Source organism: Zea mays, chromosome 1 (assembly GCF_902167145.1).
Source record: "Zea mays cultivar B73 chromosome 1, Zm-B73-REFERENCE-NAM-5.0, whole genome shotgun sequence".
NCBI classification, from domain to species: domain Eukaryota; kingdom Viridiplantae; phylum Streptophyta; class Magnoliopsida; order Poales; family Poaceae; genus Zea; species Zea mays.
The window spans coordinates 154,214,141-154,286,229 of NC_050096.1; the positions used below are offsets into that span (position 1 = coordinate 154,214,141).

The 72,089-nt window shown below is 44.5% G+C and overlaps 1 protein-coding gene, 1 long non-coding RNA gene and 1 pseudogene across 3 annotated transcripts; all 3 read right to left on the reverse strand.

Moving 5' to 3' along the window:
- Positions 1-12,411: 12,411 nt before the first annotated feature.
- Positions 12,412-13,377, reverse strand: LOC103639634 (uncharacterized). Its single transcript, XR_559563.3, has 3 exons — positions 13,185-13,377; positions 12,563-12,650; positions 12,412-12,477 (listed from the first exon to the last, which is right to left on the reverse strand). It is a non-coding gene; the product is annotated as an uncharacterized lncRNA (long non-coding RNA).
- Positions 13,378-18,883: 5,506 nt separating this feature from the next.
- LOC100272816 (uncharacterized) lies at positions 18,884-28,364 on the reverse strand. 2 transcript variants are annotated; one of them, NM_001147269.1, is made up of 10 exons: positions 23,030-23,411; positions 22,748-22,911; positions 21,509-21,572; positions 21,313-21,426; positions 21,113-21,157; positions 20,669-20,904; positions 20,489-20,579; positions 19,752-19,864; positions 19,546-19,669; positions 18,884-19,421 (listed from the first exon to the last, which is right to left on the reverse strand). In NM_001147269.1, exons 1-10 carry the CDS (start codon positions 23,183-23,185, stop codon positions 19,239-19,241), a joined length of 1,290 nt encoding a protein of 429 aa, NP_001140741.1. In that variant the 5' UTR covers positions 23,186-23,411; the 3' UTR covers positions 18,884-19,238. The 2 variants fall into 2 exon arrangements, with proteins under 2 accessions (NP_001140741.1, NP_001183030.1); NM_001196101.2 differs by lacking the exons at positions 22,748-22,911; positions 23,030-23,411 and adding exons at positions 27,774-27,937; positions 28,038-28,364 and having other exon boundaries at positions 18,893-19,421.
- Positions 28,365-28,834: 470 nt separating this feature from the next.
- On the reverse strand, positions 28,835-43,018 carry LOC109941415 (UNC93-like protein 3; annotated as a pseudogene).
- Positions 43,019-72,089: the final 29,071 nt, after the last annotated feature.

The window sequence follows — 72,089 nt, forward strand, 5'->3', positions numbered from 1 at the left end:
TTTTAGGAGTCTAGCAAAATTTATCCCATAATTTTATCATTTTTCTACTATTTTCTACATAATTCTTAATCTGCTAGTAAAAAGAAAAAGAGAAATCATGAATAGTGTTGGGCCAATTCTAGCCCAAGCCAGCCCGCGGACAGGGAAAACATGCACGCGCCCGTGCCCGAGCTGGAGAATTTGCGCAGAGGCCCCTGATCATTTAAATAACCCGTAAAGAGCCTTGACACTATTCACATGTCTCGCTGACATCCGAATAAAGGCCCTTCTATTTATGTTTCTTCGCGAACCACATCCCTGGCCACACACAGTTGAACACCTGGACAGAACCGAGCGTACTCACCGGCGATGACCCATTCCGATGGCGTCGAGCGTACAGGGTCCATCACAGATATCATCCGAACACCTCTCTACCCTTAATTTGACTAGTTCGTCACTTATCCATGCTTATCTGCGACGACCGCAGAACAAATGCTCCGACAAACCCGTTCTGGGTTACATGAACCGGTAGCGTTCAATCAAGCGTCTAGGGAAGACTCAGTGGTTTGTTAGGACTACTGTGCTTGCGTGAACTTGGACAGAAACAACGTGGAACAACCGGTCGACGGAAACCATGTCTGTGGCGGTGTTCCCGGACAGTACCGTCAAGCTCTCTACACTATGGCGCGGTAGAGTTCAATCGGCCGAGACCGAGAGCTTTCCTAGCGTCAGAGGAGGCAGAAACGCGAACTAAAGAGACATGAACAAACCTGTACATGGCTAGCCACGGTGCGAGGTCACACGGCGGCGTTCTTGGCCGATTTGGGGGAAATTCCAAATTCGGGGGCTGTGGTGGCTAATTGGGAGTGAGGAGCGGTGCACTGGCTTCGTAACAAGATAGCGGAGCAGGCCGAACACTCAATTTATAGTGGTCACTCGAGTGTTTCACGAATTTGGGATGAGATGAGCTTGCGGCTGGAGGGGAGGTGAGTCACCGGAGCACAGCTACTGTGGCGCTCAACAAGGTAAAGACTCAGGCGGAAGATGGGCTGCCTACTGCGACCTACTGCGACGTGGTAACATCTCCAAGCACGTGGCATCCTTGCGGCAAGCGGCAAACTCTGGCGATGGCATCTTGGCCGGTCGCGGGGCAAGTGCATATGGTGGCCAGCTCACAATCTCATCTGCGGTCATAATCTTTTCACAGGTCCGGTAATATCCACGCCGCGTCGTGCACGAATCACAGTGGCTGGCGTGAATCCACACGCGGAGATCACCAACGGTGAGATGCTCCACATCTCAAATCTTTTTCAGATACTGTACAATCGCGATCTTCTTCAGTCCATCTGACAGGGCGAATTGAAGGGCTTCGTTCTTCAATTTTCATGTGGAGAGCTACCAATCCGACTCTATGAAAGTTGTTGCTCAACATACCATCTTTGATTTTGTTATAAAGATCTTGTTCAAATACTCACTGGATCATGTGAACTTCGACCCCAAAGTTCATCAGAGCTCACTGACAGTCGAGTTTTAGTCTTTGATTTGACTGACATTACAACTTTAGGTCTATTTTTCTCCAATTTCCATGTAGCTCTAGGGCTTAACCACTTAATCAAACTTAGACTGCTATAGTAACTCTACAAATTTGTTGGAGTGACCTATGGCAAAATCTCCATGGATTAAGATATACAGGGTCCCAAAGTTAGCCTAATCTCACTGTTTTCAGAACTAAGCTCCATGGGAACTTTTGCAAATTACTCCAATTTGTTCCACAAAACTTGGAAATCTCTAAATGTAAAAGTTGCTTAATTTTTGTTACTCTACCACTTTGATATATACACTTTGGTCCAAAAGTGCATAGAAACTGATTTCACCTTATGGAGCACTAATTAGGGTTTCTAGAGTCCTTATTAAGGTTTTGAGTGTTCTAGGGTTTATGTGCCACTCAAATTCTCCAAATTTAGTCTCTCTTGGACCTCCCCACTAACTCTTGAGTTCATACTCAAATTGTTATCTCGCATACCCACATGCTTCTAGTCCTTGGGTAAGTACCCTATCCTAGGGTTTAAGAATCACTTCAAGTCATCACATCACAACTTGTTTTGAAATTTTAGCCTAGTGGATGCACTCTAGGTAAAACATACATAATGAAATGTCAATGCATATGATGTCATGCCCAAGTTTTAGTTCTTGTAACACCAGGGGTGCTGCATGTATTTATTCACATTTTATATACTTATGACTATGTGACTAATACGTGCTCGCCTCTTCTGTCATTTGAGTGATTCTGCCTGCCCGTCTGCGCTTCTCCTGTCCTGCCTGGTTACTCTCTCTCGAGACGTTCCCAGGTAGTTATTTCACTCTAATTAGGCCTTACCTACTGCTCTACTGCTTTCGCTTACCTTTTCTCCTTATCTTGCAGTGTGTCAGTAGCCAGTTCAGGATGGTGCGGACGAAGAATGTCACACTGTCAGGGGGAGGAGATGACCAGGACCCTCCTCGCCCCTTCAGGTAGGACAAGGGCAAGACTGTCTACCTTGAGCAGCAAGGGGTCAAGAATGTTAGGGCGAAGGCGAACACGCCCCCCCCCCTCGCTCGACGATCGCCACATCAACGTACCACAGATCAAAGGCCTCAAAGATAGGCCCCGCAAGTCGGGCCTGAGGACGACGCCCATGCGAAGGCTCAAGCGCTCCCTTCGCCCCGGTGAGCCGAAGCAAAGACCATCGAAGGCTTTGGGGCCCGGATGACCAAGACTTCAAAGACCCCACATCTTGGTCTCCCTCGGTGTAAAAAGGGGCTCGTGTACAATCCGGCCCATATTGTAGGGCCCCGCCCGCAGGTCGCCGTGTGGGCAGAGCGGGTTGGGCCACATCTGTAGTAAAGTATGCTATAATGACACGTTGTAACCCCATGTGAGAGAATATTCCAGGGATAAACTAGGTAACTGAGGGTCTAATTGTCCTTGGCAGGGCCAGGCAGTTCCTCAGTTACCTATAAATACCCCCACACTATGCCAATGCGGGGGACAGGAAAAAACACAGTAGCCCTAATGCTTTGTATTTTGCAGCATCAAACTGTTCTCCATTCTTTTACTATCTGGATTTGTTGTCCTCGGATTAGCAAGTTCCAACAAAGAAGAAGAGACGTTTGGACAGACCCACTCGTGCAGCGATTGCCGCAGTAGCAGCAACAGATCAGGCAGAGCAGGGAGGTCAGCTGAGGATCTCCTCCAACCAGATCGCCTTCCGAGTTCGTCGCCTCTCGTCTTGGACTCACTCCTCCACTGCTCGATCCACTTCTTCAGACCCAGTCACCACTCCACCTCCCACTTCGCCAGCTCCTGCCGCTCTCGAGCCTTCCACCACACCCGTTGTGACCACCACCTCCACCACTCCAGCTTCCACTGCTCCTGCTCTCGCTTCTGCTCCACCTATTCCTCCACCTCACTTTTGGGAGCGTGATAAGACTGAGGTGCGACCTCTCGCTACTGATTGTGATATCCTGGCCCCTGAGATGGTGATATCCTGGCCCAAGGCTTAATAGAATTAATAGAGCATCCATACCAACAAGGTGCATCTTCTTTTTCGGAAGCCTGTCTCGAAAGAACCTCCAAGTTAAGCGTGCTTGACTTGGAGCAATTTGGGATGGGTGACCGACCGAAAAGTTTTCTCGGGTGCGCATGAGTGAGGACAAAGTGCGCACAAAAAGACTCGTGTTGGTCTGTGGGACAATATATGATCCTAGCGAGCTGCCAGGAGTAAGTACCACCGGTCCATGGATTGGACGGGGTGTTACAAGTGGTATCAGAGCTGACCCTCACAGTTTCACGGGCGTGTGTGGGTTAGGGGTTCGAGTATATGGCGCATGTGGGCCCGGAGTGGTCACATGGCATGGCATATGACGACAATAGACACATAGACGTGGCTAAGAGGGGAGGTTCCTAGATTGGGTTGACCGACGAGGACGTCAGTCTTCTAAGGGGGTGGATTGTGATATCCTGACCCCTGGGATGTTGATAACCTAGCCCAAGGCTTAATAGAATTAATAGAGTATACATACCAACAAGGTACATCTTCTTTTTTGGAAGCCTGTCTTGAAAGAACCTCCAAGTTAAGCGTGCTTGACTTGGAGAAATTTGGGATGGGTGACCGACCGGGAAGTTTTCTCGGGTGCGCATGAGTGAGGACAAAGTGCACACAAAAGACTCGTGTTGATCTGTGGGGACAATATATGATCCTAGCGAGCTGCCAGGAGTAAGTACCGCCGGTCCAGGGATTGGACGGGGTGTTACACTGATCCTCGTCTGCTTGACCTTCAGTGGGCCACGGCTGCCAGGGTACGTCAGTTCAGACACGTACCCGTGGACTCATGGTTGCCTGCTCAGAGAGACCCAGCGGCTGCACCACTTTTCATCACCAGGACCCAGGAGTCCTTCAGGGCACAACTTTCTGCTCAGATTGTCCTGAGAGCTCATTGGCGATTGGATCTCTCTGCCTTTCGTTCAGTAGCCGGTGTAGAGTCAGAGGGTCACATCACCTATTTGTCAGGTTTATACTCTCTCTTGACCTTCGGTGGTAGATATGTTGAGGAGTAGGTCAGAGTTTTCTATGCCACAGTTTGGATTGACTCAGATTATCAGTGGATGAGGTTCATATTTGAGCGTGAGGATGTTACTCTACATGCTGCTCAGATCAGAGAGATTTTTGGATTTCCTGAGTCGTCGATGAAGATTCACAGCATGTCATATGGCACTTCAGACCCTCCTCGTCACCCTCACGGCAGAGTAGCTCCTGCCACTACTCACGTCGCCACCCTGTTTCGACCTTCGTTCACAGATGGGTCGGAGCGTTCTCCAGTAGATTTCACTCCAGCAGCCAAGTTTCTATATGAGCTTATGATGTGCACCCTGCTATCGAGGATGGGCTATAGAGAGGCTACCACTCATATCTAGCTCTGGCTCCTTGGTGCTTTAATCTCTCACTCTGAGTTTGACGTGGTCGACTTTCTGATCTATGAGATATAGGACACCATTTTGGATGGTCTCCGTGCTCGGCGTCAGTTGCCATACGCTCACTACCTTTGCCACATATTTGCTCGGCTGATCTAGACTCCTCAGTTCTAGGCCACCCTTGAGGCCTCCATACTTCAGTTTGGCTTATATCGCCCAGCTCCTGAGGACACAGCTCCAGCACCATTTGATCCACTGGCACCAGATATCAGGGTTGAGGATGAGGCCATCAGACAGTTTGAGGATCAGGGTGCAGATGCTGAGACTTCCTCTAATGATGATGAGGATCTGGGAATTCTGCCACCACCTCATGTGCCACCTCGTTCCCATGATCACGAGGCTGGTGGCTCCAGTGCTGCTCCTCCGGCTGCTCCTCCAGCGATAGACCCCGCTCTAGCTGCCATCCTTCAGTCACTCACTCAGCAGCAGGCTCACAAGGCCGCAGAGCAAGCCCGTCAGGCAGTAGAGCAGGCCAGGCAAGCAGCCATTCAGCAGCAGTTGTCCGAGCGGATGTTATCTATGTTCCAAACTATTCAGGACCGTCAAGACACACTCCAGCAGTAGCTTCTAGCAGACAGGGCAGAGCACCGGGCTTTCAAGACTCATATTCTTCAACACACTGGTGTTCTGATCCCTCCAGTTCAGTCTGCTCCTCCTCTAGCACTTCAGGCTATCGTCGTGCCAGCCATTCAGTCAGGACCCCATCTCCACTCTTTTGGTCCTTCCATCTCTTCGCTCAGGCCGGTCACCCTAGATTTCTCGACCTAGATTGTCAAACCAGTCAGCGTTCAGCCACCAGTGCCTCCAGCGTCTGCTATCTCCACTATTGTCGTGGTTGTTTCTGTGACTGCTTCAGCTCCTGCAGATCCTGCACCACAGCCAGAGTCAGAGTCAGCACCAGCTCCAACCTCTACTACAGATCCTGGATCCGGACTGACTCAGATACTTTGCTCGTGTTTTCTCTTCTGCCTCGACTGCGACCTGATGCGCCTTCTCCCCCTCCTTCTTCTTCTAAGATGTAGGTTCGGGTCACCCCTTTGGTGTTTGACGCCAAAGGGGGAGAGATGTGAGTTGTGAGAGCTAGGGGAGTTAGGAAGTTAGTTGAGAGAGCTCTTGATCATTTTATGTAATATATATGCATGTACTCTCTATATTAGCTCCGCTTTTATATGATGTTTAACTCACCTATGATGTTGTCACCAATCGTTCAGTTCTTGTTCATGAACTTCATTTCATACTTATGTGAACAAGAAATTTATGTTGTGTATGCTCTTATACTTACTATTCTATTACATTATTTTTTCTGTCAAACTTATTGAGTATCACTAACCATCTTCACTACTAGGTGAGTGCCCGTGCGTTGCAACGGAAACATATAATATCACAAAAATTATGTACAAATATGTATTATATTGTTATGAAAAAGGTTTCGTAATCTATTTGTGATCCTATCCATATATACATTTTGTCAATCAGCATGGAGGATGCTTTTGAGCATGAAATTGTAACACTCGAGACAGATACCGAGCAACATGCTTGAGGCGCATGTACTCCTGCAAATAGTCATGACGATAGGGAACTATCGATCTGTGACAACTCTAGTCAGGTCATTTCCAAGAATGCTAAGCAGATATCTGTCAAATGACACTTAGGTAATACATACAGTACATCTTGGATGACACTTAGGTCATTTCCTGGAGAAGACATCTAGGCAATACGTACATCTAAGATGACACTTTTTACCATCTTATGTGTCCATCCAAATACGATACAAGACACACAAAAGGACATCATGATACAAGCTAGACCAAACCTAAACAACAGGAACATGCTTCTACACAAATAAGGACGATGATTCCTGATCCACAATGTACATGAAACATTTAGAGTTCTTGTTTAGATGAACATGTTAGCACAGGTGGGCCTCACCACAACATCAGCCACCAACGACTGATTTGATGCATCCCTGCAATATTTGTATCATAAAAAGGAAAATAAACCCTCGTATATTAATTCACGGATCAAACAGTATGCTTGATTGAAATTTTGACTTTTCATGTCCTTTACGCTATACATGGACTTCTCTGTGTGTAATTTCATATTTATCTATTACATACAACAAGACATGGACACTCATTGGGGGAATTTTCATTCCCAGTTCCAAATCAGAAAAGCATTCAGCCAACAGGTGCAACACCTCAAGTTTTTCAGGCAGGCGAAGTCTCCTGATCAACGTTCTATTCCCACCATGTAGCATTCTGCAGCACAGAAACTCGATTATTGTAACTCGTGATGTCTCTATCATGTGCTATAGTGAAATGTAATTTATGCAAGCAGACGCTTTGAAGTTGCAACCAACTGTTTAGCTAGGATGAGACAAACCTTGTGTCCTCTTCTTAGAAATTCAAGGGTGCTTCCCTATTCTTGTAAACCAATAACTCTCAATAGTTCTTTCACCTAAATGAAGATAAATTGCATGGCAGACCCAACAAGTTCAACGAAGTTAGTATCTCTTCCCCACAAACACACAAGTGAGCAAAAAAAAGTAGAGCAAATATATTCAAGTAGCTTATGGTATGACCTGTCCCAAAGTGATCCAAGCTTCATTATCTGCGAAACATGCATATGAACCATCAACCTGCTTCAGCATGATAGGGCCTTTACAAACAGTAACTCAGTAGATCAGTAGCTATCAGTGTTGATAAATAGGGATGACATTACCAGCCAAATGACTTTGCATAATTCTTTAGTTTGATCTTCTATTCTATGCCCATTGCTATAATCTTTTCAAGTGAAGATATTCAAATAAACCTCTCCAATATTTACCTGAATATTGGCAGAATACAACTCCAGTGTAATTCATGATGTATGGATCAACTGGGATTGTCTACACGGTTGAGAAGGGAAAGTAGTCACAGATGGTATAAGAAGCAATAATCGCAAGCATGTGTCTAGATGGATAAAAATAAGACAAATGAATACCTTGAAGTAGTCACATCGTCTGATACAAAATACTGGGATGAACTAAGAAAGAAACCGGTAGTGCAAACCTTTTGGGGGAAACCCCATAAGCCCCCGGCCAAAACTGCATTGTGAATTGCATAAGTCACTGCCTCATAAAGCAATAGGCAATGGTTTGGGATATATGAGACATACCGCAATGTATCTAGATCAAGATTGAATAGAGGACTGGAACAAATGTGGCAAACTTTTCCTGAAATTAGCAAAAGCGCGAAGACAGAATCAACTGAATGTGCATATGACACATACAAGCACATCACCAACAAATGAAGCATATTCTAGACATACCACATACTTCTCTATAGAAGCAAGGTGATGCATGCTGCTGTTCATGAAGATATATAACGATGGTGGTTCATCGAATTTCCATCTATCTATATCCACACCAGGCAGCCGATCCACGACAACACATTCTGGTGCGGCATACCGTCGAACAACTCAATAAGAGTTTTCATGCAGATGGTATACAAAATGAAATGTGTTAGTTGTACAAAAAATACATTTAAGCTTGCAATCACAATATTTCATTTTGAAAGAATATATGATAGGATCCAACAGTAAATGAAACTATGTGACACATACATAGTACTACAGGTTAGCAACATATCATTTAACATCTGACACTCTATTTATCACGTCATCTATTCATAGTTATTTTTATTCCATTAATATGGCAAGAAGTGAGCCAGAGGAATGCTTTAACAACTTACCCTGGGAGAAGAATACATTCCACAACTAAGGGCAAACATCAAAAGTGGCTCAGCTGTCGCAATGCATAATTTTTTCTGCTCCCCAGATACCTTAATCTTCTAAAGGGCAAGAAGCAGAGCCTTGAACCAATGGTGCGTGCAGCCAAGATAGAAAACAAGTAATGCGATATGATTCTCCGGAAACAAAAGTGTGTTACACAGCAAGCAACAAAGAGAAAAATTTGAACCGCTGGCATGTTATTTACTACCAACAAACATAGTATCGAATCTAATGTACAAGAGTTCTTTCAGCAAACCATTTGCATCAATGAAAACAGTTTTATGTCACTTCATGGAACACCATAAGCTAGGTAAGCCTGTAAATGGATGGAGAAATGTTCAACATGTGCTCTCCTATACATGACGAAAAAAAGAGAAATATTTCCAGACATTCAGCTACCCTAATAAGAACTAAATTTTTCAAAACCACGTACGTGCATCATAAGCGTGTTGTATAAGCTGATCCAAAATTCCAACCTTGCATCATCATTTAGCATAATTGAAAATCTCAAAAACACCAAACAATGAAGAATCTCAGACTAAGTGTCTGTATATTTCACCATTCAGATTTCCTCAAGTGTTTCCTTGTACGAAATAGAAAAGCTATTTAGATGGATCATCGCTATCTGGGACGGACAAATTTGTGTTTTACCTCACGGATGGAGCAATCCATTTCCATCAATAATGAGCAACTACAGCAGGGCAGAATGGCAAAACCTTAGAAAGGGCATGGGTAAATACATAGAAGATGTTGGTGATTATGCAAGACATCTCATAAACTAAAATGATTCATAGTCAAGAAAAGTAATAGATTGAGCAGTAAAATTCTTCAAACGTGTAGCTCCAGTGGTCATTAAGTGTATTTACATGACAATAAAGAATAGCATATGCCTTGTTTCCTATGACTGCTTATGCAACCTGAACATTTAGAAAGTGATGGTATCACTTGCAATTGAAGCACACATGATTTTTCCACTAAGTTTCTTGTTGCAGTAACCAGAAGCATTACATTACGCCTTACAGATGTGCTCTCCCGACCCAGTAGGAAAGACCAGTTCATTTTTTATTCATCAACCAGAGCAAAGTAGCAGAAGCTACATGCAAAGCACAAACACAATGCAGATCTATTGGAAGCGTATGTGATATGGTGTCGGCGGAGCGGTGTGGATGTTCTATAACCACCAATGAGGTAGATCCTACCACCTACTGCCCATAAATGATGTGATATGTGTCAGCCGAGCCCCCAAGGAACATGCCCAGGTAGTAGCCGCGGGTGGCGTGGGTGGGCAGTTCGTGCAACGACAGACTGTGCCTCCTACTGATGAACTCGCTCACCTTGCTGTCGCTGTCACATGTGAGGTTCGAGAGGACCTCGTCCACGCTGGGTCGCTCCTACAGCCGTTGGATCGAGATGATGGGGAACTGCTGCCGATGGCCCACATGTCCGGTAGGGAGGTGGACATGGACATGTTGATGTGGTAGGTATGCGGCAGCTCGGGCACGCCCATGCCACGGTCGACGAGCTCGCAGATCCACAATATATGAGTTATTTTAAATATTTTCATGCATTGGATTATTCTTGGTGGACCCTTGTAACAATTTGACATGGTGCAAAATCATGATCCTCTACTGATATGGTACAGATTGGGTCCAAATTTCATACCTTCTAGGGCAGCAAGGTTGAGATCCACAATATATGAGTTATTTTAAATATTTTCATGCATTGGATTATTCTTGGTGGACCCTTGTAACAATTTGACATGGTGCAAAATCATGATCCTCTACTGATATGGTACAAATTGGGTCCAAATTTCATACCTTCTAGGGCAGCAAGGTCGATCCTGTCAGATCGATTGGTACGATCCAAATTTTGTGGTATGAGGTCCCTGAAGAAACTTGGGTAGTTCCATAGTTCAAGTGCACCACAAGCTTGATATCCCATTGATAATATTTTCTTTTCAAACCCTATTTTTGATAGTCGTTCTTCCCCCTTGAGACCAACCAACTCTCCAATATCGATGCTATGTTTCGACACAAGAAAGAATTTGAGTCAGTGTTTATGTTAGTTATACTAAAAATGTGCTAATCGAGTAGAAAACTTATACATTCTAGCTACATTTTTAAGAGTAGTTGTTTGTTGTGTCAAGTTCAGTGTCTAAAGTCTGGTTCAGTAATGCATTATGTAAGAGTCGATATCTAATAGAAGAATGTCTTAACTTTTTTTTGTTCAATTCTTTATAATCTGTATCACTCTTTTATATCTGATTTAATTCTACATAAAAATGAGAGGAATGGATGCCAAACATATATAAATTGTCTACTTACCCTTTTAGGTACGGTGGGGAATTATTTGCATCGGGTTGGCCGGTCGGCTCCCTGAGCTTAAGAGTGCATTTTGTAAACACTGGTAAACTCTTCAGTCAAAGAATAAGATACGCCATGGTTGATCGGCTTCTTCAATCCCACGAGCCCACCTAATGCCGGTCCTCCTATGTGACCAAATGTATCTTTTATTTTCTTACCCAATAAACCATACCTTCACAAAAGAATTAGAATGAGGTAAATTTGTACACAATCTTACTAATTAATTAATTTGAATATGCAGATGTAAATAAAATTTCCACTTGGAAAAGTAATACCAGCGTTAATTGTTTTCTTTCAACAAATATGAGAAAATGAGATAATATATCCTCACCAATTTGCGCGCATTCCAGCTCTCATGGTCTTAGTCTTGAGAAGCTCGACAGTCCAATCAACAGTGTGAACCTTTGCAATGACAACAGAAGTGACCAATCTAGCATACCGATATAATTCTTCGTCTGATAGGTTGGGATGTTCATCCTGAGATATCAAAAGAACATTTTTAATTGTTTCTTCATATTTTAGCATAAAAAATTAATGTCTTGGTAATTAATAAACAACAGCTTTATCGGTACGGTGGAAAGAAATCAAGGACATCAAATTCTTCATATAAACTAAACAAATAGATAATAATAGTGATGCTTCTCTTACCTTTATTGCATCACACACTGCATTGTGTTCCTTAACAAAAAGAGCTTGTAAGATCGAAACCCCAACCCAACTATTGCGAACATCGCCCAATAATGCCACACCATTCTCCTCATGCAAAAGAAGACCATCATCAAATTGTTACGGGATCGGACGACGGGATCGGACAGCTGAGATTATTTACAGGATAGAATGGACGGCTGAGATCGCAGAATGGCAGAACGGCAGACTACCCTTACCGTCTTAATAAGTAGTAGAGATATAATACACCACTGTGGCACTAACGGCAATTCAAAATAGTAAGTATCCACATCAAAATGCATCCAAATTCCGGCTTTCAGGAGATCTTAGAAATGCATAATTTGCAACCCCAATTACCAACAACATTGAAAACTGTGTGTTCGTTGTTTTATACAAGATTGTTTTTAACATAGACCCAAACAAATTTAAAAAAGTGCCAGGAACAAAGTCATAGTATGGGATGATATATTATGGATTTGTGGTTAAGGGAGAAAATTTTAAACTACGAACTGAAGCATACCATTTAACAGCTAAACCAGAAACATCTCCTGAAGCATCCTCAAGTTGTTGAACAATAATCGTTAACTTTGGCTCAAGGTCTTGATCAGCTTTGAAGCTTTCTTTATTCAATTCACTAAGCAGATCTGATGTTGCCATATATCTGTAGTCTTTATCTTTCCCTGTCATCTGTGCAGGCATTTAACAAAATGCTTTAAAAGTCAAAACGATGCATAGTTGAACCCAATTTCATGTAAATTAGTTTAGGGGTTACCTTCTCCAAGATGTTGGTTATGTTTAAATTTACCATTTTAGCAAGCCTTTACAAGAGCACACACTTCAGAGAATTCAACAATGTCCTGCTGGAAAACAAAATAGGGAACGAGATTAGTTTAATAGCAGACAGTCTAAACGAACAGATCTGCATGTTGAGTTTTCAGTTGCTGATATATACATAAAAGCACTCAGCAATGACAGGAAAGCTTAAACAATGGCAATATTATTTCTGATATGATCCTAATAATTCTTCATGCAGCAAATCCCAACAAGGATACCAGTCATTTTACTCTAGAGTCATGCTCAGCAGACAGAAAAAAAGATGCAACTCAAAGGTGTGTATCATTACAATGGAGTACTCTTACTTGTACAAAGAGTATCATTACAGTGGCAACTTAATTTTAATTATTATTATGATGAACAGGGTTCCAGAAAACAACACTAAGCACACGCTTCCGCGCGCTGAATCGTTAGGAGCACGGGTAACGCTTCGCATTGGGGAATAAACGTTCCCAAATTGGTGCAACCGCCTTGGTGGGGCAGCGGCTGCTGGTTCCCGCCCTTAGGCCGGGCACAGTTGACGATCCACCGGAGGCGGGAGGAGACAGAGAGGCACGCACGCAGGGTAACAGGTCGGCGTGCGCAGGACCGGAGGCGAGGGCGCGAGGCGACTGGCGAGAGGCGGGAGGGGAAGCCACTGACGCCGCCGCTGAGAGTACGAGACTGGGCGCCGCCGCCGTCGCCTGCGTGCCAAGCACAAGTAAGGGAGGGAGCGGAAGATGGAGCGCCGCCGCGCCGGCGCTGCGAGGAAGATGTAGAAGGGAGATGCTCCAGCCAGATCAGCGATCGATGGAGGCTTGCCGACGGAGGGGAGCCTGTCGACCTATTTCGTAAGGGGGCGGTGGAGGCTCGCCGACGAAGATGAGGCTGCTACGCGGTGAAGAGTACGCGGAGACCGCGGGCGCTGGAGATTGGGATGGCGGCTGGCAAGCGGCGGGGGCGCTGGAGGCCGCGGGTGCTGAAGATTAGGGTTTAGGGTATGTCACGGGCGGCGGGATCAGACGACTGAGATTATTTACAGGATAGAATGGACGGCTGAGATCGCAGAATGGCAGAACGGCAGGCTACCCCTACCGTCTTAATAAGTAGTAGAGATTGACAGAAAAACAAATAAACTACTCTCACACTCTTGTAGGGTTGTCATCAATCACCAAAAAGGGGAAGATTGAAAGCATCTAGGCCCCTGGTAGGTTTTAGTGATTAATGACAACATAAAATTATATGTGACTAATGTGTATTCTGCAGAGAAATGGTAAGTTAGGTCGCATTACAGGAGGTTGAAAACAATCCCTCATGTGAGAACTTGAAGCGACGGCTGAAAAAGGCGAATCAAAAGATGAAGGTCTTCATATTCCGAGTGTCAAACGTGTTGTGGACACTTGGTATAGAATTAGGTCTTCTATTTTGTTTTAGCCGTACTATAAAGAGGGGTTGTGGATGAGTAGTTTACCAAGAGAATTCTAGTGTAGTGTTGGTGCACATTCACACTCACAACTATCACTAGGTGTCACTCTATAACACACTCACGAGTTAGAACGAAATCGGGTTAGAAAATCCAAAGGAAAAGAAATTGGTTTTGCTGTCTTAGGGGCACCGGACTGTCCAGTGTGCCCCCAGACAGTGGGGCCAGCGAGCCCCGGGGGCAGCCCCTTTGCCCCGAGAAACCCGAGAGCGATGAGTTCGCAGAGCCAATTTTTAGCGCGCGCACCGGATTGTCTGGTACACACCATACAGTCACTGTTCACTGTCTGGTGCGCTGTCAGAGCAACTGCTAGCTGTCAGAACTAGCCGTTGCAGTGCATCGTTGGCGCACCAGACTGTCCAGTGCGCTAATACGCAGCAGCTTGCAGTAATGGCTAGTTTGGTGGTTGGGGCTATTTATACCCCCTCCACGAGTCACATTAAAGTGTATTGCTACCCACATTCAAGTGTATTCATTGCTAGTGCATTGCAAGTCCCACAAAGCCTAGTGAGGTGATTAGAAAATCATAATCCCATGTTAGGACCTCATTAGTGCGTATGAGGTCCACCTAGAGCACACACCACATACATTAGGCTTCTCTGGGTCAAGTGAAATTCTATGGCTTGTTACTCTTGGTGATCGGCATCACCTAGACGGCTTGGTAGCGATTGGAGTGCGGTGATCACCCCGGAGGACTTGTTAGTGACCCAGCTCAAGTTTGTACGTGGTCGTGAGGGATCCACCGTGCCGGAGTGGCAAAGGATCATCTCATAGAGAACACTTGGTTCTTGTGAGGACCAAGTGGGAGCGATACCCTTGTGTGGGTGCTCCAACGAGGACTAGGGAAGAGTGCCGACTCTTTGATACCTGGGCAAAAAATTGGAGGAGTCTTCTTACCCTTAATTTACATTCCGCATTTAATTTGAGCATTTTACTCTGTGAAATTGCTTAGCTAGTATTTGTAGTAATGACTTAGGGTTGTTGTTTTTCTAATAGTATTTGCTTATTGCTAGTAGTTGGGTGAAGTTGGGCTCATGCTTAGGGTTTAACTTTTGTTGGAATTTTAGGAAAGCTCAATTCACCCCCTCTCTTGGGCATCGTGATCCTTTCAATGTCTAAACTTAGAGCAAACACTATAAATAGTGGTTTAATTAAATTAAACACTTCACGAAGCACCTATGCTAATTATTGAGTGATTCTCACAAAATTGACAAACAATCTGGAAGTGTTAAGAGGGATAACTCAATTTTCTCAGGAAATCAAAGGCGGAAAAAGCATGTTCCCATTTTATGGTACATAGTATGTGGTCTTGGTAAAATTCTACACGAAGTTCATGTTTATAACTCGTAAATAAAACGATAAGGGCTAGTTTAGAAACTTAAATCCCCTCCGGGATTCCTGGAGATTGAGGAAAATTAGCTTAGCGCTAGTTTGGAAACTTAAATCCCTTCTAGGATTCCTGGGGATTGAGTGAGAAATTAGTTTAATTTTCCACTCAATCTCCAGGAATGCCGGAGGGGATTTAAGTTTCCAGACTATACCTTAAATTTTCTCTCCAGGGGTTTAATTTTTCAAACTAGCCCTAAAGGGTTTGTTTGGTCTCCCTGCCACTTTTCAACCCAATAATTCATGTTGTCACTTTTATTTGCCTTGTCTTTTTTTTTTTTATTGATGAGATGGAATCACATCCATTAAGGCCTTGTTCGGTTTGGAGAGGTTTTAATCCAAGAAATGATTTAATCTCGAGTTTTAGATTCTAGAGGAGTGGCTCAATTCCAGGTTGGGGTGAGGGGGTTTCGCCAAGAATTGACTAAAGAAAAATCCTCACGTGAGCTAACTGAACACGCGTTTCATCGAGGATCAAGATTTTATCCAGGCCAGAACGACCCACGGATTCTTCTACTACAGTAGTACAGTCTACAATTGCGATGATCAGTACATGTGCAGCCAGTGTTGCAAGCCTCTTTTTTGAACAATGAGAATTTTCATGATCAAATGTTCAGTAGAAAACATTAGAAGACCATTCACTGTCTGCTCTCCGAAATTGTCAGCCCCAGGACCAACCTTCTTGACCAGAAGATTTCCAGCATGCCTATCAGTGTTGAAGATCCTAATGTCAAGTATTCCGATCCTATGCACCGCAGATACAGGGAAGCTTGAGGTCCCATGGTCACTGGCATCAAAATCATGAGGAATGAACTCCTGCAGTGATGCAATCTTGCTCACAGACTCTGATTTGTTGCAGAATACTTTGCTTTTGCAGCCAACACAGTCATTCACGTTGAAGATGGTGTGTGTTATCTTGACCAGCATGGTGGGAGGAACATTTGCAAAGTGATCATAGTCGAGAAGGTACGCAGCAACCTCCCTGAAGCCTGTCTCACCAACTCGTACAGATCTTTTCAGGCCTGGCTGCCCCAGAGCCTTCCCAACAAAACCTTTCGGATTGTTTGGGGCAAATGGTTCCTCATCAGTTGGCTTCACTGCCAAGACTGTCATTTGGGAAAACCAGACAGGTTTTGTTAAAGATAGAAATATATTGGAAGGTGTGGTAATTCTGCATGAGGTGATTCATGAGCTGAAAACTAAAAAAGAAAGGGGTCTTCTGAAAAAATCGATTTTGAAAAGGCTTATGGCAACATGAGATGGGATTTTTTGGAAGAGGTCATGAGAACTAAAGATTTTCCTGATGCATGGATTAATATGGTGATGAAGACAGTTAAAGATGGAAAAGTGTGTGTGAATGTCAATGGGGAGAGAAGTAGATTTTTCAAAACTTTTAGCGGTTTGAGGCAGGGTGACCCTTTATCGCCTCTCCTGTTTAATCTGGTGGCTGACTCGCTAAGTATGTTGCTGGAGGCAGGGGTCGAGAAAGGCCACATCAAATGTGTGATGACTAATCTCTTGCCTGGGGGATTTCTCATATTCAATACGCTGATGATATAATTATTATGATTGATGGTTCGAAGAGGTCAATTAGGAATTTGAAACTAATTCTTTACTGTTTTGAATGGCTATCGGGATTGAAAATAAACTTTCATAAAAGCGAAGTGTACGTTTTTGGAGTGGATAATCAGGAAAACGAGAAGATGGCAAACATGCTTAACTGTGCCCTAGGATCTTTGCCTTTGAAATACCTAGGAATTCCCTTATCAGACGTCCGATTAAAGGCCTCTACCTTTGGACACATCTTAGAGAAAATGAAGAAAATGTTGGACCCATGGAAGGGAAAGAACCTGTCTTCAGGGGGAAGACTCATCTTGACTAATACTTGCTTAAGTAGCCTTCCGATGTACATGATGGGCTTCTACCTACTGTCGGGAGGTTTGCATCAACAAATGAACTCGGTTAGGGCAAATTTCTTTTGGCAGGGAGCTGAAGGTAAAATCTGTTATCACATGGCGAAATGGGACATGGTTACTAGACCTAAAGACCAAGGAGGTCTGGGTATCATAAATACTAGGCTAATGAATGAATGCTTATTGGTTAAATGGATTTGGAGGATTGTCCAGGGATCGGAGGATATGTGGTACAAAATCATTAAAGCTAAGTATATGACAGGGATCAACTTCTTTAAATCTAAAACCAAGGGGGCTTCTCAGTTTTGGCAAGGATTACATAAAGTTAAACATTTGTTCCAATAGAGGGTAGTGAACATTGTCCGAAATGGAGAAGGCACTCTGTTTTGGAAGGATACTTGGATGGGAGAGGTACCTCTAAGTATCAGATATCCAAATGACCAAATCTATATGAAATTTGCAAGGATAAGGATGTCCTTGTAGCTGATTGCTTCGATGGAGATAATGGATGGTTGGAATTTAAGAGACCACTTTGTAATAAGGATTTTAGCGAATGGGTGATTCTTAAATCTGAAATGCAGAATCATGGTATTTCACATGGGAGAGATACAATGATCTGGACCTTAGAGAACTCTAATATGTTCTCTACTAGGTCGCTGTATAGGTTTATGTCTGATGGGGGGTCAGGAATAATATTTATAACATCATCTGGAAATGCAAAGTTCCTCTTAACATCAGGGTGTTCTTGTGGCTACTTTACAACAGAAAAGTGCAAGCGACCCATGAATTGAAAAAAAAGGGTTGGAAAGGTAGTGGTGCAGGTGCCCTTTGCGGGGAATCGGAGACTATTGACCACATTTTTTTGCTTTTGCCCGTTGGCGAATTATGTTTGGAACTGTATTCGCATTATTTTGGATTGGAGATGGACTCCTAGATTGGTAGAAGATATTTTCTCTATCAATGATGTGATTAAGTCACATATCTCTCAATCCCTTCGTATTTTTCTGTTCGCAAGCATAGTCTGGGCCTTATGGCGTAACCGAAACAAGATGTCAATCGGAAAAAAGTTCCCAAGCAATGCTACTGTGATCATGTATGATGCGATTTCTTTCATGCAGAAGTGGGAGTGGCTGGTTGAGGAGGATTCCAGCAAGATGAAGAACATCTTGGAGCTGATGAAGGGCTAGATCCATGAGTACCGCCCGCCTCCTGGGAATCCTTCGGATATTGCATTTCTCTGATGGACAGAGTCGGTCTCATCCTGGCCTGGGGCAGTAGCTAGAGCTAGGAGGTGGGGCTTCGTGAGCTGATCTAGTGCGTTGTCTGAGTTAGTAGTGTCAGGGTGTTTACTTGTTGTCTGCGTACAGTAAGGTTCCTCTCGTTTGACTCTTGGTTTTTCCTTGTCTATGTGGGTCGTTATCTGAACTTGTATGAACCTAAATGCTGTTTGTGTACCTTCTGTGCTTTCTTAAAAGCAGAGCGATAGATCTTTCAAAAAAAAAAAAGACCACTCTGATAGGACGTGGTACAAATGAAACAACATTTCTTACAACATCCTTTTTTTCCAACAACATTGCTGCAGTGCAGACATTGCAAAAGGAGAAAGGACCACTACTGGCAAAGCAAGAAGCGTGCCCAAATTGACGGTTTCCCCGTTGCACGAACTGCTAGCTGCTACAGCTTCGGTTCAGATACTGGCTGCCTGAAATGGTACCACTGTGCCACAAATCGCACTCGACGGATGCTGCGTTTCCGGTGAAATTGGGATACAACGATGGCGCTGCCCAGGCCACTGGTAACACTGACCAAGTCACGCTGGCGCCGGTCTGGACATCGGGAAATGGTTTCGCACTTCAGGCTCTGACGGGCGATGACTTCTCAACAACAAGGGTAAGGAACAGGAATGAGCCAAAGGAGATGACGAGAGCCGCGGCCATCAGGAGAAGCATGGCTTGCAGCGTGATGCTTGGGCTCAGGAAGAAGATGACTGCGATGGCGCCCGACTGCCACACCTTCAGCTGTGCAAAGGCAGCCTCCTGCATAGGCCATGGTGTCAAATTTTAGTATTTGTTGAGGACAAGACAAGTAGCTACAGCAGATGAGATGGAAGCCTATGTGTGTACATGAAACACCAAACAACAAACACTAAAACAAGATTACCTTGACATCTTCGAACAGAAGCCCAAGTAATGCACTTAACTGTGTATTCAAGACACCGTCACCAACACCCCACAAGGCACCTATGAATAATGGTATCGCTGCGCCAAGCAGTCCATCCATTGGACTGTGGGCAAGATAAAGGTGAGTGAGCAATCACAGTGGCAGTTATAGGCACGACTGCGGAATAGCTTTTACAGAAATCAAACCTGTAAAAAAGAAGCAGCCAGAACAGGACTATGGCCTGAAGAATAGCTCCAACCGACACTATAAATGCTGCTGAGCGAAGTCCGGAGGTCAATCGTCCAGCAACCAAAGAACACTGCAATGCCAGCCATGTTCCAAGAATCAGGTAAAACATGTACTACAGCTTTTCTTTTAGGGCTGATTTGGTGACAAGGGATCACGGGGGAATTGGAGAGGATTAAGGGGGGCATTAGTTTATTTCCCCCTCAATCCCCTTCAATCCTCCCGTGATCCCCTTGTCACCAAATCAACCCATAGGGGGTGTTTGGGAGTGAAGTTTTCACAGTTTTAGAAGATAAAATACTGCAGTATTATATACAGAATGGTGTTTGGTAGCTAGTTAAAATCTCTGTTTTCAAAACTGAAGTATTGCAAATACTGTAGTTGTTTTAAGGATTCTAAACTTAGGTCAGGACCTCGGTTTCCAAAACTGTACTATTTAAAACTGTGGTATTGTCATGACTAAAGTATACTATAGTATTTCAAAAACTGTGGTTTTTTCAAAAACTTTGTTCCCAAACCTTCGAATGGTATGGTTCTACGCTGCAGCTAACTGGAAAACAAGATATGCAATGCAGCTAACTAGAGGTTATTGCCTAAAGCAATGGAAGCAAATGGGGAAATTTGAATGAACGATGTCCAGTCTAGGTAAAAGATGGATAAACTCATTCAACAAACAGCGCATTTTCATTTTACTTACAACTACATCTGCTGCACCATAAATTGCCATGGCTCCACCAACGCCGCTGATGCCAAGAACGGGTGTTACAATACTCTTTGTGAATACCGCCCTTCAGAAAAAATCCATAGAACTGCCTTAGAAAAATGCTTATTAAGAAGTGAACAACCATGGATGCTGAAATTGAGATAGGCTACTTACCATACAAATGCCTGTTGTAAACCTGAATATGCTATAAGAGGAATGGTGAGAAGCATTCTTTTGTCCTTAAGTGGCGCAATGATGTACTTCAACATAGCTCCAAATGAGGAATGCGTTGGAGTATTATCTTTTTTCTCATCTCTTTTCGAAAGTAAACACATTAATACAATGCCCACAATCATACAACCAAGAAACACAGCAAACAGAAGATTTTTCCCTGTGATACTTCCACCATCCTGAAGCGACATAAGAAACAGAGGGTCAAATAAGATGGCATCTCACAAGTGATAACGTAACATTATAAAAAAAATCAAGTGACAATCATGCTACCATAGGTTAAATCATGAACCCTAATTTAGCTCTGCTACTAATTGTAATTATCAAGAACATAATGCCAAATGTAAAAAGAATCTACAGTTTGAAATATTACAATGTGATGCTAACCTTTCCATTTCTCAGCAGAGCAAGCGAGATCAAATTTCCAATCACCTACATAGTTCACATGTATGTATAAGTTTGAAGTTATTGTACTGTAGAGGAGACATATCCAGAGAGAAATAGACAGTTCAGCTTAGGGATGAGGAATTAATACTAAAATATCTCGGAGCATTTTTGAAAAAGAGGAGCTCTTGGAAAAGCTGTACCTGTGTGCTAGCAAACATTCCCCAAAACTCCCCATTGAAGCTCCCTAAAGTTGGACCCTCGGGCAAATTATTTTCTCTTGCGTGACTGAGGGCAGCTGATGTAAGGTATGTACCCTGGAATTGAAGTATAGGTGCCTGAGGTCGAAAAAAACAATAAATATAACACTTCCTAGAAAAATTCAAGCAACAACATTACCTGCCCAACCCAAATGATCGATGCAGTAAAACCAAGGTAGAGTGAAGCTGGGACCATTGTGTACCTGAAATTTTGTCATCTAAGTCAACATCACATGAAAGGCATCATGTTTAATGTACTTAAAACTTTCTTTAGCATTTCACACAACTGAAATACCCACTAGATTAGGAAGCATATCAGCTAGGATCAAAGGCTATCCAAATCCAAACAACTTATGCATGTCAAAGAACTGGTACATTACCAGGAGACATTCCACAATCCACACTGGGGAGAAGCCCAAAAGATATCTTGAACACTAAATTCAAATACACTTTCTTAAGAACCCAGGGACCTCTGAGTCCCTTTTAAGTCACTTAGAGGGTGTTTGGTTTGAGGAATCACTTTATCCAAAATATGTTGGTACATCATGGGTCCATTCCTCAAATTTGGTGGGATGACCCCATTCCTCATATTAGTACTAACTAACTATAAGTAATGAGGTGATGATGGATTGACTCATTCCGTTCCACAAACCAAACAAAAAAGTGAGGAGTGAGAAGATGATGGACTAGCTCAATCCTCAAACCAAACGGCCTATTATTGACAGGAGAAAGACTGCGTAGAAACATAAGACAAACCTTATGTCCAATTGACATGGGTGCACTGATTTTTGTGCATCCTCCATCTACAGCACACTACCAAACAAGAGTTGATCAAGTAGAATCAGCACTCATCACTCAACTCAAATGAGCATCATCACCTAAAAAGTAATTTGATCAGAAAGGTTTCTACCATGCATCCAAGTCCAGTCCAATAGGCCACCACAGCACAAGCAAACGATCTTTCAAATCAGACAAAGTGAGATCATAGCCGGGAGCACACCAGCCAAAGCCCGTGGAGATCTAGCTAGATGTTGAACATGGAGGCAAATTGATAGTTTTGAGCCTAAGATGTTGTTAGGTGACCGTGGAGAGGCAATGTAAACTGATAGGTGTCCCAATCACCCGAGGGGCAATGTCACGCAAATACTACCCAAGACCAACTACAGCACAGAGCACGCTATCAGACAGGAGTTTATCAAGTAGCATGGACGTCTGTAGCCCAAATAAACGCTGTCTGGTGTCTGCATTTTATCAAGGGTATTTTAATCGAAGAGGTACCATGCGTCCAGTTCAGAACCAACACCCCCCGCCCCCAAACAGTAGTACAGGATCCGTGTCTGCCAGATAGGATCGTGATACACGACCAAGACGCACGCACCATGACGGGACGAGGTTGGCGAGGATGAAGAGCACGTATCCGCTGGTGCCGACGACGAGCGCGCGCTTGGGGCCTATACGCGTGACCACGGGCGACGAGGCCACGGAGAAGAGCGTGAAGGAGGTGTACACAGTCCCCATCGAGACGGTGCCCAGGTCGTCCTCCTGCACGGCGAGCCGACGCGTGGATCACTGATGAGAACGAGCTAGCAGTACTGTACTGTACAGGGGAGGGATCGGGAATCCGCAACTGGGAACGAAAAGGGAGAAGCGGCGCGCGTACGGTGTTGACGGAGGTCTGGAGGTTCTGGGCGGCGCTGTAGGCGGAGAAGACGAAGAGGAAGGCTGCCGAGAGGACGTGCGCGTCGGCGGCGTGGCTCCGACCGCCGGGCGCTGCGATGAGCGGCGAGACGGCCTCCTCGTCGCGGTGGGCGTTCATGGCTGCGGCCAGCGAGGGGCGTGCCGTGGGGCGCGAGAGTTGAGTGTGCAGTGAACCGAGGGAGAAGGTTCTAGAAGCTCTTATAGTTGGGAGGCCTGGAGGGGAGGTCCGGTGGCCGGCGCGGGAGAGCGGCAGCAGAGGATACGAGACGAGGCATGCGGCCGAGCCCGAGCCCGGGCCCGGGCCCCACTGGGCAGTCGCTCGCTGGCTTGTCAGTAAGCGCGGCCGCTGGCTGATGAATGATGATTTCCTGCGTTTTTTTGTCCGTGTGTTCTTGTATGTTTCTTGCCGTTTGCGGGTGGATTTTTTTTAGAAAAAAAGGACGGTCCACCACGTGGCCTCGGGATCTCCCAAAACTTTCCAAGTGGATAGTATCCTCGCATTATCCAAGGTAAACAACAGGTATTTTGGATCATTAGACGGCAACCAGAATCTGAAATCATCGAAAAAAAAGAAAGAAAATTATTTATGGCTCTGGTGAACTCAATCTCTATCTGAAATAAGTCAAGCGGAAAGGACAAAAAGGAAATTCAGTTTGTATTTTGTGTGTTATCTCTTGTTTGACATGGCTCGCTCCTCTAATCTAACCTCTATGGAGTTGGAGCTAGAGACCGAAACGGCAAGCTGGGCTTGTGGCCTCACCTTCATTATTGAAAGTAAAAAATCTTATATGTCGTCGAAATTTATACTCATTGTGCCATTGAGTGATAAATTTTTGTGTATGACATATGAGACTGGTGGCACTTTAGTTTCTCTTCCAAACACATAAGAGCACCTTCAATAGTAATGTGTAGTTGTACTAGTTGTACACTTTAAATCCTAGATTTAGTATGTCCTTATAGGAAGAAAAAACTCCTCCCCTCCCGGTGTTCCCTATATATTACTTCCTAAATATTTTAAAACTTTTCATGTCACCAATTTTAATGAGACCACCCAATTTTTCTTCTTTTGTTTTCATCTTCAATCCACAACTTGATCTAAAAATTGCGACCTCGTGATTGACGATAACTTCAATCTAGTGAGCTATGATGGCTTCTTGATTTGTTGTTGCAATTGTTTAATCACCATGTGCGGCTATTCATTTGCATCGAGAATTGTTTAATACCTAGCTGCCATAATTGTTTAATCTTATGCTTGTTTCCTATGTACTTAAAGCATACATCATATTATGCACAAGTATAAAAATTAATAGAATGTGTAAGATTGAATAACAAATCTTATACCTAGTTAAAAATTAACAAAAGGTTAACATTTCTACACATAGCACTATACCATCACAACACACTAATGTTATCCCTTAAATCTCATCAGTGATTAGACAAAGCATAGAGGAAACAAGCTTACAGGGATAGAGATGGTATTAAGGGTTAGTTCGGTGACAAGGGAAATTGAGGGATCAGGAGGAAATTCCTTGCTATTCAAAATTGAATAGTAAGGGATTTCCTCTCCGTGGGTCCCTTTAAATTCCCTTATCACCAAATTGGCCCTAAGGGGTAGGGTGGCGTCTCAAGGAAGACACGACAGTGGCTCCAGGGCAGGGCCGCATTGCCTCTAGAGAAGGGACAAGGCAGCGTCCCGAGGAAGACACAGGGCGGCAACATCGACTCTTGGGTAGCAATGTCGGCTCTATCGTAGGGTGGCGTTGCCTCTAGAGAAGGGGAGGACAATCGATAGCGACAACGACTCTAGAGAGGGGCATGTTAGTGTCGTCGGGTCGGGCAATCCAGGCAAAAAAACAGAGTCATCTAGGAAGAGCGGAGGACGGTGGAGGAACTAGGAAGAGCAAGGTGGCAGATCCAACCCGTAGACCTAGGATGATGCGGGGAACGAGGAAGAGGCAGGACAGTGGAGAAACGAGAAAGAGCATGGCACAAAGAATGACAAGGATGGCACCAAATCATTTTTTCGGATGGAATTGACATTAATGGATTTCGGGAGCTCCCTACAAGGTTGCTGAATGTAGAAAGGTTTTAGGGAAATTTATGGTGTTTATAAATCTAGGGTGGCTTTTACATAACAGATGAAGAAGCATTTAAAAAAACCTTAATTCAATATTAAGGGAGTGCTTTACATAACTATTGGAGGTGCTCTAAGAGCACTTATCCTATCGTATCCATTTGGTGTAGTTCCTACAAATCTAATGTTGAACTTGTCGTTAAAGTCAAAATCAGAGTTGTATCAAACAACCTCTAACGTTTTGTTTAGAAATGCTTCAGCTTTAGAAAATTTGATAGAGTTAATAAAGCAGTTTATTAGATGCTTTAGAAAATCATAGAGCTAGAGTCATAAACCTTTAGAAGACATTTAGATAAATTATTTAATTTATTGTTTAGATTAAAAATATTTTTAAACTATTTAAAGTTATGAGCCACACGCTGAAGCTAGAACCTAGAACTGTAGCAGTTCCAAACATCCACCCCGCAAGAGTGTTTGTGCGAGGGTCACATATTGCCACACTTCTTGACAACCTTTGCCAAATGTGTGGTTAACAATTTGTTCACCACAAGTAAGTCATATGGTTTGGCAAAGGAATAGGCCTATGAAAATGTGGTTTAGAAGTGTAGCAAGGTGTGATAGTATTAAAAAAACTACGACACATCTAATCTGTGACGTAGCAATTTTGGGTTATAAACTAAATATCCTAAACCATATGGATTCTATTTCTTCAAAGATATTTTATTACAAATGCTTAACCACGCCGCCCATAACTTTTAGGGCTAGTATCCCCTCCGAGATTGAAGGGGTTTGAAGAAGTTTGACGATAAGGGAATTAAAGGGAATTTATGGAGGAGGAAATCCGTGTTAGGAATGGCTACCTAGTGGGCCTGGACAACGGGATACTTCTCAATGGGCTCTGCAAGTCCGGCAATGTTGGGGACACGTTCAAGGTGCTCGACCAAATCTCCAGCCCAGGCTCGGATGTTTGCCTAGATATTGCCATCTTGAACACCATAGTGGATGGGCTACGCAAGATTGAGAGGTTGCAAGAGGCCATTGTGTTCGTGGATGAGCGGATGAGGCAAGTGCATGGGTGTGCGCCGAACGCAGTTACATATCACCGCTTGCATGATGCGTCACCCAGCGAATGCATCAGAGGTTTAGAGGAAGCTGAAGGCCATGTTCAATATCAAGGGACTAACAAGGATTTGCTTCCAGGTGGTTTGAAGGCACAAATAGTGCGCATACCAGAAGGAGATGAGCTTGGATGCTATGCATGTGCACGAGGATTTGAGATATTTGATAAAATGTGCTTAGAGAAAGAGCGAGTTTAAATGAGTGAGGTTACTCTGACGGCAAAGGCACATATAGCGTTGTTCCATGAGATGGCGGACCATAGGTATTTTGAAGAAGCAAGCAAGTTTCTGTCTGAGGAGGCTGCAAGAGCTGGACTTGTGATTGGAATCAAACAACCGTGGCCTCTACCTATGGAGTTTGGGTGTTTGAATTTTTGCATGGCCTCCGACAACTTTTTGATCTGGAGTCTACACTATCAACAGCTTGGAGGCAAGCCACATTTCAAACCGTGGGGAATGTTAGGAATGGCTACCTAGTGGGACTGGACAGCCTGTCCCTCCATCTATAAATGGGAGCCGAGCAAGCCAAAGAGGACATCGAAAAGCCAAAGAGGACATCGAAGAATCATTTTACAACAGAAACCTCTACTTCCCATTATTGTTCATCTTCTTCCTCTCCTTCCCTCTCTTGTTCCTAGATCCTCTCACTTTTCGGTACCTTCTAGAATACGTTGGCTGCTGCTACTCTAAAATTGTCCAGAATCATATGATCGGTGATACTCTTGCTGTTGGTTCGAGCTCGTGAGATTTGTGTTGCTAACAATCCGTTACGAATTTCCTCTCCAATAGACCCCTCCAATTCCCACCAAACCAGCCCTCAATCCCCTCTAATCTAATCCTGATTTGAGTTTTTAAACTAGCCCTTAGTGTTTCAAAGATTATTAAAAATCCTAATTTTTGGGTGATTCCATCAAAGAAAATCTTTGGTTAAGGCTTAACTTTGTAGGTGTATCACATCTAATTTCTTATATACTATATAAAAATGTAATTCTATTTAAGGATAACCCACAAAAAATAACTTTATGAGTTCAAACACAATGCGATGATTTTTTGTGATGGAAAATATCAAGTGCACCTAAGCTTTGGATGCACATATGGTACATATAAACTAACAAAGTTCATAAAAAATTCTAAAAAATACATAAATATTCTTTCTACGTTACTCGAATTATATAAAAAATTTCAAGTTCAAATTTATTGTACTTTAGCTGTAATAAAAAAGATAAAATTTCTGATAGATTTAAATTAGAAAATCGGTTAAATATTCTCTTTTTATTATAGCTAAAATATAACAAATTTTATATATAATAGGATTAGGATGGAAGAAACATGTATGATTTTTTAATTTTTTTTTATAAATTTGTTAATTCATGTGCATCATAGGTAAACTAAAACCTCGTATACACGGGTACGTTCCCTTTTGGGATATCATGTAGCACATACAGTTTCAGACTTTCAGGAACAGAGAGGAAGGCGGTCGAGAGGAGGCGAGAGGAGCGTGCGAGCGTGCTTACCAGGACGGTAGGAGGTTCGCTGCGATAAAGAGGAGGTAGCCGGAGGTGCCGGCCACGAGCGCGCGCCTGGATCCCATCCACCGCACCACCGCGGAGCCCGCCGCCGAGAACGCCGTGAAGGACGTGTAGAGCACGCCCAGCGAGATGGAGCCCAGGTTCTCGTCCTGCGACAGCACGGCCGCCAAGGCGACGGATGAGGTGAGGTACGCATCTCTGGTGACTGGTGGAAGTGGAACAGCACTAGCGGGCAGCGGGTGCACCTACCGTGTTGACAGTGCTTTGGAGGTTCTGCGCCGCATGGTAGGCGAGGAAGACGAAGAGAAAGGCGGAGCTCAGCAGGTGCACGTCGCGGGACGCCCCCATCACCGAGGCGGGCGCGCGGCGGGAGCCGGGGCCGGCGACCAGGGGCGCGGCCTCCTCGACGTCGCCGGCGGCCGACGCGAGCCCTGCGTCGGCGCCCGCCATGGAGAGGCGTTGGGGCGAACAGGCGAAATTGAGGGGACGAGGTGGGTGGCGTGCTCTCTGCGCTCTGCGGTATGCCGTCTGCCCAGCCCAAAGTCGAGGTTCTGCTCTCGTGTTCTTCTTCGTGATTGTGAATTTTGATTTGGGGAACGGGACGACGACGACGACCGGAAAAAGCCGGGCGCGATTAAAAAATCGTTATATATATATATATATATATATATATATATATATATATATATATATATATATATATATATATATATATATATATGAGTCACACCCGCTAGTACCAGACGCTGAGACGCATGGTTTAAAATGATGCAGATTGTTAAATGCAATTTATACGTACTATGAGTATATGACACGATAACGACATGGAAAACTTTATTCCATCTATAAAAAAATAAATTTTTAATCTTTTCACATTACCGCCTGTGAACAGTAACATGAGTTTTGCTCTTGCCGGTCCGACAGCCTAGTAGGCTACAACACCTGTGCGAAATTGCCATTGCTGTTCAGTCATGTTTCTCCGAGTCACATGTTCGTGACATTCTTAAAAAAAAAAGACATAGTAAAATGCAAAGATGGTCCTATCCTAACAATCGTTTCGGATTTAATTTAGACCAAACCTTTTAATTGTGAGAGAAAAATAAGAACCTGGTTCCATATTACAGAAATTTTTATTTTCCATTGGCTGCCACATGTGTGGCCAAACGAAACGAAGGGCTTGTTTGTTTGGTTACTATTTTACAATCGTATTTTGGCTCGCCGGCCGCTACAATGGACACAAATCGCGCCAAACGCCTTACGGCGGCCAGGATTCTCACGACCGCTCCTCTCTCAGCCACCGCGAAAAAATAACTCGGATTTGAAGCAGTATGAGGCGCTGCACGCTGCTGATAACACTGACCAAGATGCACTTGCCTCATGACCTGACGGTCGATGGCTTTTGGATGACAATTGTGAGGAAAAGGAACGCGCCACATGAGACGAAGAGGGTGGTGATCATCAGGATGAGCATGGCCTGTAGCATGATGCTTGGGCTAAGGGCATGTACAGTGGTGTTTAATATGGAGGCTCTTAAGGTGTTTAAGGTGGTTATTTGCAAAAAAATCTTAGAGCCGTCTCTCCGTGAAGAGACGCCTCTGGCACGTAAACCAAGTAGCAACAGACGCCTCACTTCCCACTGTACAAATTTGTCGTCTGTTCTATTGATCTGATGCTATACAAATACATTTAATTCTATATTTATTAATAGACTACGTTTATAGATACTCAATTGTACAATAGAGTCTCTTAGTTGTCTCCTGTGCTTGGAGAACCGTTTTGGTGTCTCTCCACTGTACATGCCCTAAGAAGACGATGGCGACGCGGCACCACATTCCCAGACCTTGAACTGTGCGAAGGCAGCCTCCTGCGCTTGCCACGTCGCGAAACTTTAAGTATTTGTTGAAGACACCGTTCATGGAATTACAAATCATTATGTTCCAAATATTGAGAGTGAGATAGAAAGAAAAATCTTAAGACAGACAATGGGAGGATCATGACGGTAATTACCTTGCACTACAACAGCTACAATTATTTTCGGCGGCTAGGAACCGCAAAAAATAAGTCATTTACCGCCGAAAATAAGCTATTTTTGGCGGTTTCTGACCGCCAGAAAAAAACAGCCGAAAATAAGCCTTTATTTTCGGCGGCCAGTGACCCGCCGCCGAAAATAGCTTATTTTCGGCGGCCTACAGAACAGCCGCCGAAAATAACCGTTGACTTTCGGCGGCTAACACCTGGCCGCCGAAAATAGACTATTTTCGACGGTCAACCGAACAGCCGCCGAAAATAAGGACTGCCGAAAATAGTTACTACTTGTTTTCGCCGAAAAAAGGTCTAGAATTATCATGGCCTCGAAGTCATTCCTTGTGCTTTACTTCAGTTATGCCATATTGACTTTGTCTAATCCCATTATTGCTGTCAAACCAATCACATAGAAAGAATACAATTATTTTTGCACACATCAATTTTTTCATAATCCATACCGAGACCTTTGATAATTGTCTTTGAATGATATATATCTTTAGGCAACTTATTGGGCTTTGGGAGCACATCTCCTAATAACTTTAAAATCTCATTGTAACAATTGTTCGAGAAAAAGTACTTGTACTTAATGGCCATGAGCCGAGTCATAAAAGCGAGTATACTCACATCTGTGTGTTTATGCAACGGCTCTTCAGAGTCTTTTAGTAGTTTAAAAATCTAGAAACCTCTGGTGTGGCAGGATCCTCGGAGCTTAGGTTTAATTCTGGACGTAGCGAATCTAGCATCTCATGCATCGCATCATCGCCAGCCCAATCATTATTCTCCTCCTCTTCTACATTTCGGTTGGGTACTACCTCACCATGATGTTCCCACACCTCATATCCAGACATAAATCCAAACTGACAAAGATCTAGGCTAACTCTTTTCTTATTAATAAATATACTGTTTTCGTGCCGCCTACAAGGGCATCTGACAGTGCTGGTTAATGACAAGGAGAATACGTGGTCCACAAAATCTTTGGTCTTGGCTACCCAATCATCAGAATGACGTCCATTCCTACTCCAGCCATTGTACATCCATACACGATCTTCAACCATGTCTGAGACTGTTAAACCGAACCATATCGTGAAAACATTATTCAACTTCGTCAAGGATTTCGGTCCTACATGTATAGGTAAGGATAGGTTCTAAACCCACATCAAGCTAGCAGGATCCAAACAAATTTCGGCAGCATAACCTCGCTGCCACTAAACAATATATTACTTATATATAAAACAAATAATGATATAATATTAATCAAATCAAACTAAGTACCACATACCCTAATAATGCAACTATTCTACGTACCAATATAATTTATTTGTAAAACTAATAATATAATAGTACCACATATTAATATGAAATTAATGCCACAAATACAATATGCCCCTAATATATTAATGTCATCAAACTAAACAATAATAATAATCACAAACACTAATCAAACAAACTTAATTACAATTATATATTAATTTTGGCGTCAATTAAATAACAGACGCCAAAAATATGGAATAAAATGCGCAAAAGCGACGGGCGCGGCGCGGCGGGCCGGGAGGCGGTGCGGCGGCGCGAGCGGGAGGCAGGCGCGGCGCGACGCGAGGCAGACAGAGAAGAGAAGGAGAAAATGAAGGAAGAAGAAGTCGAGCCGGTTGTTTAAATATGTTATTTTCGGCGGGCAGGGGTCGGCCTCCGAAAATAACACGTTAATTTTCGGTGGCTGTGTCAGATGCCGCCGAAAATAACGTAATTTTCTACGGCTGTGTCAGTAGCCGTCGAAAACAGGCTTATTTTCGACGGCTCAAACGTGCCGCCGAAAATAACATGTTATTTTCGGCAGCCGACCCCTGGCCGCCGAAAATAACAGAGGCCGTCGAAAATGCTAAACAGTGTTGTTGTGTTGGCATCTTCGAACAACAGTCCAAGAACCGTGTTTAACACTATATTCAACATCCCATCACCAATGCCCCATAAGGCACCTATGAGTAGTGGGGCAGCTGCACCAAGCGCTCCAACAATTGGGCTGCACCAAGGCAGCGATGAGTGAACCAAAATAGCAGTGACAGGCATAGCAGCACCGTAAAATTTTATAAAGAAATCATACCTGTAAAAAAGAAGCGACCAGAGTAGGACTAAAGCCTGGACGACAGCTCCAATGTGTTGGCGCCGATTCGGGCACCAATCACTTCGATGATAACTGACGACGATACTCTCTACACATGCGCAGACGGTCCGCGGCCAGGGACCGGACGGTCCACAACCTGGCGCAGGGCTCGGGTTCCCTGGCTGACGGGCCGGACGGTCCGCACCTATAGGCCAGATGGTCCGCGCGTGCGTAGGGGCGGCGGAGATCGCCGACGGCGCCTAAATCTCGCTCCCAGGAGGGACCCCCCGTCGGGGAGGAGAGATTCTAGGTGTTGTCTAGGGTCGGCAGGCCGACCTAGACACCTCTAATCGACGTAAAGCCGAAGAGAAGCGGAGAATTTGAGGATTGAGAGACTAAACTAGAAATACTCATGATGCTTAAGGTAAAACGAGAGATAAACTGAGTATTGATTCGATTGTTGATGTTGAATCGGTCGTATTCCTCTATATTTATAGAGGAGGGGGGCTAGACCCGTTACAAACCAATCTCCCGAGTTAATTCCGTGAATCTAGCCAACAAATGTAGCAAGAAACTCGGAACCCTAACTAACTCTACACGCACGCGGACCGTCCGCACCACCAGTGTGGATTGTCTGCACGGTCATTTTGCCATCCAACATATGCCCTCCCCCGCCCCCGCCTTTTGGCGGAGCTGAGCAAACCAAAAGCAACTAACTCGTGTGATCACCTCGGTTTTCTTAGGCATCTTGCCACATATTAGGATGGTACTGCTTGAGGAAACACCCGTTTAACGATTTAGACAAGTCTTTGCCTTGTAATGTTTTCAACAAGTAGGTGTTACCGGACATCACCTGCGTGACTTTGTAAGGGCCTTCCTAGCTTGGCGACCACTTCCCAAACTTCCGGTCTTTGCTCCTTAGAGGCAGGACGGTATTCCATACCAGGTCCCCTACCTGGAATGATTTAGTCTTGACCTTCTTGTTGTAAGCTTTGGCGACAATGATCTTGTCCTTTTCTATTTCTCCTAAGGTTGTCACTCTCTTGTCGGTCACTTCATCAATATTGTTCATCATTGAATTATAATAATCACCGACAGTTAGATCATTTTACTTGGCGAACCTGACATCATTTAAACTTATCTCTACGGGTAACACTGCTTCCTGCCCATAGACAAGCTCGAACGGAGATAATTTAGTAGCACGATGTTTAGATATTCTATGAGCCCATAAAGCTTCGGACAAAATATTATGCCAATGCTTAGGATGATCAAATATCTTCTTTTTTATCAGGCTAATCAATGTCCTATTACTAGACTCGGCCTGTCCATTGGCCTGAGCATAATACGGAGATGAATTGAGCAATTTAATTCTATATAATTCAACAAACTCAAGAACCTCCTTTGACATAAAAGAAGCCCCCTGGTCCATGGTCAAAGTCTAGGGAATGTTGAATCTATGAATAATATGCTGAGTTATGAACTCAATTACCTCCCTGTGTGTCATGTTCTTCAGAGCAACGGCTTCAGTCCATTTGGTAAAGTAGTCAGTGGCAACTAACACGAACTGATGCCCTTTTAATAACAAAGGATGGATCTCTCCTATAAAGTCCAATCCCCATCCTTTGAAAGGCCAAGGTTTAATGATAGGATGTAATTCGGCTGCAGGGACCAATTGTAAGTCACCGAATTTTTGACATACTTGACATCCTTTGTAGTACTTGAAACAATCTGCTATCATGTTAGGCCAATAGAAGCCAGATCTTCGTAATAACCACTTCATCTTTGGAGGCGATTGATGGGTACCACAAATTTCTTCATGTACTTCGGCCATGGCTAATACAACATCACTTGGGCCCAAGCACTTAAGCAGGATGTCATCGACCGTTCGGCAATATAGTTCATCGCTCATTAAAACATACTTGAAAGTCGTACGCTGAACGTTCCTATCTATCCTAACACTGGGATTTCGTAGGTAATCAACTATGGGTGTCCTCCAATTAGTCCCATCGGCTTTGTTATCAGTCGATTTTACCAGGAGTACTTCCTGGCAACCCCAGATGGTCTGAAGCCCTCACCCGGACGGTCTGCGACCTGGGGAATTAGCACTATACCGGTTATCAGATTTTCAATGTTGTGAAATTTCCCTCGCTTTATCCGATAACCTAATGCATCTTGTGCCAAATTGTTAGCTCTGTGATTCTCAACTCTAGAGATGTGTCGAATGCTGAATTCGTCAAAAAGAATGAATTATGCCCCAACATTTTTCAAGGTAACTATTTAGAGTACTATCAAAACATTGATACTTTTCTAATACCTGTTGGACAACCAGCTGAGAATCACCAAATTCCTTCACATGTTTTACTGCCATACAACTTAAAAGCTCCAAGCCAAAAAAGGGCCTCATATTCGGCTTGATTGTTATTGCAATAAGTTTTTAATCGGCTAAAGAAGTCGAAGGAGACATTACTTGGTGAAACAACCATGATGTCAATTCCTTGTCCTTCATTGCAAACCGATCCATCAAAATATAAAGTCCAGGGAGTAACAATGAGGTATGATATGTCTAGTTTTTATGAGTATCATCAATCCGATGTTCTACAATAAAATCTGCTACGACCTGGCCTTTCATAGATTTCAATGGTTCATAAGCTAAGTCATATTCTATGAGTGCATAAGCCCATTTACCAATTCTAGCACTCATAATTGGGTTTTGCAACATGTATTTGATCACATCGGTGTGACCGGAAACAGTGCAATGACTAGAAAAGAAATAACATCTACACTTGGTGCATGCATAAAACAAGCATAAACATAACTTCTCGATGAAAGTGTACCTTGTTTCAGCATCCACCAGCCTCCGACTTAGGTAGGTTACCACATGCTCCTTTCCTTCGGTCTCTTGCGTCAGAACAACTCCAATGACTTTACCTTCAGCAGCAATGTATAATCTAAACGGTACTCCTACATGTGGCGCTTTTAACACGAGAGCCGAAGACAAATACTTTCTAATGAGATCAAACGCTTCCTGCTGCTCTGCCCCCAGGTGAATTTGGCATCATTTTTAAGCCGAAGGATAGGAGTGAAGGCATCAATCTTCCCGGCTAGGTTAGAAATAAACCTCCATAAATGATTTACCTTGCCGAGGAACTTCTGCACTTCAAGCTTACAGATCGGAGGTCCCACATTCCGAATGGAGTTAATTCGGTCAGGGTCTATCTCTATACCATGTTCATGAATGATGAATTCTAAAAACTTACCAGCCGACACTCCAAAAGCACATTTACGTGAGTTCATTTTCAGACCATACCGACGCATTTTATCAAAGGCTTTGCTCAAATCAGCTATATGAGAACTAAACTCAGTCGATTTGACTACAATATCATAAATGTAGACTTCCACAGTGTTTCCCAATAGCTCGTGAAAGATCAAATTCATAGCCCTCTGATAAGTAGCACCAGCATTTTTTACACCAAATGTTATGACAACCCACTCAAATAAACCAATGAAGCCTGGACATATAAAGGTCGTTTTAGACGCATCTTCTTCGGCCATGAAAATCTGATTATATCCGACATTACCATCAAGAAAGCTAATAATTCTATTTCCTGACGCATTATTGATCAACGTGTTGGCTATGGGCATGGGATATTCATCTTTACGAGTTGCTCTATTCAAATTGCGAAAATCAATGCATACTCTGAGCTTGCCTGATTCTTTCTTCTCCACCGGCACAACATTGAAGACCCACTCTGCGTATCTGCAAGGTCTAATAAAATTAGCTTCTAGCGGCCATTGAATTTCGTCCTTTATTCATGGGAGTAGGTCTGGACGAAATGTTCTAGCTTTCTATTTGAAAGGTCTGAAACCGGACATTATAGGCAGTCGATGCTCTACTATCTCTTGGCTTAATCGTGGCATCTCAGTGTAATTCCAAGCAAAGCAATCAGAATATTCTTTCAATAGACCGATCATTTCATCTCTAGGATCGGTCTCTAGGGTTTTGTTCACAAAAGTCGGCCTTGGAGTTTTACTATCTCCTATATCGATCTCCTCCAAATGATCGGCCGATGTAAACCCCTGTCCTAATTTGTCGAGATCTCTGAATTCCTCTATTATGTCTCCCACAGAGAAATTGGATGGTCTCTATGTGACGGCGGACCGTCCGGTCTCGAGAACCGGACCATCCACGACACTGATTTTATGCTATGGCGGTCGCTCGGACTTAAAAGTCGAACTATTCTATGACAGACCGGACCGTCCATGCCTCAGAGACCGGACCGTCCGGCCTCAAAGGCCGGACTGTCCGTGACAAGGGACATGTTCGGCATCTGTATACTCATCATTTAAACTTTATTTAGGATTTAGCTGATTCTCCATCGGATCTAGCATTATAGGAATGAAACCCTTTTTATCTATACTTATGAATTGATAATAAGAAAAATCTACTCCTGTGAGACACGTAATAGTCTCATAGGTCCAAAGTACAGGGGCATCTGCCATGGCAATATAGGCCGATGCATCAGCATGTACTTGTTCTACATCGTCGCCTACTCATTGTAGTAACATTTGATGTAACGTATAAGGTACACATTGATTAGCATGAATCAAATCTCTGCCTAAGATCAGACTGAAATTTCTTTATACATTAGCAACGAAGAATGCAACAGCAAGGATCTTTGTCCCGATGGTTAACTCAACAGACGTGACTCCCTTGGCTTTGATCGAACTATCAGTTCCAACGCCGCTGAGGGTCATGTTGGTCTTGACAAGTTCATCGTCCTATTTACCTAATTTTCTGTACAATGAATAAGGCATTAGATTTACGGCTGCCCCCCCTTTACTAACATTTTAGCAATCGGTATCCCATCAATGTGACCGCGCATGAAGAGCGGCTTTAAATGATTTACCGGTTCCTTTGGTTTAGTGAAGGTGGCCTCTTTAGGACCAAAGTCGAACTAAGCAACGACAGGTTCATCGTCGTCGATAATAGTACAATCGGCGGAGAATGTAATAACATTTACGTTCATACCTAGGTGTTCTGGAGAAGCTTCGTAGTCGACCAGGTCTTCCCCCAGTAGGTCGTCCTCCTCTATGGGTGTCGGCACGCCGTTGGAGGTGTCCTGGTGTAGTGCAAGCGGTCCGGACTCAGGGGTCGGACGGTCCGCGCCCTATGCAGACGGTCCGGCCTTTATAGCCGGACTGTCCACCATACCTGCAGAGAGCTGCACAATTGTTGTTTTATTTTCTGTTTTTGTGACCATTTGCTTTTCCTCAACGACCTTTGGTATCCATCTCTTTTGTGGTGGCGGATACTATGGATGTGTGTCATTGAATATCTTTTCCGCCTCCTTTTCCTGGTTCTCCTTCGCTCTTAGGCGCTGTAATTTTTGCTTTTGCGATCGTGTCAATCCTGATGGGCACCATCGGGGCATGGAGTATTTTGGATTGGTTGTTTTGTTGACAGTCGTATCTTCTTTTTTGCTTGTGTTGGCCGATTCACCAAAAATCATCGGCCCTTCGTTATTTTCTTGTACGACGACATTTGATGTTCCTATATTGATGACGTCTCCTTTTGTTGTCCTGTTGGAGGTTGTAGCTATATGCCCCCCCTGCCGGATTGGTCAGCCTTTATGGCCGAGTGGTCCGACAATCTCGTTGGGCCTGTGCTTGATGACTGGATCGAGTGGTGCCCAATCGGTCTTGTACTGGAGGTGCCACCCTATTGAATACAGATGTTTGGGGTGCCCCCCAAGTGGGGTACTAGGGCATCCCAAATGGGTATGGTGGCATGCCCCACATTTGATTCGGGACATATGGCGCTGGCATGTATGTATATTGATATGGCACAGGTGGATATGGGGGTGGATGTGTCCATGCAGGTATGTTGGGTCGTAATTGGACATTATGACATGTCATTCTTTTCGATTGGTGAGGTGGCCCAATCGGTTTTACCTGTTGTCGCTCTTGAGTGGGTGAGCGAGGTCGCTTTGCTAGCCGATCACTTGGGCCGGCCTTCTTTTTTACATATTTAGACAATAATTAGTCAAAGGTCGGACCAGATCTGACCAGTCAGCCAGCTGCCTTTACTGTATTAGTTTTCCACGTACCTATTTCTGGTCGTCGTGGTTTGAAGGTATATGGTCGTCATGGTTCCTGGGCGTTGCTAGACCGTCCAATAGAATGGTCCGAACTGTCCCGCGGTGTCCCAGATCGTTCGCATCTGTGCGTCGGACCGTCCGCGATGCGCAAAATAGGTGCACACGCCTGGTTCCTTGCTTGCGCCTGTCCCCCAGCGTTGGAGGTGGTGATGGTAACTTACAAAGTCTCCCCTCCATTAGGAGTCTTTTCTGCCACCACTTTCTTGCAAGAGATTTTATTATTCTCATCGGCCTTTCGCGCATCGCCGATGATTACTTCCTTGTCTTTGCCCTTATCGGCCATGCCGGGCCGAATTAGGACCTTTTTGCCCTCGAAGTCGATCACATTCACTAGGAAGGGCTCCGTATCCACCTGTATTTCCTGAAATTTCAATCGTCCCTCGTTAATGACCGATTGGATTTGTCGTCGAAATACACTACAATCATTAGTGGCATGAGAAAACGAGTTGTGCCACTTGTAGTATGCACAACATTTTAGTTCGTCGGCGGATGGAACAATATGATTTATTTTAATGTTGCCATTTTTGAGTAATTCGTCAAATATTTTGTCACATTTACCAACATTAAATGTAAATTTAACATCCTCTTGTCGTTTCTTTTGAACTGGCTGTAAGGAGGAACAAGCCGAAGATTTGACCTGCTTTGGCCAAACCATTTGAGCCGCGTATACTTCTTTTGATTCATCGTCCAAGCTACTCTGGTCACACTCTACTATATGGACGTTGTGGCGAATCGTTTTAGCAGTTTCTTTGCTTCGGCTTTCACAAGCCAAAGCTCTCTGATGTAATTGTGCTAACATGAAAAACTGGATGCCTTCTAGTCTTTCCTTTAAATAATATCGCAATCCATTAAAGGCTAATCCCGCTAGTTATTTTTCTGCCAAATGAATTTGAAAGCATTGGTTTCTTGTATTTCGGAACCTCTGGATGTACTCATTAACCGATTCGTCTTTTCCTTGTCGCAGGGCCACCAGGTCAACCAAATCTAACTCATAGTGATAGGAAAATAAGTGATCATGGAATTTTTTTCTAAATCCCCCATGACAAAATAGTATTAGGAGGTAATGTGGCATACCATGCGAATACAGTTCCTGTTAAAGATAATGAAAACAAACGTACACGGAATGCCACTATGTCGCCCAATTCTCCTAATTGCGCTAAAAACTGGCCTATGTGTTCACGTGTGCTCTTTCCTTGGTCACCCGAAAATTTTGTGAATTCGGGTATCCTGGTTCCCTATGGGTATGGGTGGTGGTCAAATCGGTTGTCATAAGACCTCCGATATGACTGCCCCCAGAGACCATGCTTACTCCGAGCTTATCTCGGAACGCCCTGACTATTTCTTCCCTCATTATATCAATGGCAGCCAGTGCGAGACCACCGACTCTCTAGTCAAACATAGGTGAGGTTGTTTGGATATTAGTATGTGGTCTTCCTCCCCATTGGTTTGGGTTTTGTGGCGTATTAATACTTGCCCTATTAAGCTGGCCATTCCTTTCTAGCCTTCTAGGGGCCGAAAAGTACTCACCCTCATGGGTTTGGTATGTTATATTATGGTGCTGGTGTGTCGTATGGTGTGACGAGAAGTTTAGCTGGGACGGCTCTGGGGTTGGATAGCCATCCTCCTCAAAAAACTCTGTGCCAGACTGTCCGGTTAGATATACGGACCGTCCGGCAACGTGCGGGACTGTCCGACCATGTGGCCGGACCGTCCGACGTTATATTCGGACTGTCTAGCGCCATACACGGATGGTCCGAATGGGTTATCTAGGGTTTGCGTACTACGTGGCGGCTCGGGTGCAGGCTTCGGTAATTCATTTCTAAAAATGGGACCGGCCGCCGCTGGCCCAGACGGTCCGCGCTCACGTGCGAACGGTCTGGACATGCGCAGATTGGCGAATTTATTGTCGATGTGCGTAGGAGGCTGTGGTTGCCCAGGGTACGTGTCTATCGTCATCCCATAAAGGGGTTGTGACTGGTTGTGACAACCTATGACTGATGAACCACACGTGTTTTCCCCCAACTCAACCTCGTGCGAAAGAAAATTTGCAATGGTAGATTTATCAAACGCACGCACTAGCCTTTTATAATCTTTTTGTATACCCCCTACGATATGTTGCATTTGCTCTCGCTGTTCATCTATGTAAGCTTTAAGAGATTGGAGCTCGTTGGTGTTATGTACATTGGGGGTATCCGTTGTGGGTCGAAGCAAAGCCATATCAGTCGCCGGTTGCCGAACGACCTTGTTGTTCCTGTCCACCTTGAAGTTGGCCAGGAACTTCACCTTTGCTTCTTCGATTAGCTGTTCCTTGTGCTCTTCGAACTGGAGCTGTTCGTTAGCCGGCAAGGTTTCCCAAGTCGGCTCTATGATATTGCTGGGACGGTCCGGACGGTCCACGCCTATAGGCCGGACGGTCCACGCGTGCGCAGGGGCGGCGGAGTTCGCCGGCGGCGCCTCAATCTCGCTCTCGGGAGGGACCCCGTCGGGGAGGAGAGATTCTAGGTGTTGTCTAGGGTCGACAGGCTGGCCTAGACACCTCTCATCGACGTAGAGCCAAAGAGAAGCGGAGAATTTGGGGATTCAGAGACTAAACTAGAACTACTCCTAATGCCTAAGGTAAGACGAGAGATAAACCGACTATTGATTCGATTGTTGATGTTTAATCGGCTGTATTCCTCTATATTTATAGAGGAGAAGGGCTGGACTCGTTACAAACCAATCTCCCGAGTTAATCGGAACCCTAATTGACTCTGTACGCGTGGACCATCCGCACTACCAGTGCGGACCGTTCGCACGATCATTTTGCCATCCAACACAATTGACACTATGAATGTAACTGAATAAAGTCCAGAGGTCAAACATCCGGTGACAATTGCACACTGAAATGCCAGTCATGTTCCAACGGTCAGCTAAAAACATGCAGAGCGATTTCTTTACTTATTTAGAATGTGGGGCTTTTAGATTTTAGAAACTGTAAAAGAAGATATATGTAGCAGTCGCTAGTGTGACTAGTCACTAATGCACTTCAAGTCTTCAGCAATTACTGACTATAAATAGCCACATCAGAAACCTTGGCAAATGAAAACCGAAACACAGGGTGCATCACAAAATGGTACGAGGAATTTACGGTACTCTCTCTGTTCCAATTTATAGATCGTTTTAGCTTTTCTAGATACTCAAGTTTTATTATTTATCTAGGCATAACCTATATCTAGGTTCATAACAAAAACTAGGTATCTAGAAAAACCAAACAACCTAGAATATAGAACAGAAGGCGATATTTCTTAACATTTTGGCTGAGGGGAGAATTATAAGACAACTAATGACATTGTTATTTCACCTACAACTGCATCCGCAGCACCATAGATTGCCATAGCTCCACCAACTCCGGATATGCCAAGGACAGGTTTTACAATACTCTTTGTGAATACAGCCCTTCATAATAATCCATAGTGTTTTATTTAAAGAATAGCATAGTAAAGAAAGAAAGAAACAAACTATGTAGATAAAAAGTTGGTTACTTACCAGACAAACGCATGTTGCAAGCCTATATATACCATAAGGGGAATAATAAGAAAAATCCTTCGGTCCTTGAAAGGGGCAATAATATACTTCAACATCGCTCCAAACGAGGAGTGCACCAGATCATTATCTCCTTTCTCATCTCTTTTTGACAGAAAACACATTAAAAAATGCCCACGATCATGCAGCCAAGAAATGCAACAAATCACATTTTTTCCCATGACACTTACCCCATCCTGAAGTCATATGAGAATCAAAGGATCAGAAAAAAATGACATTTTAAATGTAGATGTATAACACACTAAGCAGCCGAAGTGGCAAATAGAAGGTAATAAAGAAAATTCAGGGTGGAAAACAACAGTAAGCATTTATCCATTTGCATGACTAGCAAGTAGCAACACCTCTGTGAACACCTCTGTTTCACAGTATTTGTCAAGGTGTCAAAAAAGAAATATCAACTTCATGGGGCATATTTTTTTCTCAAACATGGAGGAGAGGTACATATTATTATATTGAAGAAGAGGAAACGGTTTAATACCCTTACAGACCCTTCCTTTGATCTTTGTTCATCCTTCTACTCGCTTTTCTCCACCACTCAGCAAAGATCATATCTTTCTGGCCAGGGACTAAATGTCCAAGACCAATTGGATTAAGCAACTCAAACCAGAACTGCCAAGCGAGGGGCACTTGCCTTTGAAACGGCAGGGAGGATTTGGAAAAGTTGTGTGCCTTCAAGATGTAAATTCTTTCTTTGGCTGGCTTCTTTAAATCATTGTTGGCCGAGGTCTAGATCATCCTACGCAATGTCCTCTATGTGATTAAGAAGACGAAACTGTACAACACCTCCTTGTATATTGTGTGTTCACTAGAGAAGTTTGGTATCACATTCTTTCTCATATTGGGCTGCAACATCTCACTCCGTAGAGAGAGCAGTTCAGCCGGCAGATCGGGTCCGGGCAATAGACAGTCTCCGTCAGAATGTCATGAAGGAAGGCGTTCTTGACGTCGAGCTGGTGGATCGCCCAGTTTCGGAAGAGGGCGAGGGAGAGGACGGCACAGACGGTGGCGAACTTGATGACGGGACTGAAGGTCTCATCATAATCCACTCCGGGGCAATGGGTGAAGCCCTGAAGGACCCAGCGGGCCTTATAGCGGTCGAGGGAGCCATTCAAAGTCAGCTTGTGGCGAAAGAGCCACTTGCCGGTGACCACATTAGTGTCGTGTGGACGCGGCACTAGGTCCCAGGTGTTGTTGGATAGTAGGGCTACGTACTCCTCCTCCATGGCCCGACGCCAGTGAGGGTCAGCGAGGGTTGTGCGGACGGAGGAGGAGACCTGGGAGGCGTCTAGTGGAGTAGCGGTCGTATCGGCAGCCAGGATCAGCCTATCGACAGGCCGAAGAACACCAGCGGCGCGACGAATCACCATGGGGTGAGTGTGCTCGGGGTCGCGGTGAATGGCGACCGGGTGGTACACCGACGACTCAGGAGCCGCAGGCGTGGCCGGCCTGCGGCGATGATAGACAACGGCGGGGTCGGCGAATCGGGCCGAGCTCGTCAAGGGGCCCAGGTCCGTGGGCACCAAGGGAGGAGCGCTCCTGCGGTGGTGGTAGACGATGGCGGGGTCGGCGAAGCGGGTCCCGCTCGTCGACAGGGCCAAAGTCGCCGGAGCCGCATGAGGCGTAGGCGGGGTCGACGAGGCCGCGCGTGGCGCAGGCGAGGTCGATATGGCCGCGCGTGGCACAGGCGGGGTCGACAGGGCTGCGTGTGGCGCAGACGGGTCGACGTGGCCGCGCGTGGCGCAGGCAGGCGTGCGAGTGGGGGCGTCGAAACCACATGTGGCAGGCACGGGGTCGTCGGGGCCATGCGAGAGGGCGGTGAAGCCGCACAAGGTGCGGGTAACGGTGCGAGGCGAGGTGCTTGGGAGGGATGGGTACTCTGATCAGACTCAAGGAGGGAGTCTAGATCGATGGGTGGGGAGGAGCCAGCAAGGGGAAACACATCTTCGTTGAAGACGACATGACGAGAGATGATAATGCGATGGGAGGTGAGGTCAAGACAGCGATACCCCTTGTGGTCAGGAGAGTAGCCAAGGAAGAGATAGCGGGTGGAGCGTGGAGACCTCTTATGAGGAGCAGTAACAGAAGTGTTGGGAGAGCAGGCACAGCCGAACACACGAAGGTGGTCGTAGGAGGGGGTCGTGCTGTATAGGGCGAAGTGGGGGTGGGTGGCTCACCGCCTTTGATGGGAGGCGATTGAGAAGGTGGGTAGCTGTGTGTAGGCCTCTACCCAGTAGCTCGTAGGAAGAGACGCCTGGAAGAGGAGGCAGCAGATCATATTGGTGGTAGTTGAGAGCACCTAGAGGGGGGGGGTGAATAGATGATCCTGTAAAACTTGAAACTTAAGCCACACAACTTGGTTAAGTGTTAGCACAATAATCACCAAGTGGCTAGAAAGGAGTCTCAACAAAACACAATAACCACAAAGATATCAATCACAGAGATGGCACGGTGGTTATCCCGTGGTTCGGCCAAGACCAACGCTTGCCTACTCCACGTTGTGGCGTCCCAACGGACGAGGGTTGCAATCAACCCCTCTCAAGCGGTCCAAAAACCCACTTGAATACCACGGTGTTTTGCTTGCTTTTCTTAATCCCGTTTGCGAGGAATCTCCACAGCTTGGAGCCTCTCGCCCTTACACTTGAAGTTCACAAAGAAGCACGGAGTAAGGGAGGGATGAGCAACGCACACAAGACTCAAAAATCAGAGCAACAACACGCACACAAGTCGCAACAAGAGCTCGCAACACAACCCAATGAGTTTACAACTCAACAAGAGCTCTAGATGCTATCACAAAGAAACAAATGCGTGGAATCGAAGTCTCGGTGCTTAGGATTGCTTTGAGTATGCTTGGTGTTCTCCTCCATGCGCCTAGGGGTCCCTTTTATAGCCCCAAGGCAGCTAGGAGCCGTTGAGAGCAATCTAGGAAGGCAATTCTTGCCTTCTGTCATCTGGCGCACCGGACAGTCCGGTGCACACCAGACACTGTCCGGTGCCTGATTTCTTTCCTTAAATGGCGAAGCCGACCGTTGGCAGACTTGGAGCCGTTGGCGCACCGGACATGTCCGGTGCACACCGGACAGTCCGGTGCCCCCTTCTAGCCGTTGGCTCGGCCACGTGTCCCGCGCAGATCGCGCGGCCGACCGTTGGCCCAGCCGACCGTTGGCCCGGCCGACCGTTGGCTCACCGGACAGTCCGGTGAATTATAGCCGTACATCGCCGGTTAATTCCCGAGAGCGGCCACTTCGCTCGAACCAGCCTGGCGCACCGGACAGTCCGGTGCACCCAGACTGAGCAGATTCTTGGCTGCTCGAGCCAAGACATTTTCAATTGGATTTTTCCTGTTTCCAGCACTTAGACACAATACATTAGTCCATAAAACAATGTACTAAGTCTGAGAAACATACCTTTATCCTTGGTTTGTACTTTGTCCACCATTTTACATTTAAGCACTTGTGTTAGACACTAAATCACCAAAATACTTAGAAATGGCCCAAGGGCACATTTCCCTTTCAATCTCCCCCTTTTTGGTGATTTATGCCAACACAATATAAAGCAAGTAGAACAAATACAAAATCAATTCAAATAAGAACTCAAATTGTTTTGATTCAAATTTGACATATATGGATCACTCTTGGCCACCACTTGGTTTGTTTTTGCAAATCAAACTCAAATTTCTATCTCTAAGTTAAACACACATGTTAAGACATAGAGAGAGTCATTCCAAGAGAAATTGATTCAAGATTTCGAAAAACTCCCCTTTTTTTCAAAATCAACACTTCTTCCCACAAGAAGCCAACTTTTGACAAGAGAGACAATAAAAGAGTTTTAACAAACCAAAAGCTCTATTATACTATTTTCAAAATCTCTCAAGTGGTAGCTGATCCATTTATCACTTTGGCCTTTATTTTCTCCCCCTTTGGCATCAAGCACCGAAACGGGATTAATCTTGGCCCTGAACCCCATTGCCTCACCAAAATCTTCAATAAGAATACAAAGGCAATAAGAGTACATGAGATGAACTTGGAATTAGTTACCCTCTCATCGGAGTGCAGTGGAAGTCTTTTATGGTCCAAGTCCACCTTTTCCCTTTCAAACCTCCTTTGAGACTAAAACAAGCAAACTCAAGCACATGGTTAGTCTCAAAAGGGTCAAGTTGTAACACATCTCCCCCTAAACATGTGCATCACTTTGCAACGGACTTGTGAGGTCCAGGGAGTGTTTGTACAACTTGAGCACCATTATTAAGCAACAAAATGCATAAGGAACATGATCAAAGGCATATACACATGTATGCTATAAATCAATCCAAGTTCCGCGAATCTAGGACATTTAGCTCACTACGCAACCTGCAAAAGGTCTTCTCATCTAGAGGCTTGGTAAAGATATCGGCTAGCTGGTTCTCGGTGCTAACATGAAACACTTCGATATCTCCCTTTTGCTGGTGGTCTCTCAAAAAGTGATGCCGGATGTCAATGTGCTTTGTGCGGCTGTGTTCAACAGGATTTTCCGCCATGCGGATAGCACTCTCATTATCACATAGGAGTGGGACTTTGCTCAGATTGTAGCCAAAGTCCCTGAGGGTTTGCCTCATCCAAAGTAGTTGCGCGCAACACTGTCCTGCGACAACGTACTCGGCCTCAGCGGTGGAAAGGGCAACAGAAGTTTGTTTCTTAGAGTTCCATGACACCTGGGACCTTCCTAAGAATTGGCACGTCCCCGATGTACTCTTTCTATCGACCTTACATCCAGCATAGTCGGAATCTGAATATCCAATTAGGTCAAAGGTAGACCCCTTAGGATACCAGATCCCGAAACAAGGCGTAGCGACTAAATATCTAAGGATTCGCTTCACTGCCACTAAGTGACACTCCTTAGGATCGGATTGAAATCTAGCACACATGCATACGCTAAGCATAATATCCGGTCTACTAGCACATAAGTAAAGTAACGACCCTATCATTGACCGGTATGCCTTTTGATCAACGGACTTACCTCCTTTGTTGAGGTCAGTGTGTCCGTCGGTCCCCATCGGAGTCTTTGCGGGTTTGGCGTCCTTCATCCCAAACCGCTTCAGCAAGTCTTGCGTGTACTTCGTTTGAGAGATGAAGGTGCCGTCCTTGAGTTGCTTCACTTGGAACCCAAGGAAGTAGTTCAACTCGCCCATCATTGACATCTCGAATTTCTACGTCATCATCCTGCTAAATTCTTCACAAGACTTTTTATTAGTAGAACCAAATATTATGTCATCGACATAAATTTGGCACACAAAAAGATCACCGTCACAAGTCTTAGTGAAAAGAGTTGGATTGGCTTTCCCAACCTTGAAAGCATTAGCAATTAGAAAGTCTCTAAGGCATTCATACCATGCTCTTGGGGCTTGCTTAAGTCCATAGAGCGCCTTAGAGAGCTTACACACGTGGTCGGGGTACCGTTCATCCTTGAAGCCAGGGGGTTGCTCTACGTATACCTCCTCCTTGATTGGCCGTTGAGGAAAGCGCTCTTCACCTCCATTTGGAACAACCTGAAAGAATGGTGAGCAGCATATGCTAGCAAAATACGAATGGACTCTAGCCTAGCCACAGGAGCAAAAGTCTCCTCAAAGTCCAAACCTACGACTTGGGCATAACCTTTTGCCACAAGTCGAGCCTTGTTCCTTGTCACCACTCCGTGCTCGTCTTGTTTGTTGCGGAACACCCACTTGGTTCCCACAACATTTTGCTTAGGACGAGGCACCAGTGTCCAAACTTCATTCCTTTTGAAGTTGTTGAGCTCCTCTTGCATGGCCAACACCCAGTCCGGATCTAGCAAGGCCTCCTCTACCCTGAAAGGTTCAATAGAAGAGACAAAGGAGTAATGCTCACAAAAATTAACTAATCGAGATCGAGTAGTTACTCCCTTGCTAATATCACCCAAAATCTGGTCGACGGGATGATCCCTTTGAATCATTGCTCGGACTTGAGTTGGAGGTGCCGGTTGTGCTTCTTCCTCCATTACTTGATCATTTTGTACTCCCCCTTGATCACACTCTTCCTGTTCATCATCTTGAGTTGGGGGATGCACCATTGTTGAGGAAGAAGGTTGATCTTGCTCCTTTTGTTCCGGTTAGCAGCTCATACGACGTCTTCTTGAGGAGGCGATGAAGGTAGACCCTGTTGATGGCGTGGCAAGCCGTGTTCACGGCTTCCGACCAAAAGCACTCGGGGGTCTTGAACTCTCTAAGCATTGTCCTCGCCATATCGATGAGCGTCCTGTTCTTCCTCTCTACCACACCATTTTGTTGTGGTGTGTAGGGGGCGGAGAACTCATGCTTGATCCCTTCCTCCTCAAGAAACTCCTCCACTTGAAGGTTCTTGAACTCGGACCCGTTGTCGCTCCTTATCTTCTTCACTTTGAGCTCAAACTCATTTTGAGCTCTCCTTAGGAAGCGCTTGAGGGTCCCTTGGGTTTCAGACTTATCCTGCAAAAAGAACACCCAAGTAAAGCGGGAAAAGTCATCAACAATAACTAGACCATACTTACTTCCTCCTATGCTTAGATAGGCGACGGGTCCGAAGAGGTCCATATGTAGCAGCTCCAGGGGCCTTGATGTGGTCATCACATTCTTGCTGTGATGTGCTCCTCCCACCTGTTTACCTGCTTGACATGCTGCACAAGGTCTATCTTTTTCGAATTGCACGTTAGTTAAACCTATCACGTGTTCTCCCTTTAGAAGCTTGTGAAGGTTCTTCATCCCTACATGTGCTAAGCGGCGATGCCACAACCAGCCCATGCTAGTCTTAGCAATTAAACATGCATCTAGACCGGCCTCTTCTTTTGCAAAATCAACTAAGTAAAGCTTGCCGTCTAATACACCTTTAAAAGCTAATGAACCATCACTTCTAAAGACAGACACATCTATGTTTGTGAATAAACAGTTATACCCCATGTTGCATAATTGACTAACAGATAGTAAATTATATCCCAGAGACTCAACTAAAAACACATTAGAGATAGAGTGTTCATTTGAGATTGCAATTTTACCTAACCCTTTTACCTTGCCTTGGTTCCCATCACCGAATATTATTGAATCTTGGGAATCCTTGTTTTTGACGTAGGAGGTGAACATCTTCTTCTCCCCCGTCATATGGTTTGTGCATCCGCTGTCGATAATCCAGCTTGAACCCCCGGATGCATAAACCTGCAAGGCAAACTTAGGCTTGGGACTTAGGTACCCAACTCTTGTTGGGTCCTACAAGGTTAGTCACAATTGTCTTAGGGACCCAAATGCAAGTTTTATCTCCCTTGCATTTTGTCCCTAATTTCCTAGCAATCACCTTTCTATCCTTTCTACAAATTGCAAATGAAGCATCACAAGCATGATAAATTGTAGAAGGTTCATTAACTTTCCTAGGAATATTGACAACATTTCTCCTAGACATATGATGAACAACATTTCTTCTAAACACATTTCTACCATGCATATAGGAAGAATTAGAAGCAAACATGGCATGAGAGTCAAAAGCATTATAAGCATTACAACTCCTATCATCATAAACATTTCTAGAAAATTTTCTATCATGGTACATGAAGGCATGGTTCTTTTTAGCATTACTCACCATAGGGCCCTTCCCTTTCTCCTTTGTGGAGATGGAAGCCTTATGGCTTGTTAAGTTCTTGACTTCCCTCTTGAAGCCAAGACCATCCTTAATTGAGGGGTGTCTACCAATTGTGTAGGCATCCCTTGCAAATTTTAATTTGTCAAATTCACTTTTGCTAGTCTTAAGTTGGGCATTAAGACTAGCAACTTCTTCATTTAATTTTGCAATAGAGGCTATGTGTTCACTACAAGCATCAATATCAATATCTTTACACCTTTTGCAAATAACATCATTTTCTACACAAGATGTTGATTTACTAGCTATTTCTAACTTAGCATTCAAATCATCATTAATGCTTCTTAAGTTAGAAATTGTCTCATGGCAAGAAGATAATTCACAAGAAAGCATTTCATTTCTTTTAACTTCTAGAGCATGAGATTTTTGTGCTTCTACAAATTTGTCATGTTCTTCATACAACAAATCCTCTTGCTTTTCTAAAAGCCTATTCTTATCATTCAAGGCATCAATCAATTCATTAATTTTATCTACCTTGGTTCTATCTAGGCCCTTAAATAAACATGAATAATCTATTTCATCCTCATCACTAGATTCGTCCTCACTTGAAGAAGCATAAGTAGTGTTTCGAGTACATATCTTCTTCTCCCTTGCCATAAGGCATGTGTGACGCTCGTTGGGGAAGAGGGATGACTTGTTGAAGGCGGTGGCGGCGAGTCCTTCATTGTCGGAGTCGAAAGAGGAGCAATCCAAATCCCACTCCTTGCCTAGATGCACCTCGCCCTTTGCCTTCTTATAGTTCTTCTTCTTCTCCCTCTTGTTCCCTTGATCCTGATCACTATCATTGTCAGGATAGTCAGCAATAAAATGACCAATCTTACCACATTTGAAGCATGAGCGCTTCCTCTTTGTCTTGGTCTTGCTTTGCTGCCCCTTGCGACCTTTTAGCGTCGTCTTGAATCTCTTGATGATAAGAGCCATCTCTTCATCATTAAGTCTGGCAGCCTCAATTTGTGCCACCTTGCTAGGTAGCGTCTCCTTGCTTCTTGTTGCCTTGAGAGCAAGAGGTTGAGGCTCATTGATTGGACCATTCAATGCGTCGTCCACGTATCTTGCCTCCTTGATCATCATTCGCCCGCTCACGAACTTTCCAAGTATCTCTTCGGGCGTCATCTTGGTGTACCTAGGATTCTCACGAATATTGTTTACAAGATGAGGATCAAGGACAGTAAAAGACCTTAGCATTAGGCGGACGACGTCGTGGTCCGTCCATCGCGTGCTTCCATAGCTTCTTATCTTGTTGACAAGGGTCTTGAGCCGGTTGTACGTTTGAGTTGGCTCTTCTCCCCTTATCATAGCGAATCTCCCGAGTTCGCCTTCCACCAACTCCATCTTGGTGAGCATTGTGACATCATTCCCCTCATGAGAGATCTTGAGGGTGTCCCAAATTTGCTTGGCGTTATCCAAGCCGCTCACTTTGTGGTATTCATCCCTGCACAAGGAAGCTAGAAGAACAGTAGTAGCTTGTGCATTTTTATGAATTTGCTCATTGATAAACATGGGACTATCACTACTATCAAAATGCATTCCATTTTCAACTATCTCCCATATGCTTGGATGGAGAGAGAACAAATGACTACGCATTTTGTGACTCCAAAATCTGTAGTCTTCTCCATCAAAGTGAGGAGGTTTACCAAGTGGAATGGATAATAAATGAGCATTTGTACTATGCGGAATATGAGAGTAGTCAAAAGAAAAGTTTGAATTAACCGGTTTCCTTCTCTCGCAGTCGTTGTCCTTTTGGGAAGAAGTGGACTCATCGCTGTCGTCGTAGTAGACGATCTCCTTGATGCGTCTTGTCTTCTTCTTCTTCCCATCTTTGCGTCTGTGGCCCGAGCCCGAGTCAGTAGGCTTGTCATCCTTCGGCTCGTTGACGAAGGACTCCTTCTCTTTGTCGTTGATCACGATTCCCTTTCCCCTTAGGATCCATCTCTTCGGGCGGTTAGTCCCTTTCTTGAAGAGAACGGCTCTGATACCAATTGAGAGCACCTAGAGGGGGGGGTGAATAGGTGATCCTGTAAAACTTGAAACTTAAGCCACAAAACTTGGTTAAGTGTTAGCACAATAATCACCAAGTGGCTAGAAAGGAGTCTCAACAAAACACAATAACCACAAAGATATCAATCACAGAGATGGCACGGTGGTTATCCCGTGGTTCGGCCAAGACCAACGCTTGCCTACTCCACGTTGTGGCGTCCCAGCGGACGAGGGTTGCAATCAACCCCTCTCAAGCGGTCCAAATACCCACTTGAATACCACAGTGTTTTGCTTGCTTTTCTTAATCCCGTTTGCGAGGAATCTCCACAGCTTGGAGCCTCTCGCCCTTACACTTGAAGTTCACAAAGAAGCACGGAGTAAGGGAGGGATGAGCAACGCACACAAGACTCAAAAATCAGAGCAACAACACGCACACAAGTCGCAACAAGAGCTCGCAACACAACCCAATGAGTTTACAACTCAACAAGAGCTCTAGATGCTATCACAAAGAAACAAATGCGTGGAATCGAAGTCTCGGTGCTTAGGATTGCTTTGAGTATGCTTGGTGTTCTCCTCCATGCGCCTAGGGGTCCCTTTTATAGCCCCAAGGCAGCTAGGAGCCGTTGAGAGCAATCTAGGAAGGCAATTCTTGCCTTCTGTCATCTAGCGCACCGGACAGTCCGGTGCACACCGGACAATGTCCGGTGCCTGATTTCTTTCCTTAAATGGCGAAGCCGACCGTTGGCAGACTTGGAGCCGTTGGCGCACCGGACATGTCCGGTGCACACCGGACAGTCCGGTGCCCCCTTCTAGCCGTTGGCTCGGCCACGTGTCCCGCGTAGATCGCGCGGCCAACCGTTGGCCCGGCCGACCGTTGGCTCACCGGACAGTCCGGTGCACACCGGACAGTCCGGTGAATTATAGCCGTACGTCGCCGGTGAATTCCCGAGAGCGGCCACTTCGCTCGAACCAGCCTGGCGCACCGGACACTGTTCGGTGCACCACCGGACAGTCCGGTGCACCCAGACTGAGCAGATTCTTGGCTGCTCGAGCCAAGACATTTTCAAATGGATTTTTCCTGTTTCCAGCACTTAGACACAATATATTAGTCCATAAAACAATGTACTAAGTCTGAGAAACATACCTTTATCCTTGGTTTGTACTTTGTCCACCATTTTACATTTAAGCACTTGTGTTAGACACTAAATCACCAAAATACTTAGAAATGGCCCAAGGGCACATTTCCCTTTCAGTAGTGTGAATCATGTGCTCTGCCCAGCCGTTCTAGACGAAGGTGTAGGGGCACGAGAGACACAACTAAACGCCACTAGTAAGGAAGAACGACCGAGAGGCGTGGTTGTCGAACTGTAATACCCAAATTATAAAGCTTACAAAAGAGTTGATCTCCTTAGGTGATTTGTCATCTAATTTTTGAGACAATTGACTAAACACAATTAAAAGAGAGTAATTCTTTACTAAAACACAAAAAGTAAAGCCATGCATCATATTGGAGTTTTGTTTGTGCATTTAATAAAATAATAACATGGGTAAAAATATTATAATGAGTGGAAGGTTTAGATTAAAACATAAATTTGAATTTGGGGATTAAAAACCTATTTTGAATATTTAAGAATGAGAAATAACAAGGGAAGGAGGAGAAAGAAAATATTATACAAATAAAAATAAATAGATAAATATATTCTTCTTATACTAGGATTTGAATTTGGATACTTAGCTCAAATGTGAGGATCATGACAAAATTCAAACTTAAATTTGAAATCAAGAAAAGGAAAACGAAAGGAAATCAGAAATTGTAAAAAGAAAAAGAAAAGCTTGGAGAACTCGGATGGGCCAAATATGGTTGTCAGGCCCAACTTGCTTCTTCCTCCGCACGGCCCAGTAGCATTTTAGCGACGACCAGTGGGCTCGTGCCGTCATCCTTAGGAACCACACAACCCATCCGCGCAGTGGCGCCAACCATCTGGGCCCACAACCCAGCTTCCATCACGCGCTCGTGACTGACCGACCACCTACAGTGTGGGCCGGTTCACCAGCGACCGATGCGGTGCGCGAACACATCTCACCCCCGCTGCCATCTGGGGCCGCATGTCAGGGCGGTCACCTTCAACAGCTCGGCCGAACTCCGTGCGGGTCATGGCGAAGCGGCCGGCGCGAAATCCGGGTGGCCGGGACGACTTTCCCCACGCCTATATGAGATTTGGGGGCCACGTTCCTCCCTCTCTCCTCTCCTCCTCAATTTTGCGTGCGCCACCAACCACCCCATCCTCTGGCCTCCGTCGCGGGCAGTGAAGACATTGGGCTCGGTTCGCCATAGATTACCGAATCTTACCATCGATTATAGCCGGAAAGTAGTCAGGGAGAGTCGTGCGGTCGTTGGCGGGACATCTTCTTCCACGAAGGGCCTCGATTGCTCGCGAATTCCTCGCCGTCATTACACCGCCGCCGTGGACCACGCTTCACCGTGGACTGCACGCATACGCGCACGATTCTCGGTATGGATCCCTTGCCCGTATTCGCCCTCATTTCCGCAACGAGTAGAACCGTTTGATTCAAGGTTGGTGCGCCTTTGTTGAGGATTCACCTCGTTGGTAATGGTGTCGCCGTAACTGTAATGCGGGCGGGGATCTGTGCTTGGAATTCGGGGAAGAAAGGGCCGTCATCGGGTTCGTAGTCGATAGGGCTACACATAGGGTCATTCAGAACACAGGATTGGTGCCCTCGAAGCGCTATTGGCGGGCTCCGGTCTGGCGCCGTCGCGGTGCTAGGCATCGCTGTCCTGACGCCGCCCGCGTTGGTAGGGAGCGCCGCGGGCCGTCGATCTGCTCATGTACGGTCGTGATTAGATGCTTGGGTATCGGTTCGATGGGGTCAATCCGGTCCGTCCGACCCTGATCGAGCGCATGGGATTCCCAGTGGGCAACATGAAATCCGAGCCGCAGATCTTAAATCGTGCGGTCAGCATAGGATACTGGTTTATTTACACCTACCATCTAATCTGGGCGCTAGATCTCGGATCCAAAGGCCGAGAGCGCTGTGTACCCCTTCGTGGGTGCATTTTGTTAAAGAGCCCCCAGGAAAAATGAAAATCAACCCGCAGTCTAACTTAACAGTGCCCTGAGTCTTAAGAATTTTTAACCTGAGACCCCTGCGCTTCACAATATTTGGCGCCCAGTCTAGAGAACAAAAAACCAGAGAAAATAAATTATAAATAGATTTTTAGTGCAAAAATAATTGCTAGAACTTGTATAAATCATAGAAAATTCATGTGAACTCTAAATTGATCCATCCTAGTTTCTAAAATTTTGTAATATTATTGTTTATCATCTAGAGTCTCTGTTTTTGACATGAAAACAATAGTAAAATTAATTTCTCACTTAATCATATATGAAGCACATAAAACCTTTTGGAAAATCATAATTTAAGATCCATAACTCCAAAATTAATGATTCCTATTCCTAGGATCTTATTTTAATGTGTAGATTATTATTATGTATTTTGTTTACATGTTTGTTGTGATGTTAATTTTTGCTATACTATGTATGTTTGTATTGATGCGAGTAGACGTGCCAGCCACTGAGGAGTCTGGTGTTCATCAAGAGGAGACTACTGAGCAGGAGCTCGTTGAAGGCAAGTTGTGCCCTTGATCACTTCTTTTTACCCAGTCATGTTCTTATTAATCATAATGATCTGCATAGGTTAATTTTGATGGGACCCTTTTAGGTTACCCTAGTTCGATTATCTTTGTACCTTGAATCCACTCAACTTTTGGGTAGTACTTGCTATTGCTTTATGTAGTTTTGGGTATGGAGATACATTATTCATGATTACACTTTTATTATCACTTTATTATTATTGTTCATGTTAAGATCATTATGTTAATGGGAACATAGAGCGACCACCTATGGTGGAACTACTCGAATTATTCCAACTTAAGTGCCCAAGTCCCGCCTTAGAGGCAACGACACACTTAAATCGGAATAAACCGTCAATCCCTCGGATTTAGTCCGATAAAGCCACTACAGGATTGAATACCACATACTCACTCGAAGGGGAGACACAGAGAAAATACAATAAAGCATCAAACCATAATTTAAAGAAGTACTTAATGTTATTACATCATCATCTGAGTTTCAAAAGCAGTAGCCATTGTTTTCGATGCAGCAAAAATTAACTAACGGTAAAAGAAAGGGAGGATGGGGAAGCCTAGCCCATCACTCCTCCTGCTCCTCTCCTGCTGAGGCAGGGTCCCACTCGACTGTCTAGCCCGGTGGCAGGGTGGATGGCCAAGTCACTCCAGCAACCATGTCATCCAAGGTACCTGTAAAATTATGCCACAAGCAAGGCTGAGTATACTAATACTCAGCTAGACTTACCCGGTGTGAGGAGTCTACTCCTCTACCTCTAGACCATGCAGCTGTTTGGCTGAGGGGTTTGGTTGGCCAAAAGCACTAGCTGAGTCTAAAAACAAGTTTTAGCTTTTCAAGTTCTAGAATAATAAGTTAGACTAGATGAATACCTAGCTATTCATACATGGTATCAAACATTATATCAATCAACATCTTTTGAAAGTAACCTCATTTCACTTCTTACTCGATGCAGCAGCATGGATCAAGCAGTCTCATTACCTGCGAGAAGCAGACGATCCGAATCAAGTTTTAACCTTGCAAGGTAAACCTAAACACACGACGTGGCAAGGCACTCCATCCCCACACACATCAACCGTCCCCATCGATTCCCTGGCAACAGAAAGGGGCTCACCGCCTTGGCATACAATGCCTCACTGACCTCGGTTGCCGCCGTGCAGTGACCACACTTGTACCCACCATATCCGGAATGAGAGATCACATCTCAGGTCGCGTGAGGAGGGAAATCTACGGGCAGGTTCATCAGGAACTAGGCTTACCGATTTACCATATTTCTCGGCATGTGTTTAGTACATTCAAACGCTTGACACACCGTACCACACATTAATCCTTATTCCAATTTCCGTCTCGTAGACAACGCATCCCCATGGATCGCTGTCCACATACCATCATCATTCCGATATAAAAATGGATACAACCAATTCCTAACCTCGCGTGAGTGCTAGAAAAATCACTCGACTTCTACCGAGATCCTGATTTAGCATAGCAGCTACTTGACCTAGCATACTAGTATCCATCTCAAAAGGAATCCTGAGTTCATGCAATTAGGGTTTCAGGCAACTCCTACACTTAAGTGCACGGTACAAGCCTACAAACATTAAGTGCAGTAAAATAGCATATATATAACGGTTATGCATAAAATCGGGGCTTGCCTTCAAAAGCCGGGGCGGGGAGATCCTCGGTGGTAGGCTCTGGTGCTAGCTCCTAGACTCCCTCCTGAGCAACTCCTTGCTCCGGAATGAGTATGTACTCTCCGTCAGTGAGGTTGCAATCTATCGAATGCAATGAATAAGATACATGTATGTTAATGATATGCAAATTTAGTAATTACGATGCATGGTGAAGTACTACTAAGGTAGTTGGTAGATTAGGGTTTCCTTGTCGTACGAAGTTCTTAGTGGTTTATACTTACTAGTCTAGGTTCTTTGAGGAGATTAAGATTTTGATTATTTCTTAAAGTTTTTGTGGCACTTTAGGGAGGTCTTTTGTAGTGGTGAGTGTAACATTGTTTCCTTTCACCAATTTCCCCTTTTTATTCTATATTTAGGCTTTTAAGGTGGGTTTGAACTACCATACTGATTTAAAAATTTCCAAAAATTTCTATAAAAATTACAGGGGGTTAACATTTGTCACTGTAGTTTATCCTATAAATTTGAGGTTAAAAATAATTAGGATAAACCCTAGGCAAAAATAACAAAAGTTAGGGTAGAGGGTCTCTTTGTACTACAACTCTTATTTAGGTGGGGGTTCTTGTTGGGGGCCTTCGTCTTCCGAAGGTCCTCAAAAACATGATTTAACAATGTTTCCCAAGTGTAATATACATACATGTACCTTTGGACTCGGAATGAAACTATACACAATATGGAAGGCATGGTCAAGACGAAGGTTGATGCTGTTCCGAAGCTACGCGCAAGGGTGCTTCGGCTCAACGGCAGAAAGAGAAACCGACTTAAAGGGGAAAATGCTATCTAGTCCTCGGTGGATTGTCCTTAAGACAATAGTAAACATAAAGGGCATGGATGTAATTTTGCACAGGCTGCGCCTTGTGCCTATAAATAGATGAACAGTACCCCCGTACTGTTCACGCTGACTTGTACTCGCTCGTGCGTCACGCTTGTACTTTCTCCTTCTGTCAAGCCGAAGGTACAAATGTAATTCAATGTTGTTCTTATTCATCCATGATTATATAAGAAGGACATGTAAATAATGTTATGTGATTATTCATGTTATTCTCTCATGTTTCATATGCTTTTCCTTTTATCAATGTAAACTGTGATGATAAAGGTATGCCCTTCATGACCTTCATCCGAAGATCGTTGTATCCTAAGAGAAATAATGCTTCGAGGGACGAAGGGCATTAACCATTAATTTCTTTCTGTGTTGCCTTGTTCTTAATTCATAGCATTTGAGAACAAGTCCCCAACATTGGCGCCCACCTTCGGTGTACTCATTTCCACAACCTTCGGCAAAGCATCAACCTTTGTCATGCTGCCGAAGAAGATAACAGCGCTAGGGGCTGCACTGCAGCCACTGGACACAAACCAAGACACACTCTCTCTCTCTCCAAGAGGCCAGTAGCCAAAAGAGGAAGGTCACCAGTCCAACACTTCAGGAAGAGGAGTTGAACCAGGAGATCAGGGACCTAGAAATCATTCACCAGCAGGTATAAAGGAAAAATGAGAAGATGGCTTGGCTGGCCGACCTCCAGAAGAAGATCGACAAAGCTACTGAGGAAGTGCGTCATCTTACTCAAGATGATCACGACCGAAGACCCCAACACCGGGAGCTTCGTCAAGAGGGCTCATTCAATGAACATGAATGGTACGATGATTTCAATCAAGGTACCTTTGCTTTTGATGATGCTTCTCCTCTGGTAGCAGAATTGCAGGCTATTCTATGGCCACAATCCTACAAGCCACCTCAGCTACCCATGTACGATGGTCACTCGGACCCAAAGCAATTCTTGATGAGCTATGAGGCAACAATATCCTCATACAGAGGCAACACAGCTGTCATGGCAAAGTCCTTCGTCATGGCAGTCCGAAACGTGGCCCAGACATGGTATTCTTCCCTTCGGCCAGGGACAATCACGTCGTGGCAGAAGCTCAAGGACATGTTGGTTACCAGTTTTCAAGACTTTCAGATGAAGCCAGTCAAAACTCAAGCCTTGTTCCAGTGCACACAAGACCATGAGGAATACCTGCAGGCGTATGTCCGAAGGTTCTTGCGACTAAGAGCACAAGCGCCCACAGTGCCCAATGAAATTGTCATTGAGGCCATGATCAAGGGTCTTCGGCTAGGACCTACGGCTCAATACTTAGCCAGGAAACCTCCCCAAACTCTGGAGAAGTTACTTCAAAAAATGGATGAGTACATCCGAGCTGACAATGACTTCCGACAAAGAAGGGAGGAAGCTTACAGATTTTCTGAGATGGCTAGGGGCTTCGGAGGGAGAGTCCACCCTAGGCACGTCAGATCAATCCATAGCTCAAATCAGAATGATGACAAAGGAAGCCAGCTTCAGAGGCCGCAGCACACCTCACAGTCTTCGGGACAGCAGCAAAGCTCCTTTAGGCCGCCAGCTCCAAGGGGCAGAGGCGCCAGGGGCTTCAGAGGAAGATATGGGGATCAGCCCAGGAAGATCTATTGCTTATTCTGTGGTGAGGACAAGGGCCATACTACAAGAATGTGCCAAATCACTATTCTAAAGCAAAAGGAGATCGCCGAAGCCGAAGCTCGGCAGAATCAACCGAAGCAGGTCTTGCACACTGCTTCGTGCCACTCTCCCTACATACCAGAATATGTAGGCAATCATCCTCCAGCTTATGTTGCTTCGGCAAGCCATTCACAGGCTTCTTGGCCTCAGCCCCACCGCCACCACCACTGCAACCTACTTATTCCCAAAGCCAGCAGCCAGAAGGGCGCCAGCACTCCCAACAACAACGTGAATTCAGAGAGGAATCTGAAGCTCGTACAGTCAACAGAACTGTGCCAGAATCAAAGCACATATACTGAGCGATATCCTGCCTCTAAAATCCTTTTATGTTCTATGCCATTTTGCTTTTTAATAAGGAACAAGCAATGTAAATTTAGTTTTAATTTCTTGTAATGATTTTGCTTCTATCATAATGAAATATATCTTCTTCATAGATTTATGAAGTTCAAAAGTTACAAAGCTACAAAAAGTCGATCCTAAGGGAGCACAGCGTAAGTTTTGTGCTAAAAAGACGTTCCTAAGGGAATGCAGATATAAAATTGCCGAAACTACAAAAAGTCGTTCCTAAGAGAGCGCAGCGTAAGTTTTCTGCTAAAAAGTTATTCCAAAGGGAATGCAGAGCCAAATACCGCCGAAATATAAGGCGAAGAAGTTCAAAAGTCATTCCTAAGGGGATGCAGAACTTATACCGCCGAAATAGAAGGCTAAGAAGTTCAAAAGACGTTCCTAAGGGAATGCAGAACTTACACCGAAAAATAAACGGTGAACACCAAGAAATAAACGGTGAAGAAGCTCAAAAGTTGTTCCTAAGGGGATGCAGAGTTTGTGTATTCCGGTGTGGGTGTGTGGGTGTGTGTCTTCGGCATTAGTATCATTTTGCATCATATCATCACATCATTTCGCATAGCATCACATCATACATCATATCGCATCAATGACACGAGAATTGAATACGGAGTAAGCTTCGGCGAATGCTTCTTAAAAATGAAAATGTGCTAAGGCACGAAGTAAGCTTCGGGAAATACAGCTTCATCAGCCTTGTCACAAAAGAAGGGATCCCTCTTTGCGAAGCATGGATATTTTTACGAAGCATGGATCTTTTTCTTTACGAAGCATGAAAAGAAGGGAAGGTGTTTTTTCGTCGAAGGCTAAAAAACGGTATGTATGTAAAGTTTCATGCATCACAAAGAACTGAATTACAATAATTTACATATTCGATTCAAAGCTACACACATCAAATATTACAGTCTTATTACAATAAAAGTACAATGTCCATTCTAGTGTCTCATACATTGACCATTTCAAAATGTTTTTACAATAAGAGCTATTCCTCTTTAAGGACTTTTTCTGCAACTTCGTTCAGTAATTTGTTAACAACTTCATCAACAATAGATTCAACCATATTAATGATCTCCATCGCTTCCTTCGTTTTTGGATCAGCCAGGGGATCGAACGGTTCCGGCGGCGGAGATAATTCAGCTGAAGTGGGAAAAATTAATTAGTCCGAAGCCACAAAAACAAATGCCGAAGCTGAAAATCAAAAGATATTACCTATACGCTTTTCGTGCTCTGCAGCTTCTTCAGCTTGTCTTGCTTCTACTCGGGCGTCGTGGGTGTCTTTTTCACTTTTCTTTATAATTTCATGGGCTATCTCTCGGCCACCATTCACCCAGACATCATTATAGAATTTTCCGCCCATCAAGGTTGCTTCAGCTGAAGGATCCTTCATATCATCTATGGAGAAGGCAGCTTCGGTCTGGGCCATGGTTTTAATATGGTCGCATCCCGCCTTCTCTAAGATGGCTGAAATTCCCCACGCACCGGAAACCGCGCAAACATCCCCGCGATCACTTAAAATTTCTTCGAAGGTCTCGGCCTCTCCACTTATCCATTCAATAATGCCTTCGGGGTCGCCTCGTATGAAGTTTTCTTCGGTAGAATAGGCACCCACTTTGGCGAAACTAGCTTTTATTTTCTTCACACAATCCAAGGATTTTTCAAAGCATCTTTCCTTGGATGTGCGAAGTTCTTCAACATTTTTCTCTAAATGATTTTTCCAATATTCACTGATTTCTTGGTTAGCTTCTGCGAGTGCGCATTTTCCTTAGCTTCGGCTAGTTGCCTCCGAAGGTCTTCAATTTCAATCTTTTGGGCTTCGGCCTGAGCTTTGAAACTAGCCTCATCTTCTTTCACTTTGTTAACCAGAGAATGTAAAATTTTGTCTTTTTCAAGACCTTCGTTTCTCAATTCAATCACCTCTGAACGAAGGTTGTTCAGAGCTATCGTATAGCCTTCATCTTCAATATTTTTCTGCGCCCTAAGGACATTACTAAGAATCAAGCCCTGCAAGAGGAAGAAAGAATTGAGTATTGTTGGGGGCCTTCGGCTTACGAAGGTCCTCAGAAACAGGATTTAACAGTATTTCTGGAGTATAATGTGTGAACAGGTATCTTCGGACTCGAGTCGGTATCACAGTAGGAGAAGCCCAAAATAATACGAAGGTTGATACAGCGCCGAAGGTGTGAGCGGGAAAGCTTCGGCGTGGTAGCAGAAAATGAAACCGACTTAAAGATGAAAAGGCTATTCAGACCTCGGTGGATTACTATAGAATTATTATTAAATGTAAAGGGCATGAATGTAATCTTGTATGGGCTGTGTCCTGTGCCTATAAATAGGTGAACAGTACCCCCGTACTGTTCACGCTGATTCGGCATTTGCTTTTGCGTCACATTTGTACTTTCATCTCCTTCCAAGCTGAAGGTACATTTGTAATTCGATGTCATTTCTGTTTCTTCATAATAATAATAATGCAAAAATAAGTTGATAATAATATATAATTGTCTATGTTATCCTTCATATTCCGTATGATTCATTCTTCGTCATTGTATGCTGTGTTTATGAAGGTACGCCCGTCATAACCTTCGTCCGAAAATCATTATATCCTAAGGGAAATAATGCTTCGAAGGACGAAGGGCTTTACCGATTAACATTTTTTGTGTTGCCTTGTTCTTAACTCATAGCATTTAAGAACAAGTCCCCAACATTGGCGCCCACCTCCGGTGAACTCACTTCCACTCTTTGAGTTTTTGAACACCTTCGGCGATCATAAACCTTCGCTATGGCGCCGAAGAAAGCTTCAGCAACTGAGGCTGCAGCTCTGCAACCGCTGGACCATAATCAGGAGACAGTCTCCCTTCGGGAGGCCCGAAGCCAGAAAAGGAAGGTTGTTAGCCCGACACCGCCAGAGGATGAGATAGATCAAGAAATCAGAGACATGGAGATGCTTCATCAACAGGTGCAGAAGAAGAAGGAAAAGATGGCCAGGCTAGCTGAACTGCAAAGGCAGATAGACAAAGCCTCTGAAGAAGTTCGTCATCTTACTCAGGATGAGCAACACCGAAGGCCTCAGCACCAAGACCTTCATCAGGAGGGTTTCCTCAACGAAGATGACTGGTATGACAATTTTCATCATGGGAATTTTGTTTTTGATGATGCTTCTCCTCTGTCCGCTGAGCTGCAGGCTACACCTTGGCCTTCATCCTACAAGCTGCCTCAGCTTCCCATATTCGATGGCCACTCAGACCCGAAGCAGTTTTTGATGAGCTACGAAGCAACATTATCTTCGTATGGTGGCAATGCTGCAGTCATGGCCAAATCTTTTGTTATGGCTGTCAGGAGTGTTGCTCAAACCTGGTATTCTTCCCTCCGACCAGGAACGATCACTTCATGGCAAAAGCTGAAGGATTTGTTGTTAACCAGCTTTCAAGGGTTTCAGACGAAGCCGGTTACTGCTCAAGCTCTATTCCAGTGCACCCAGGATCACGAAGAATACCTTCAGGCGTACGTCCGGAGGTTCTTGCGTTTGAGGGCACAGGCACCAACGGTGCCCAACGAAATTGTCATTGAGGCCATGATCATGGGGCTTCGGCCAGGACCTTCAGCTCAGTACTTTGCTAGGAAGCCTCCTCAAACTTTGGAGAAGCTGCTCCAAAAGATGGACGAGTATATTCGAGCCGATAATGATTTTCGTCAAAGAAGGGAGGAGGCTTTCAGGTTTTCTGAAATGACCAGGGGCTTCGGAGGGAGGTTCTATCCGAGGCACGTTAGATCAATTCACAACTCTACTCAAAATGATGATAGGGGGAGCCAGCAGCAAAGGCCACAGTGCTCCTCACAGGCTTCGGGGCAACAGCAAGGCTCCTTCCGACCACCAGCTCCGAGAGGCAGAGGCGCCAGGGGCTTCGGCGGAAGATTTGGCGATCAACCAAGAAGAATTTTTTGCTTGTTCTGTGGTGAGAACAAAGGCCATACCACCAGGATGTGCCATGTTACCATCCAGAAGCAAAAGGAAATAGCCGAAGCTGCAGCACAACAGGCTCAGCCGAAGCAGGTCATGCACACTGCTTCGTATCATTCGCCTTACATCCCAGAATATGTAGGCAACCACCCTGCAGTTTCTGTTGCTTCGGCGAGTCAACCTCAAGCTTCCTGGCAACAGCATCCGCCTCCACCACCGCTGCAACAAGGCCAGCAGCCAGAAGGGAGCCAATATGCTCCACACCAAAGGGACTTCAGAGAACAGTCTGAAGCTCGCACAGTCAACAGCACTGTGCCAGAGTCAAAGCACATCTATTGACAAATATCCTACCTTGATAGCAGTCTTTTTCATTCAGTTTTATTTTCTGTGTAATAAAGGACATTGTTTAGATTTCATGTAATAGTTTCGTTGTTTGCCACAAGGAAAATATATTTTCTCCACAGGCTTAAGTTGTTGAAGCTTAAAGATTTGCGATAACAAGGATGACCTTCGAATTATCAAAAATTCTTCGAAGCAACAAAAAGTCGTTCTAAGGAACGCAGAGTAAGTTTGCCGAAGTCACAAAAAGCCGTTCCAAAGGGAGCGCAGTGTAAGTTTTCTGCTCCAAAGTCGTTCCAAAGGGAATGCAGAGCTTACAGCGAAAAGTCAACGCTGATACCGCCTAAGTAAAAGGCGAAGCGCGAAAAGTCAACGTGAATACCGCTGAAAGTAAAAGGCGAAGAAGCTCCTAAGGGAGGCTTACAGCGAAAAATAAACGCTGATTCCGCTGAAGTAAAAGGCGAAGAAGCTCCTAAGGGAGGCTTATAGCAAAGAGTCAACACTGATTCAAAAAGATTATGTGATTTATCGCAAGGATGTGTGTGTATCTTCGGAATAAACACCATTTTACATAACATAACATCATCGCATCATTTCGCATAGCATAAGCATCATACATCATGCTGCATATGGCACAAGAGGGGGACACATTATCGATCTTCGGAAGAATGTTTTGAAAAAGGGGAAAATCATGCTAAGTCGCAAGGAGATACACTATTGATCTTCGGAAGTGTAGCTTCGGAAAATATCTTCACGAAGCTTGGATATTGTTGTGACAAATAAAAATTCTTCTTCACGAAGCATGAAAAGAAGGGAAGGTGTTTTTTCGTCAAAGACTCAAAAACGGTACGTATGTAAAATTTCATGCATCGTAAAGAATTGAACAATAAAAGCATGTATATTATATTCAGGGTTACAAGATGTTACACATGTTACATTTCAGCAGTTTTTACAATAGTACTTAATCTTCTCTCAGAACAACTTCCGCAGCCTCGTTCAGGAGCCGATTAACAACTTCATCCATGATAGCTTCAGCCATCTTTTTAATTTCGTCGTCTCCTTTCGGGTGAGGGCCCGGAGACGCTTTAGTAGGATCTGAAGGAGGACAGGGTACGGCTACATTGCTATTACAAATTGCGAACGAAGTTTAAAACAAAAGAATTACAACACAATAAAAACCATTAGTTAATACCTATTTGCCCTTCGGGCTCTGCGCTTTTTTCAGCAGCCTCAGCTACTTTTCTAGCGTCGTGAATACCCTTTTCGCTTTTTTGGATAATTTCTCGAGCCATTTCTCGGCCACCATTATCCCAGACATCGGTGAAAAATTTTCCACCAACCATGCTAGCTTCGGCTGAAGGATCTCTTGCATCTTCGAAGGACAAGGTGTCTTCAGATTGCGCTAAAATCTTTACATGCTCGCATCCCTTTTTCTCCAAAATAGTGGCAATTCCCCTGGCACCCGAGAAAGCACATATGTCTCCGCGGCTATTTAAAATTTCCTCGAAGGCCTCAGCTTCGTGATTAATCCATTCGATGGGACCTTCGGGGTTGCCTCTTGTAAAGTTTTCTTCGCTCGAGAATGCGCCGACGCTGGCGAAGCTAGTTTTCAACTTCTTAACACACTCCATAGATTTGTTATAGCATCTTTTCTTGGACGAACGAAGCTCTTCAACAGTTCCCTCTAAATGATTTGCCCATTGGTCGCTAAGTTCTCGCTTCGTTTCTTCAAGTAGGCGTTCCTCTTTGGCTCTGGCCAGTTGTTTTCGAAGATCTTCAATTTCACGCTTCTGAGCCTCAGCTTGACCTTTAAAAGTAGCTTCGTCTTCTTTTATTCTATTTATCAATGAATGTAATATTTTATCTTTTTCGAGACCTTCGTTCCTCAGTTCAATTACTTCGGAACGAAGGTTGCTCAGGGCTATAGCGCACCCTTCGTCTTCGGCATCTTTTTGGGCCCTGAGGGCATTGCTAAGTATAAGGCCCTGCAAAGAAAAATGTGTGTGCGTCAATAGATTCAAGCAAACGAAAAATTTTGGTCTCAACAAAAAATACAAAGATCTCATTTTTTGTACCTTTAAGCTATTGTATGCCAGGCTGTCGGCCAGTTCGTTTTTCGACAACACCGAGAGCCCGTCTTCTAGTGTTGGGAATCCGAAGCTCTTGCTCATCTCCCGACAGACAGAAATCTCCTTGCTGTCAGGGAGACAATACAGAAAGTCTTCTTCTCCACTGCCGTTGAATATTAACGCCCCCTTTGGATACTTTAGTTTTTGGGCGTAAAGCTGGGCCTCTTGCTTTTCTTTTTCTGATAATTTTTTCCCCGAAGCATGACGAACAATATAATCAAGAACTTTGGGGGATGCTTCGGGGGCAATAGCACTGATTTCTTCAACAAGAATTGGCTCCGTTATTTTTTCTTCCTCGGTTTCCAAGGATTTTACCTTCGTGGGCTCTGAGGGCCCAGCTTCAGCTTCAGTCTCTTGCTCTGGAGCCTTAGTATCAGAAATTTCAGTTTTCGCTTCGGAAGTGGCAACAGTCTTCTTCGGAGGTGTGCTTGAGGATTTAATTGTTTCCAGAACATCTAGCACATTGACCATTCTCTTTCTTTTCGGAGTCACCACAGGCACCTTTTGATTTTTTATTGTCTCAACATTTGCTGAAGGACTTAAAACTTCTGATATTTTTGATCCCTCAGTTGGTCCTTTTACTTCTTCCATTTTTTCTGTCGATGGCGCTTCGGCCATCTCTTTGGTTTCTGGTAACAAAATCTTTGGTTCTTCCAATTCTATTCTTGTTGGCGCTTCGGCCATTTCTGCGACTTCTGGCAGCAAGGTTGGCTTGGTTGGCTTTGCAGCTTCGGTGGCCAAAGAGGTCTCTCCGGTGAACTCAGGCACCGAAGCTGGTTCAATATAGCGTGGCCGATGTGTGAGGACCTTTATCCTTTTTCTTTTCGGTGCTGGCTCACTAGGAGCAGTTGCAGCTTCTTCTTTTGCAGAGGTTGTGTTTTTTCTTTTCTGCCCTCGAATGGGATATCGATAGTCAGGATAAACGAACCCGATTGCATCAAACACCCGGTTCAGTCTTTTCTTTTTTCGGCCTCCGAAGGCTGCTGACAGTGCAGTATCTTCGGCCTTCGAGTAAGCCCCAAGCAGTTCATCACTTAAATTTTCAATGCTTTTTAGCCAGTCATCATCTGGCTCAACGAATTTATCTCCGAACTTGAAAGTATACTTCAGCCTGATAAGTCCACCTTCGTCAGCCTCCTTTATGGTTTCTTGCGGCATTTCCCATTTTTCCGCGAGCGGCCATACTCTGAAGGCAATATGCTCTTGTACCAAATCTCTTGTTCCAATAAAAGAACAAATAACACCGAAGGCTCTCTGGCATTCTTCGGCAGCTTCATTCATTTCAACCTTCGGCCTCCGCAGGCCGAAGCTTTGCCAAATAGGGCGCATAATTATACCTTTGATATCTTCCCGTACTGTCAGGTCATTCTTCACATAAAACCATTCTGTCATCCAGTCGCCGGGCCATCTCTTCCGAAAGGTTGGCACGAGACAGCTTGACCCAGACCGAGAAATGAAACTGTAGCAGCCAAAATTATTGTGATACTGTTCCTTACCCCAAGGTTTTGTCTCGTATGATAACTCGTGTATATTGCAGAAACTTTTCGCATCAGGCTCCAGACCTTGGCTTCTCATGGCCCACACGAAGATATTCAGCCTTATGATTGCTTCGGGGGTAAGTTGGTGAAGATATACTTCGAATATTTTCAGCACCTCTACGACAAAGTTGCTCAGGGGAAATCTAAGACCAGCTTTCAGAAAGCTTCGGTACACTACGACTTCATTTTCTTCAGGGTTCAGACAAGTCTTTTCTCCTTCGTCGGCTCTAACAACGGACAAGTCCCGGAAATACCTTCCTCTCATGTTGACAAGATGATTTTCTTTGATACTTGATTTGCCGAAAACCGCATGGCTTGGTCGCCAAGGGCGATCTTCGGAGTCTTCACCACCACTATCCACATCATAACTGTCGCTGTCATCAGTATCTTCAGACAAACCTTCTAAAATCTCTTTGGTGATTTTTTCTGTATTGGTCTTCGACATTGCTATAAGAAACCCCAGATTTTTCTCTTCATCGAGACTCAGCTTCATCTCAGCAGCAGCCTTCTTATCTTCAGACATCTTCGGAAACACTAAAAAACTGTTTTCAGTGCCGAAGCTTCAAAACTTAAAAAGCTAAGCAAATCTTGGTGCGCAAGAGCTAAAAATTGAGTGAGCGGGAGCAGATGGCAAGAGAGCGTGCCAAATGAGCTTGCGGTATGATCTTATTTATACGCCCAGTGCGTTGAAAATTGAAAGACCCCGCCTGTCAGTGAATGTTGCTATTCTAGCAAAGGGAAGGTGTTTTTTCGGACCTTCGGCTTAAAGCCTTCGTCCATGTCGCAATCTAAATTTATTATTTTAAACAAATTAATATTGCGAGGGGCTACTGTTGGGGGCCTTCGGCTTACGAAGGTCCTCAAAAACAGGATTTAACAGTATTTCTGGAGTATAATGTGTGAACATGTATCTTCGGACTCGAGTCGGTATCACAGTAGGAGAAGCCCAAAATAATACGAAGGTTGATACAGCGCCGAAGGTGTGAGCGGGAAAGCTTCGGCGTGGTAGCAGAAAATGAAACCGACTTAAAGATGAAAAGGCTATTCAGACCTCGGTGGATTACTATAGAATTATTATTAAATGTAAAGGACATGAATGTAATCTTGTATGGGCTGTGTCCCGTGCCTATAAATAGGTGAACAGTACCCCCGTACTGTTCACGCTGATTCGGCATTTGCTTTTGCGTCACATTTGTACTTTCATCTCCTTCCAAGCTGAAGGTACATTTGTAATTCGATGTCATTTCTGTTTCTTCATAATAATAATAATGCAAAAATAAGTTGATAATAATATATAATTGTCTATGTTATCCTTCATATTCCGTATGATTCATTCTTCGTCATTGTATGCTGTGTTTATGAAGGTACGCCCTTCATAACCTTCGTCCGAAAATCATTATATCCTAAGGGAAATAATGCTTCGAAGGACGAAGGGCTTTACCGATTAACATTTTTTGTGTTGCCTTGTTCTTAACTCATAGCATTTAAGAACAAGTCCCCAACAGTATGATAAATGAAATACCTCATTTTCAAATTCAAGGTTAACTTTTATACCTTTATACTATTGTATGCTAGGCTGTCAGCAAGCTCATCCTTCGATAAAATCGAAAGGCCATCTTCCAGCTTTGGGAATCCGATGCTTTTACCTATTTCCTAGCAAACAAATATTTCTTTGTTATCTGGGAGACAGTACAGAAAATCTTCTTCGTCACTACCATTGAACACTAACTCCCCCTTCGGATATTTCAACTTTCACGCATAGTGCCTGGCTTCCAAAATTTCTCCTTCGGACAATTTCTTCCCCGAAGCGTGTCGAAAGATGTAGTCAGCATTTTCGATTAAATCTTCGGGGGCATGAGTCTCGATCTTTTCCGGAGCAATTTGCTCTGTCACCTTTTCTTCAGGTGCGGCAGGCTCTGTCTCGATGGGCACTAAAGGCCCAGCTTCGGTTTCAGCTTGAACTTGTGTAGCTTCGGCTTCTACTTGCTTAGTTTCAGTTTCGGCCTACGATTTGGCTTCAGTTGGAGCAACTTTCTTTGCAGGAGCAGGGCTCAGTGCCTTTGTAGTCTCCAGTACAACATCTAGCATGTTAGCCATTCTCCTCCTCTTGGGAGTTACGGCAGAACTTTTTTGCACCTTCGGCAAACCTGCCGCTCCCGGTAGACTAAGGATTTCTGGCATTTTTGTCACTCTTTCCACCTGTGGCTCAGCCTTGGCTAGCCCAACTGTAGTTATCTTTGGTACTACACTCGACTCTACAGTGCTCTGCATAATTGAAACAATTTCTTTTGCTTTGGCAGCTGAAGAAGTACCTTCGCCAAATTCAGGTATCACGGCTGGTTCAATGCGACGCGGCCGGTGAGTCAGAACCTTCATCTTCTTGCCCTTCGGTTCAGCTGTGATAGCTGAAGCAGCAATCTTTCCCGAAGCAGCAATCTTTCTCTTCATCCCTTGCCCTCGCAGCGGGTAGCAATAGTCAGGGTATACAAAGCCAATAGCATCAAATACCCTGTTCAATCTTTTCTTATTCCGACCCCCGAAAGCTGCGTACAAGGCATTGTCCTCGGCCTTGGAGTATGCCCCAAGTAGTTCGTCGCTAGTAGCTTCAATGCACTTCAGCTAGTCATCATTTGGCTCATCAAACTTATCCCCAAACCTAAAGGTATACTTCAATCGGACTAAATTACCCTCACCGGAATCAGTGATGGTCTCCTTCGCCATTTCCCAGCTTTCTACAAGCGGCCATACCCTGAAGGCTATATGTTCTTGAATTAAATATCTTGTACCAATGAAGGAGCAAACAGTGCTGAAAGCCCTCTGACACGCTTCGACAGTGTCATCAATTTCCACCTTCGGCCTTGTTGGGCCTGTGCTTCGTCGCCGAAGGTCTTCTAGGAAGAAGCGGCCTTCGGCTGAAGCTGTTTGTATAAGATGGCCGAAGGTCCCTCTTCATGAAGCTTCGGTATTACAAACCGACTTAAAGATAGAATGACCTTTTAGTCCATAAAAGTCTGAGTCAATGTTATAAACTTTTATAAGGAGCATACTTGTAATCCCTCACAGGCTGCGCCCTGTGCCTATAAATAGTGAACAATATTCCTTTACTGTTCACGGATTCTGGTAACTGCAACCGCATATTCTGGAATTCAACCTTTTGTCAAGGCAGAGGTATTATTGTATTCAATGATTGGATATGTTAAGAAAATATAATATAATTCGTCTATGACTTGTTTATCTCTTTTGTACCTTTTATTTTATGTCATCTTGCAATATCTATTGAAATCTTAGTACGAAGATCTAAACTTCGTAATTTTACTCTCATCAACCTTCGTCCAAGATCCATTATCCTGAAGGGAATAATGTTTCATGGACGAAGGACGTTGACATTTAACATTTTATGTTGCCTTGTTCTTAATTCATAGCACTTGAGAACGAGTCCCCAACATTGGCGCCCACCTCCGGTGAACTCACTTCCACTTTTCGAGCTGATGGCTTCGTTCAACGATCAAGCTGGAGCTGCTTCGGACCCGAAGCTGGTGCTCCCAATCACAGGTGGTTCGTCCTCAGAGCCAGTTAACAAGAAACAAAAGAAGGAAGCACAGAGAAGGGTACAGCATGTTGGGGTGCAAGGACCCTTCATCAAGTCAAGATGGTCTCACATTCCTATTACCTTCTCCCAAGAGGACCTTCAGCTCAAGGATTACCCACACAATGATGCCATGGTTATCTCTTGTGTTATCAAAGGATTTCTGGTCCACAATGTCTTGGTTGACACAGGCAGTGCAGCTGACATCATATTTGCTAAGGCCTTCAGACAAATGCAAGAGCCAGAAGATAAGATTCATGATGCTACCCATCCTCTCTGTGGCTTCGGAGGAAGACAAATTGTAGCACTGGGCAAGATTACCATGTCAGTGACCTTTGGGTTCATCAACAACACTAGAACTGAGCAAGTTGTGTTTGACATTGTTGACATGGAATATCCTTACAATGCAATTATTGGTCGTGGCACCCTCAATGCTTTTGAAGCAATTCTTCACCCTGCCTATCTTTGCATGAAGATACCTTCGGATCAAGGACCCATTGCTATTCATGGAAGCCAGGAAGCTGCCAGAAGGGCCGAAGGAAACTGGACTGATTCAAAAGCAATCCATAACATAGATGGAGCTGAAGCTTGTGAACAGTACAAATTCAGAAGGGAGAAAGCAGCTTCAGCAGATCAGCCGAAGCCCATGCTCTTATGTGAGGATATAGCAGAGCAGAAGGTGCTGTTGGGCTCTCAGTTATCCGAAGAACAAGAGAAAACCTTGATAAGGTTTTTGTTCAACAACAAAGATGTTTTTGCATGGTCAACCAATGATCTCTGCGGAGTTAATAGGGATGTTATTGAGCATTCGCTCAATGTCGATCCATCCTTCAGACCCAGAAAGCAAAGGCTTCGGAAAATGTCAGATGATAAGGCCGAAGGTGCTCGCAACGAAGTCAGAAGACTCCTCAGTGCAGGAGTTATCAGAGAAGTAAAGTACCCAGAATGGTTAGCTAATACTGTTATGGTAAAAAAGGCCAATGGCAAGTGGCGAATGTGTATCGATTTTACAGACCTTAACAAGGCTTGTCCGAAGGAT

What these genes read in the sequence shown, in the direction of transcription:
- LOC100272816 (NM_001196101.2), bottom strand. Translation starts at nt 28,238, where the DNA reads ATGGCGGGCGCCGACGCAGGGCTCGCGTCGGCCGCCGGCGACGTCGAG. An exon ending in GCGAACCTCCTACCGTCCTG is followed by an intron (nt 21,573 to 27,773) that starts GTAAGCACGCTC and finishes ACAAAATTTCAG; the next exon opens with GTACACAATGGTCCCAGCTT. An exon ending in TTACAACAGGCATTTGTATG is followed by an intron (nt 20,580 to 20,668) that starts GTAAGTAGCCTA and finishes TTTTTTCTGAAG; the next exon opens with GGCGGTATTCACAAAGAGTA.